Source organism: Phocoena sinus, chromosome 17 (assembly GCF_008692025.1).
Source record: "Phocoena sinus isolate mPhoSin1 chromosome 17, mPhoSin1.pri, whole genome shotgun sequence".
NCBI classification, from domain to species: domain Eukaryota; kingdom Metazoa; phylum Chordata; class Mammalia; order Artiodactyla; family Phocoenidae; genus Phocoena; species Phocoena sinus.
Window position 1 is genome coordinate 77,342,603 of NC_045779.1, and position 70,727 is coordinate 77,413,329.

Below are 70,727 nucleotides of genomic sequence, written 5' to 3' on the forward strand. Positions count from 1 at the left end.
GTCCTGGTTCGGCAGCGGCAGGACCGAGATGCCCCCTCCTTCCCAAGCCGCCCATCTCTAGGGGATGTGGCCCCCCTGGGGCAGGGGTCTGGAGGGGTGAGGATGTTGTCCTGGTCCCACACCTCTGTGCTGACCCTGCCTCCGCTGGGGGTAACTTTCAGCCTCTCATCAAACCTTCTCCAACGAGCAGATCTACTTTTAGGGGTGGAGTTAGCGCGGATCTACTTTTAGGGGTGGAGTTAGCGCGCATGGGATTTTTGGAGAACCGAGATGGTCAGGCAGTGCTCGGAGCTGGGCGGGTACTTCTGATGTTCACGAAGAGGGCGACAGCAGACAGGGAGGGCAGCGTGTTCGTGCAGGGCCTCCCTGTGCTCCTGCCTGCGTGTGGGGGCTGGAGAGAGGCCTCTCTGGGCACCAGGATTGCCTCTGGGGGTGGCCTTGCCGCGGCCCGTCCAGACAGGGACACGATCGTCAGTCCTCGCAGTCCTCAGGGCCACCCTGCCAGAGATGGCCTCTCATCCCTGCTTTGCAGAGGGGATGTTCCAGCAGGTGAGTTCAGAGCAGGATTTGAATCCAGGGCAGGAGAGCTTTTTATTTCCGGACTCCCGCACCGCACCAGGGTGCGAGTTCTCTGCGTATGATGGTGACAAGTAGCCAGGACGCATTTTAGGGAAACGTGTTGCTCCTTATCAGACCGTCCGTGCTGGGCCGGGGACCAAATCTCATCTGCCTGCTTCCCGTGGCAGGAACAAGGGGCACGCGGAGGCCGAGGGGCTGCTTGGGGGCCTGGCGCCCCTCCTGTGCTGTGGCTCTGTGGTTTCTCTCCCTGCGGGGTCCCCAGGCCCCTGTCGCGACCTGATCTCAGCTTCAGGAATCACTGGTGGTGAGAAGCCAGTCCTCGGGCAGCCCTCTGTGCTCACTCAGAGGGCTCATCTTGTTGCTTGCAGCTTATTAAGAGGGAAGCTTGGGCAGAGGACACAGCTAAGACAAACATGGCCTGAGGTCCTGGAATGATCAGGAAAGTTCCGATGGTGTGCCGTGAGCAGGGTAGCTGTTCAGAGAGGGTGAGGGGCAGGGCCAGGCATGGATCTTGTCAGCCACAGGAAGGGGTGCGTCCTGCAGCTTCATTCGCTGGCGGTGCATTCGAAGTTGCATTTAGAGGGGTGGAGACAGAGGCTGAGGGAGAGGGAGGGGCCAGGAGGTGCTGGACTGTGGGTGGAGCCGGCCCCTCCTCCTGGGCTTCGTGGCTTGGCGGACTGTGGTGGGCTGAATAATGGCCCCCAAAGATGTCCACATCCTAGCCCCCAGAACCTGGGAATATGCTACCTTACACAAAAAAGGGGCTTTACAGATGTAATCAAGTCGGGTGCCTTGAGATGGGAGATGACCCTGGATTATCCAGGTGGGCCCAGTGTCATCACAAGGGTCCTCGTAAGAGGGAGGCAGAGTGATGTCTGACGACAGAAGTTGGTGATGGAAGCAGAGGCTGGGCTGATGCGCTCTGAAAATGGAGAAGGGCCGTGAGTCGAGGACGGCAGGGAGTGCGGCCTCTACAAACAGAAGAGGCAAGGAAGTGGCTCTCCCCTGGGGCCTCTAGAAGGAACCAGCTCTGCCAACACTTCCATCTCAGCCCAGTGAGGCCCCTTTCGACCTCTGGCCTCTCGAAGAGAATACATTCATGTCGTTTCAAGCCTCAGTACAGCATGATTTTCTGCATAGACCGACAGACTGATTGATGGAAACTCTTGCGATAGATGGTACTTTCAAGGGGGCCATACCAACACATCTTATGTTCCCCCTACACTGAGGCCTTGACTTGGCCTTAGAGACGGTTGGGGGTCAGTGTTCCCTCTCGTCGAATCTGGGCAGGCCTGGGACCATGGTGTAATTGACACCAGGTGACTTCTGAGGCCAAGCCAAAAGGTGATCTGCCAGATCCCCTGGGAACTGAGCCACCAGCCCGTGAGGAAGCCCCAGCAGCTTCGTGGGGAGCCCAGGTGCACGAGTTCCCGCCACAGCCCGGGTGGGGTCCTGGTCAGCAGCCGCCAACATCCAGGCTTATGAGTGAGCCAGTCTTCAGAAGAATCCAGCCCTTGAAGCTGCCCCAGCTGATGGCCAGTAGAACAGACATGAGCTGTCACCACTGAGCCCTGCCCAGATCGCAGTTTTTTGAGCAAATTAAATGTCTTGTTTTAAACCACTGTTTGGGGGTGGTTTTTTTTTTTTTTCCCTCTGCAGCAGTTGACAACTTAATTCTCTAGTTCTGTCCACTGAGAGGGCCTGGAGGCAATGGCACCCAGTAGCAGTGAGCACACCCATTGCCTGGGCTTTGGCATTTAAACTTTGGTGGACTTTCTCCATCAAAAGGTACAGGGGTCCTTGGAGAAATGGCTGACCAGGGTGAGGTGGGGAGTGCGGGATGAGCCTGGAGCATCTTGTAGGAAGTGCTCAGGGGGTGATGGGAACGTGTCAAAGGACACAGAGCCAGCTGAACGGCTCCCGCTGACCATATCAGGGGCAATTTGAGCGTTAGTACCCACGGGGGGAGCCAAGCAAACACGAGTCCATACAGATATAAGCAAATGAATAAATAAGCGTTTGATGAGGGATGTGAGATATGCACAGCTTCAAATACTCCACCCCAAGCCCATATTCAGTCTCAGGACTTGATGACGTCGGTGCACCAGTGGGCATGTCTTGTGATTGCGATGTGTGTACTATGGGTATGTTGGAGAATGTCCTATTTTGTAAGAAACACACACGGAAGTGTTTAAAGGTGAAGCGACAACAGTTTGGCAACTTACTGTCGTATGGTTCAGAGGAAAACGTTACAAGTGCTGTACTTGCATATAGGAACCGGGTCACCCCACAACTGTTCATGCAGAGAGAGTGCTGAGACAGGGGAGGGCTCGGAACTTGGAGAGGTGTGAAGAGCCAGGTGAGGCTGTGGCTTCAATCTCAGGCAGGAGGCAAGGTGCATCCATCTGCCAGATAGGAAGTGAGATTGCCAGGAGGAAAAATGCATTCCGCCCCGTCCTTGCCTCCCCTCCTGTCTCCATCTTCTCTACCCTCTCTCCAGGCTGAGATGAGCCTTGAATTGCACGGGCTGTCCTACCAGACTCTGGGAAGCTGATGCCATGAGCACCGTGGGCAGAGAAGGGAGTCTGGGTGCCGGGGCGGGGGGGGGCGCGGTCCAGGTTTAGACCTCGACTCTGCCTCTTGGAGGATGTACAAGGCAAGGCTTGAGACTCAGTTTCCCCCAAGGATCTGTTAGGAGCTTGCGCGGTCAGTGCTAACCGGGTTTCTTCGCCAGAGCTGCTTCCAGCACAGACGTGCTGTGCCTCGTTCCTTGGGTTTAATCTTTTCTGGGTGAGATGTTGCCGGGTGGCTATGCAGGGGCAGGCAGGTGCCCTCAGCTAGGGCAGGGGATGTGCTCATCAGCTCCCAGTGTCAGCTGGGGGTTTGATGGCTTCTCTCTACGTGCAGTGAACTGGGAGGACCGTCCCCACTCCACAGCGGAGGCTCACAGAGGCGCTGGGGACTCCTCAGCCCCGGGGCCAGTGGGATTTCCCCTTGAGTCACTCTCCCGAATCCCACGGGGGTGAGGACGCCGAGCCCCACCTGTCTCTGGGTCTCCCCCTGGGACAGGAGGGCCGTCCCCTCTGCAGGGTTGCAAGGTGGCCAGTCCAGGGAGTCGGGACTGTTCTCAAGCTCATCCTCTGCTGGTCCGTGGGGAGGCTGCAGAGGCAACGGAGGCCTGGTGTCATCCCAGAGCTCACGGTCACGTGGGGAACAAGCTTGGGTGGAAAAGTCCCCGACATTTGGAATCCGATCTGAGTCCAGGATCGCATTCAGCATGTCCTGCTTGCTGGGGAGCCTTCTGGGAGGGTTTTTACCTCTCAGAACCTCACCTCCCGCCCCGTGCAGTGAGGGTGCCTGGGCCTGCAGTCTCAGACCGCCAAGGGAGATAAGCGTGGCAGGCGCAGTACAATGTGATGTGATACACCGTGACACAACGTGATATAGCATTCCTTCCTGCTCTCCTGTGGGTGCTGGGAGCTGAGGGCTGGGCCTGATGGGACACAGTCCGGTATGAGAATCAGAGGGAGGAAGAGAGTGAGAGAGAGGGAGAGAGCAAGAGATACAGAGAGACAGGGGGAGAGAACGGGCGCAGGAGAGAGCAGGAGATGGGGGCAGAGAGAGCCCGGGTCCCGCGGGCCCTTTCCTCCACACTCACCGGTCGCTCCAGGCTCGGCTTGAGGGGAGACACGTTGGTGAGTTTGCTGTAACCCTTGCTCAGGTGACCAAGTGCCCCGACACTGGCATCTCCAGATTTGGGTGTTGACAGCAGCCCTGGATGAGCAGGGCATTTCCTCTCCTCCCCGCCCTCTCCCTGCAGATCTAGACAGCAGGGGTACCCGGGCAGCAGCCTGGACACCCACCGGCATCCGCCCACTGCTGATGCCCGATGGCCTCAACCCTGCAGGCACCCGGCGAGTTCACGGCCTCACTTCTCGGGCGCCCTGGGCCCAGGCATGCTTCCATCACCCTCTCTCTCCGGAGCAGGTTGGGGGTCCTGGGTGCAAGACACACCCCCGCCACGTGGGCACTGTGGGGGCCTCAGACTCACTTTCTGGAGCCTCAGTTAACCCACCCTTCAAATGGGACCACAGTCCTGACCCCTGGGCAGGCGAGGGGCCTCTGATGTCGTGGGTGGGTGCCCGTGGCCAGGGTCCTGGTGTAGGCGGCAGTCAGAGAGCAGGGGGTGTGCTGTGTCTGGGGTCCCGGGACCACGGGAGCGGAGCGGGAGCCTGGTCTGGCCGCGGGCGTCTTGCTTCTGTCCTTGCTGCCCTCGCTCTGTCTAGGGCCTCCTTGCTCAGCGTGGGGAATGCGCGGAGCCCGTTGCTCTCAGCAGGCCTTTGGGGTTTTCTGCACTTGTTCTGGGCAACGTATTCAAGAAGTGCAGAGCCCTGGGGCAGGGTGCTGGTCGAGGGCTCTTGTGTGGGTGGCGGCAGGGCTGGTCGCGTTGGTTCTGCACGATAGAGATATTCCATGTCGGGTCACATCCAGAACGGGGGCCCTCCCTGGCTCCCCCTCCATGTGGGCGTGCAGGGGCCCAGAGCTCCCGCCTCTTCCGTCCTCAGCGTTTGGCCTGGGATGGTTAGTTTCTTGAGCCAGCGTGGCCAGGCTACTGTGACAGCTATTCAATGAAACACCGATCTAGGTGTGGCCGTGAAGACGTTTTATAGCTATGATTAATATCTACAACCGCTGGATGCTAAGTTCGGAGGTTATCCTTGATAACGTGGGTGGGCCGCATCCAATCAGTTGAAGGCCTCAAGGGCAGCACTGAGTTTTCCCGAGGAAGATGCCATTCGCCTGAGTTTTCCACCTTCCGGGCTGCCCTGCAGATTTCAGAGCTGCCAGCCCCTACAGTCACATAAGCCGATGTGGGGGAATAAACCTCTTAGATACACACGTCTATCTCCCTGTTGTGTGTCCCTGCAGAACCCTGCCTGTTGCAGCCTCCAGACTCACCCGGCTCGAGTTTCTCAGGCCAGCGCATCAGCTTGGAGGATCCTGATGGGCCGGGCCTGGCATCGGCCACACGCCCTTCTTCCACATTCCACTGGGGGAACTCGGCCCCCTGGCCACACCTTACGGCGAGGAGGCTGGGGGGCTGTCTAGCCCGGCTCCCAGGGAGGCGAGAGCACCAGCTTGTTACACAGCACAGAAGTTACCACCGCAGCCCTAGAAGCTCAACACGACACACGTTTATTCTCTCGCCATTTCCATGGGTCGGGAGTCTGGGCATGGCTTCCCTGGGTCCTCTGCTCAGGGTTTCACCAGGCTGCATCTTGGTGCGGCCGAGCTGTGTCTCCTCTGGGGGTTCAGGGTCCTTTCCCAAGCTCCCGTGCTGCTGGAGAGAGCTCACTTCCTGGAAGCCGGGGGACTCCGGGTGCCTTGCTTCTTCAGGGTTAGCGGGAGAGACGGTCTTTGTGCTTGAAGCCTCTGAGCTGGGGGAACGCCTACGTCCTCTTAAGGCTCTCTTCTGATTAGGTCAGGCTCACCTGGGACATCTAATCCCTTTGGCTCAACTCATAGTCAAACTTATTAGAGGCCTTAATCACATCTGCGAAATCCCTTCACCTCTGCCATATGACGTGACCCAATAAGGGGAGTGACATCTATCTATTTCTAGGATGCAATGCAAAGCGGGGGGAGGGGAGTATGAGGGGTCTGTATGTTGGGACAGGGACCCAGGAGACGGTGTCAAGTCCTGCAAGCCACAGAAGAGAACAGGTTTGGCGTCCAGCTTCCAAACCTGGTCTGCTTCCTCCCCTGACCCCCAGGAGGAGGGGGCTGGGGACATGGGACAGCCCCCCTCTCACCAGGCTTTCCCCTGCCTGGGAAGACACTGAAGGCATTTATTTAACATTTTAAATAAGAGAGCACGCTCTTCTCCCCCGTTTCAGGGCGGGCGCTCCTCGCATGGAGAGGAGGGATGAAGGGAGGGAGGCGGTGCATCTCGGGATGATGGAGCAGCCTTCTTTCCCGCACTGGCAGCAAAGTCACACACTGTAAACCAGCATAATGACCCTGTCTTCCGAGGCACAAGCCACACTTCCCCTCAAGTGCAGCCTCTGTGCCAGCCTCAGATTTATGGACCCCCGACCTGCCTGGGGAGGGGGGCTGGCTAAGGGAACCCTGGCTAATCTGGAACACCCGCCCCACGGGGCTTCCCCTCCTGGATCCGTCACCTCCTTCCCACCTTCTTGCTTCCAAAACTGCCCGAGTTACTGATGGCGCTGAGATGCAAGTGCCAGCCCCATCTGTCTCCTGACAGAGCCCTGAGCGGAGAGACAGTGACAGGTCTGCCTCCCTTCCCGAAACAAGAGGCTCCCGCCGAGTCTGCCTCTCTCCCCCTTGCCTCCCAGCCCTCGTGGGTGACATGAGCCTACTACAAGCCTAGCCATCAATTCTCCCAGCCTTTCCTGGGGAGCAGTAGGTAATTCCCACCTGGGCTCAGCGACACCTCATCTTAAACCCCCTCTGCCGCCTGGATCCCATCTCCTGGCTGCAGGGGAGGGAGGAGTGGTGGGCACTGCTGTGGCTACTGCGGGGGGCTCACTACTTGACCATACCTCCTTCCCAGGGCAGAGGAGGCAAGGGGCTGCCCTCAGCCATCAGCGCTGATGCAGGTCCTGGGGGCGGTTCCGCTGCTGGGACAGGAGAATAGTTCTTGGGGAAAGTGCAGCCTCACTGGAGAAACAAGAGCCAGATGCTCATGGAAAGAGAGACCAGCCTAGGACAGGACACGCTAACGCTGAATCACGCGGCTTGGGTCGGACCCACTCTGGGCGTTGAGAGAGGGCTCATAGAGGCTGTGGCTGATGGAGAGGGTGCCTGAACTCAAGGCCGAGACTTGCCCATGGTCATGAGCAGAGCCAGATCCCAATGTGGGCTTCCCAGACCCCAGCCCAGTGCTGGCTGCCCACTCCTAAGGCTGCTGGTCACCTCGGGGTCTTGCATCCTGCCCTTGGTGCTTGGAAACCAAAGAAATATTACCAAGAAGAGCCCGACCCCCAAAAGCAACACGCTAGCCCCTGCTCTGGCCCTGGCCCCAGACCCCCACCCCAGCACCTCCAAGGTGTGTTGGCCTCTGCAAAGTGGGGCTGGAATCACTGCCTCACAAGGCGGATGTAAGGAATTTGCACAGATTAGGAAAAAACAACAACAACAACGGCAACCTCAAAAGTGTTTTGCAGAAAGTAGATTTGCAAACAAAACATGAACTGTGTCTGATTTTATTGCTCTAACAGCTGGGCTTTGGGGCTATTTCTGAATTACTCTGATTTCTCGGCTCATCCAATGGCCCACTTATTTAAAATGATTTATTTGCAACAGAAGAGTATGGTGTGTGTGTGGGGGTAGGAGTGTGTGTGTGCGTATCTGAGCCCACTCAGTTGAACCTGGCTCTCGGACTGGGTGGGCTTGAAAATTAGGGGAAACTGTAAAAAAGAGGAGTGCAGAGCGGAGACACGGCTGAGAGCCCAGGATCAGGTAGGTCTGGAGCAGAGCTTCCAGGGGGCCGGGGCTGTCTCTCTCACACCTGGAGATGGCTCAGCTCTGGCCCAGCTCCAGCCTCAGCCCCTCCCGTCGTCCTCCCCCAGCATCCTGCACAGTGTCTGAGTGCCCACCATGTCACTGTCACTCCTCTACTTGGCCCTGAACCCTTTCCAGCTTCCCCTGCCGGGTAATAAATTCCTCCGTGACCCTCCCCCAAGCCGCTCCTCCCCCGACAGGCTCTCTTGACGATGACCTGCTCAATGCAGCCCCTGTTCTGCTTCTGCATGTGTCCCTCACTGCCGGGGACACCCTGCCCTGCCCTGTCCACCATCTGATGTCCCTCTGATCCTTCAGGTCCAGCTCATGTGGGAGAAGCCTTTCCTGGCACCTCCAGGAAGATCTGGAAGCTTCCATAGCTCTGTGCTGCTCAGACCCTCACCTAGGGCTGGTTTGCTTCCTCTGCAAAGAACTCCTTAAGGCCAGGACAGGCGTGTGTGTGTGTGTGTGTGTGTGTGTGTGTGTGAGTGTGTGTGTGTGTGTGTGTGTGTGTGTGTGTCTCATTGCCTGGTAGGTCTTAGGAACCCGATCAATGTTTGTGGAAGGAGGAAAAGGGGGAGGGGCAGAGAGGGGAGAGAGGGAGGGGCCCTTTGTGAGACGGTGTGCCACGTGAGGGCTTCCTAGAGGGCTGGTGGCACGCCCGCCCCTGCCCAGGGCACGGCACCTCTGCCCCGCCTCCCCCTGAGCCTGTTCTGAAGCCCCTCGGCGGCAAAGGAGGGAGCGCTGGCATTTCCCACAAGACGAGCGGGAGGCGAGGCAGTCCCCAAGCCTCCCAGCCCTGAAATCTCTTCTATTTATAACGTGAGCCCTGCATCGGCAATTGCTATTCAACTCAGAGGAGGCTGTGAAATAAAATTGTGTGATAGAATCTATTCTTCCCAGTCTGCTTATTAAATCTCACCTTAGAACATGCTCTCTCTGAGTCTGGGGACTTCTCGGTAGCTCCCTGGGGCAGGCTCACCAGGTGCCGGCCCCGGGGAGCTGCCGAGAGCAACTTAGCAACCCCCAGCTGCCCAGAGTGGACCCTCGCCCGCATCCGAGAATCCTTGCGGGCACCTGGGGATTGCTGGGCCCACGCCCTGGGCCAGGCGCTCACAGGTCCCTGTGGCTTCGTGGGAAGGGGGTGGTCAGGGCAAGAGCGGAGCCAGCTGGAGGTGCTGGCGGCTCCCCTAGTCAGCCCCCTTTCCTCACACTCCACCCCGAGTGCGGGAGCTGCGCCCTCTCTCAGGAGCTCCCTTCCCCCTGGTCTGCAAGTGGTCAACTCCTGGCCTCTCGGAGGCTCAGGCCAAGCCTGGATTGATCTAAGATGCCCTCCCTGGGCCCCCGCCCCCGCCCCACCCATACCCCCAGGCTTGCCCCACACAAGCACACTTGACGCTTTAGGGCTGCATGGGCTTGGCCTCCTGAGGCACCTAGTAGGTGCCGAGCAAATGTCCGTTAGGAGATTGGGTGGACGGAGCAGGCCCTAGAGGCTGCCCCTGAAGCCCAGGGCCTGGTGGAGGAGCCCCATCCAGGCCATCGCGGGTGCTGGGCCTCTTGCCCTGGGAGAGCACGCCCTCCTCCTTCCCCATCAGGGCGTGCTCCAGGTCCGTGGAGAAGGCGGGTGTGTGAGCTGTCGAGGTCTCCGCAAGAGCACCACGGATCCCCTGGTTAGATGGATGAGCTCTTCTAGCTCTAACAAGCCCACAAGGCAGCCCCATCTCGCGACCACTCTCCCCACCCCCAAAGCCCCGTCTTCTAGAGAATCTCTCTCTGGAGGGTGCTGGAAGCCCTGCCAAGGCATGAGCTGATGATTTCCCCATCAGCCCCCCGCGTCAAATCAGTACAGGACAGGGCTGTGCTTCACCAGGTTGGGGGCTCTGGTTTGTGGCCTCGAGGTTCCCGGTGCCCCCAGCCCCTCCTGCCCGCTCCCAGCCACGCTCCAGCAGGGCCTGAGCTCAGGGCTGGGGTGGGGGCCGTTGTGACGATCAGACTTCTGAACTCCCCCTCCCAGACAGCCCTCCCGGGTCCTTGAGCCGTGCCAGCCTTAGATGCAGATGAAGGAGGCAGCCAGCCACCCACACAGCTTGCTAACTTGGTAAGTATTTTTAGAACGACTTCTCCAATATTTCCCTCGATAGGAGAGGGAGCAAGGGGGGCTTGAGAGAAGAATTGGGGTTTGCGGGGGGCCAGGCTCTGGGTGAGCCTTCTCAAATGCAGAGCCCGCCTACCCATTTGTATGGGGATACAGTACACCCAGGGCACGGCTGTATCGTCACCCCATTCTATATACGGGCACACTGAGGTTCAGAGAGGTTCCCTTCCTTCTAAGTGGTTGAGTCAGGATTTGAACCCAGGAATTTCTGACTCCGAAGCCTCTGTCCTTGGGCTTGTGTGTCTCCAGGGGGTTGGAAAGCCACACTCTCTGGTACTTCGGTTGGGGTTAGAACAAGCCATGCCATATCCACTGTTCCTGTGAACACGGTGTCCCTTCCGTTGCCCTGGAAGGGGAGGCCAGCCTTCAGGGAGGGAGACAGAGCCAGACAGATGTCCGGAAAGAGCCCCAACCTTTCAGGACCCTGGACAGGGGCGCTCACAGCTGCATCCTGTAGGGCGTCCCTGGCCCAGTGAGTCTCACCCCCGATTTACAATCACGAGGGAAAGGTTTAGGACAGGCCCATCCTCAGGGTCCACCACGGACAGAAAACCCGGAGAGACAGCTAACGCAGGGGTCTTTTTAACTCTATTTTTTAAAAAAATATTTATTTATTTATTTATTTATGGCTGTGTTGGGTCTTCGTTTCTGTGCGAGGGCTTTCTCTAGTTGCAGCGAGTGGGGGCCACTCTTCATCGCGGTACGCGGGCCTCTCACTATCGCGGCCTCTCTTGTGGAGCACAGGCTCCAGACGCTCAGGCTCAGTAGTTGTGGCTCACGGGCTCAGTTGCTCCACAGCATGTGGGATCTTCCCAGACCAGGGCTCGAACCCGTGTCCCCTGCATTAGCAGGCGGACTCTCAACCACTGCGCCACCAGGGAAGCCCTTAACTCTACTTTTATTTACACAAATGATTCACATGTACAGTCATTCTCCAAGGTACAGAACTTGATAAGAATAACGGTAATAATACTGCACAGCACAAGGGTTGAGAACCACCACTGTGGTCTCTCTTGACCCTACCCCCCTCCCTGCCCCTGCATATCCTAAAGCCCCTGAGAGCTCCACTCCCCGTTATAAATGGGCTGGCATCACCTCCCCTTTCCTGAGAGAGAGAAGTGAGGGGCTTCAAGCTGCCCAGGCATGAGTACGGGACAGGTGTCTGAGATGGGATGGCCCTCACCCCGTCTGGCTGTGATGTGGGCAGGTGGCTCCTCCTGGCAGACCACGAGTTCCCTGTCCGTATCCAGGCTGGCTGACCCCATGATTGCTGAGGTACTGTCCAGCTCTAACAGGGGGTGACTTGTAAGTGGGCTTTGTAACCTGCAGAGTGCCCACAGGGATTGGCCTTCCTCCCCTCCCTCTGGTGGTAGGCCCTTCGCCAACCCTGCAGGTGTTGGCCAAACATTCTAGTCTGCCCAGCAGGGTGGGTCAGGGAGCCCATGGAGTGCAAGACACCCGTGTTTCATGGGGAAATGGAGTTGAAGGCCAAGGGGACAGCAGGGGGCGGTGAGGGAGACAAGGGACGGGAAGAGCATGTCCCATGGTGCAGGGCACTGGGGATCCTTCTGCAGTCAGGATCTCCAAAGTGACACATTTGTCAAAATTATGACCCAATTAGGCACGATAACCGGTGTGTACGGCTGCAACGCGTGTAATCGCTGGTAATATCACTTAGCGATGAGCGGCTGAGTGACGGGGCTCAGCAGTGCGGGGTGGTAGGGGGAGGAGTAAACACTTGTCCATCCAAGGGCTCCTCGGCTGGGGCAGGGGCGGGGAGCCCCGCGTTGGCTTCAAATGACACTTGAGGACCACTTCTTCCCCACTCGTGGGTTTGTTTTTAGATTGGTTGGCTGGGCTGATGTCTGATTCCTCCATCACCCCAGACCCTGCAGGCTCCCCCTGGGGGCTCCCGGCTCCACTCTCCACACCCACGGGTCAGTTCAGTTCCTCCTGGGACCCCCAGACTCTATCTCCGTTCAGGCCCCGCCCCACAGCCCTCATGCCCTTGCTGCAGCTCAGCACTCAGCACCCTCCTCTCCTCCCTGAAGCCTTCCCCGACTGCTCCCCCGCAGGTAGCTCTCACAGTCCCTGCCATCACAGCATAACTTCCTACTCACTTCACTCATGGGGCTGTGATTTGAGGCTGAGTCCTGGCTATGACCCTGGGGAGGCAGGTGAGGGAGGATTGCACCTGGATAAGTCCAGGCCCACTCACTGCTGGACAGGCTTGGACAAGGCAGCTGGGCTGGCTGGCTGCACACCTGGTGCAGGCAGGGTTGCCTACCTGGAGGGGGCCAGAGGGAGAGTGTAGAGGCATAGGGCAGTTCTCTGGGGGCTCCTAGGGAAGAGAGAGAGGAGCTAGCTGTCTGGGGGCCCAGAGACTCCCAGCAAGTTCTGCTGCCTCAATCTGTCCCCTAGAGCAGGGGTCAGCCTGCAGACATTCTCTGTAACCGGCCACCTGGTAGATACTTTTGGCTTTGTGGGCCAGTGGTGTCTGCACAGCTACCCCACTCTCCTATTGTCTCCTGAAAACAACCGCAGACCATGTGTAAAAATGACTGTGTTCCAGTAGGAGCTTATTTACAGAAGTAGACGTCTGGCTAAATTTGGGCTCCGGGTTGTTTGCCAACACCTGCTCTAAAGAAGAAACGCTTCTCAGCGTCAAGAACGCTCAGCAGATGCTCTCCGCTGCTGTTTCATCCGTGAACTTTTTTCCCAGGTAGAGGCTGGTGCATCTGTTGGCCTCTCTCCTCCCAGATGAAGTGATTCTATTAGACACACCAACCACATTTCTGAGGCCTTCTTATTATTCTGAAGGATTTAAAACTCTATCATCTCCTTGGACAACAAAGCAACCTTGGGGAGGTGTCTGATGAGGTCCTGTTTTCCAGGCTTGCTGAGGGTGGAGTCCTAGCCAGCAGAGGGTCCGGTAGGGATGGGGTCTCCGGCCCTCAGCCCAGAGCCTGGGCCCTGCAGCCTACCCTGTAGGCTGGGTCCTTCCTGAGCCAGATTTTTCTGGCCCCCAAAGACAGACTCAGTGAGGGATGCATCCGTTTGCTGTTGTCCAGGTGGTGGAGGGAGGGGGCCAGACGGATGAGTTCTCAGTAGCGTGGGGGTCAATTTGCAGGTGTTTGATAAGAGGAGGTTGTTGACAACCTGGAGGAGATTTGAGCCACACACACTGGTCTGGAGAGATGCGGCGAGGGATGGAGGGGCAAAGGGGGTACCGATCAGCCTCATGGAACTCAAGGAGGTACCGACCCCGGGCAGGCACTCCGGGCAGCAGCCCTTTCATCCTCAGCTTTCTGGGTGACACTGTGACGGCGATGAACACAGCGAGGCTCGCAGGGTCAGCGAACCTGACCAAGTGCAGGGGGACCTGACGACCCCCGATGCGCCCTGCCTGGGCCGCCCTCAGTGCAGGGTCCCACCCATGCAGAGGCCTGCAAAGACCACTGGTCTCAGCAGGAAGCCCACCTCCAGGGCTGGGGTCTGTCACTGATGACCCTGACGAGCCCCTCTCGTGTGACCTGCATTCAACAAATCCAAGGGCCCTGCGCTGCCTCAGTTTACCCTCTGTACGTGGGAAGAATGGCAACTGCACCCTCCTCGTGCAGCTCAGATGGGCCACAGGGTACCGAACAGCCCCGCCCAGCCCTCCCAAAGGCTGGGGGGTGGGGGAAACCTGACTGGGTCCTGAGCTGGGTTTGAAGGGTGGACAGGAGTCTCCCAGGTGGAAAGGCAGTGGGGCGGAGGGAATGGCATGCGCGAGGTCCACAGGGGAGCCGTGGTGAGGAGCTGACGGAGGTGTGGGGTGCTTGGTGGTGATGGGGGTGGGGGCATTCACGGACCCTGGGCTGGGCCTCAGGGGCCTCCCCTCCCACGGCACCCAGACGGCAGGTGGGAGCCAGGGCCTCCCAGTGGCCTGCTGATTCCCTGGGGCCCATGGGGCTGGCCCGACCCGGAAGAGCTGTCCAGCCTGCCGTGAAAATAAAGATTGATCATCGCAGGAAGGCAGCCGGCTCCCCTAGCCAGCCCGGAGTTGCTAGAATACAGAGCTTCATTATTATTTTAAGTGTTACTCAGCTGCTTTATTGAATTCTCCAAGTCAGGAAAAATTCTGGCGAGATAAGAAGTTGACATTTTCAGAAGCAGCAGCGAGAATGGTGCGGGTGGCGAGGACAGAGCAGCGCCAGCTCCGCATGAGGGCGTCTCAGCCCACGGCCCCGACGCCCACAGGTGCGCACGTTCACGCTGATTCAGGGGCCAGGGAGCTTCAGCCAACCCGAGACGGAGGACAGGGTGGCCGGTCGTGTGCAGAGAGAGCCAGGCCGCTGCCTCTCCCACCTCCCTGATTCCTGCCTTCCTTCCTCCTCCCCCTTCTTCCCTCCCTACTCCCTTCCTTCCTTGAGCACCTACTATGTGCCAGGCTGGGGTACACACTGGCTGAGGACACATCCTTTCTCGGGCTTTGCCCAAGTGCAATGGTAGGGACCAGGACACGCATCGCTCACAGGGTCATGTGTGTGTCTGTGTGGGTGAGCGGAGGCCCAGGTGGGCACGCAGGGAGCCCCGAGGAGGGGCAGCTCTCGGCCCCTGGCTGCCTCGCTCACCTTCGAGGTCTCTGGCCTGGAGCAGAGCCTGGTGTAAAGCAGATGCTCAACAAATCCTCGTTAAATGCAGGCTGAGAAGGCGTGTGGGTGGAGGAATAAGTGGATCTCTCTGGGGACCTGCAACAGGAAGCCTCGGCTCTGGGTCCCAGGGCAGTGTGGGTTTTCTTGGACCAGAACGTCCAGGAAGGCAATGGCTAGACAAAGTCTCTGGGGGATGGCCCAGCTGGTGACTGCCACTAACTGAAGAGTGGGGTGTGGCTGGAGGGCAGAGGAGGAGGGTGGAGGCTGGAAATAGAGGCTGGAAGGTGGAGGCTGGGAAGTGGAGACCGGGAAGTGGAGGCTGGGAGGTGAAGGATGGAGGTAGAGGCTGAGAGGTGGATGGTGGGAGGTAGAGGCTGGGAGGTGGATGCTGGGAAGTAGAGCCTGGGAGGCAGAGGCTGGGAAGTAGAGACCGGGAAGTAGAGGTTGGGAGGTGAAGGATGGAGGTAGAGGCTGGGAGGTGGAGGCTAGAGGTGGAGGATAGGGTTCAGCCATCTCATCAGACCACAGCTGGAGCCTGGCCAGGGTCTTGGACAGAGTGGGTCCTAACTACTTTTTTGAATGAAAGAATGGACGGATGAGCTCATGAATGGCATGATCCCGAGACTACTAGGACAGCAGCAGAGACAGGGACCCCGATCCCGGGTCATGAGAAACGGACAGATCTCAGGTCTATCTCATGAGAAACAGCATTTTCAGGAGGCCCAGAATTGTCCTGAGCAAATTCAGACTCTGGATAGCTGTCCTTCACCTCGGGCCTTCCCCTTTGCCACAGGCGCACTGCAGAGGTGAGGAGACCTGCAGGCGCAGAGACACACTCTCCCTCTGAGTCTCCCAGTGCTTCGCTCACAGCGCTCCCGGAGCCAACCTGCACTCGGTTGCCCTCTCCCTGAATCCCAGGCCCAGCCCCTCCCTCAAGGGGCTCACAGTCTAACCATGAGAACAAACACCGTGGCCTGGCCACACCAGCTGGCACCCTTTGTACAGACGTGGGTCCTGGGGGAGCCTGGGGGCCTGGGGGAGCCTGGGCTCCTAGAGGTGAGTAACTGTTTCCAGCTCTGCTGGTGCCGGGGGCACACCTGGGGGGCAGCAGACTCCCAGCTCTGCCATCCTGTCCGGGGGTTGGGGGGAGTGACACTGTGAGTTTCTCCTCATACAAGGTAGAATGATATGCACATCTGCTTAGTGGCAATGACTGTTGCTGTTATTACACCTTTTTCTAAGGGGAACAAATTCATTCCCTTGATAAATATGTATGGAGCACGCCCTGCTCTGCATCTGAGCGACACAGACCGAGGTCTTTGCAGAGATGGTCCTGACAAGCTGCCCGCAAGGCTTCAGGCTGGGGCATCACAGGGGCTCCTCCGCCTGTCCCGGAGGCCGCGCCCTCCACCCTTCCCTCTGGTTATTGGTTTGATGTCTATCTCCCCCCATCAGACCACCTCCACGAGGGCAGGTCCCTTGACTACCTTGGCCACTGGCCCCGGGTAAGCGTTCAGCATGCCAAGTAACTGAATGGATTATTTTTAATGGTCACCACGGTCCCATCGGGGAGACGTCATTATCCCCATTTGACGGATGGAAACACTGAGGCCCTACAACCTAGGCCTGCCTGAGTCCAGAGCTGGGGTCTTGATCCCTGTGTCCACTACAAGAGGCTGGTGGGAGTAACACGCTCCTTCCCCTTGCTGATCCTGAGGTGACAGGGACAAGCACAGGGGTGGGGGAGGGTCGGGTGAGGTGGAGAGGGCTGGGGTCCGGGAGAGACGTGACACTGGAAGTGCGCTTTAGGATCTGGGAGGCATCCAGACGAGTGTGGGAGGCTGGAAGGAGGAGGCGCAGCCGATCCGGGAGGCCTGCATGAAGAAAGGGCAGCCTTCTTCAGGGAATGGGGGTTAGGCAGACCATAGGGGCGACACCGTTACTGGGGCCACCATCATATCATTTTCTGAATCCTTCCTGTGGCCAGGTATGAGGCTGAGAAGGTATCTACGCCTTATTTTAGTTAAACCTCACAAAGCCCGAGGGAAAACCTGAGGCTCAGCAGAGGCGAGGAGCTCAGAGGGACCCGGCAGGTGAGGGCTGGACCCTGGGTGGTCCGACCCCTCCTCCTGAGGGTTCAGGGTGCGCAGATTTCCCGGGGAGACTGTATGCAGGGAAGGTACGAGACCAGATTTGTCTACATCAGTGGTCCTCAGAGTGTGAGCTGGGAGCTCTGGGGATCCCCAAGATCTCTGCAGGGGACCCCACAGTCCTGGGTTTTTCTTCATTAACTTCAACCAAAGTGACGCATAGCAACAGGCTGGAGGCAGGCGCGGAAACGAGCCTCTGGCGGCCTCCATTCAGCCGGACACAAAAGAGATTTTCAACCGTGTAAGCCCATGCTTCTCTCACTCTTTTTTTCTGGTTTGGGGAAATAAGGTACTTTTTCATCCAAACATGTTACTTGCGTTAATGTATAATATGGGTTTACAGTCTCAAAAAATGAATTAATATTTTAAAATATGTCATATTTTATTTTTAACGTGGTCATCATCGATAGACACTTAGGTAGACACGTACGGAAACAAGTGATTTCTGGGGTCTCACTAAGTTTTAAGAGTGTAAAGTGGTCCCTCAACCACAAAAAGTGGGAGAAACGCTGAGGGGCTTGGGGGGTGTGGTGGCCCCGTGAGGCCTGCACCCCCTTCTTTGACGAGGATGAGTCCCTGAGCCCAGTCTCTTCCCCAGAGATGCCTCTGCCAGGCTGGGGGAGAGGGACCAGGCGGGGCGGCAGTAGGCAGGCCCCTCCCTCCCCGTAGTCTGCCCTGCACAGCCTGGGAGGCCAGGGGGATTGCCCGTCATCACCGTGAGCAGGCCAGTCTCCTCACTGGGTCTCCGGATGTGCTTGTCTCCTGGTGGAGCGTGAAGCCCGGGCCTGGGCGCTACAAGGTGAGACTCAAGCCCTGGACCTGCCCCACGTCCCCTTCCCTGTGACCTTGACCGAACCATCCAGCCTTCTCCTGGAGCGAGCCCCATGACAGAGAGCCCACTGTGTTACAGGGGCTCAGCACACGGGATCAGGGGTGAGCCAGGCAGACACCCTGGAGTCTGGGAGGGGAGGGTGGAGAGGACAGTTGTACTGAAGTGCGATGAGGTAGGAAGGGCAGGGGGTGGGGAGCTCTGGGTGCCCACACCGAGGGGTCATGGGTGGGGGTCCGGGAGGCAAAGGAAGGACTCCTGGTGCCCCTGGGGTCTGAGGGGCGGAAAGATGCTGTCCAGCCCAGGGAATCAGAATCGGCAGGACACTGCACCTCGGAAGGCTTAGGAAGGGAGGTGTCGGCCCAGCAGGGCTGAGTGCCCAGGGGAGGGGGAGGCTCATTCCTGCTGCTGATGGCTGCAGAGATAGTCTCCCCCGGATATTGACAACACAGCCTTCAGGGATTTTAATATCATGGCTCTGTGGGGCCACTGTGATGCCTGCTGTCACTAAGCAGCTTGGCATCTGCAGAGGTTGGTGTGGGAGGATCTCCTCAGCCCTCCATCTGCTCGTCCTTAGAGCAGCTCACTCACCCATTCACTGACTCGCCCATTCCAGCCCTTGTATCCACACACCCATTCATTCACTCATTTATTCATTCAACCACCTACCTGTCCCTTCATTTATCCATTCACTCATTTGCCCACCTGTCAGTCGACCTTATCATCCCACAAGAGTTAGTAAGCGTCTCCTATGTGTCAGGGCAAGTGTCCAGGGAGACAATGATTTGTACTTGCTATCTGCCTGTAAGGAGATTGAAAGTCCAGTAGAGAAAACAATGATGGTGGTGGTGGTGGTAGTGTTGGTGATGATAATGGTGGTGATGGTGGTGGTGGTGATGGTGATGGTGATAGTGGTGATGGTGATGGTGGTGGTGGTGATGGTGGTGGTGGTGGTGATGGTAATGGTGATAGTGGTGGTGATGGTGATAGTGATGATGATGGTGGTGATGATGATGGTCGTAATGGTGATGGTGATGGTCGTGCTGGTGATGGTGATGGTGATGGTGGTAATGGTGATGGTGGAGATGGTCGTGGTGGTGATGTGATGGTGGTGATAGTGGTGTTGGTGGTGATGGTGATGGTGGTGGTGTTGATGGTGGTGTTGGTGGTGATGATGGTGGTGGTGGTGTGGTGGTGGTGGTGGTGATGGTGATGGTGGTGATGATGATGGTGGTGATGTTGGTGGTGGTGATGGTGGTGTTGGTGGTGATGGTGGTGATGGTGATGGTGATGATGGTGGTGGTGATGGTGGTGTTGGTGGTGGTGGGGATGGTGATGGTGATGTTGGTTGTGGTGATGGTGGTGTTGGTGGTGGTGGTGATGGTGATGGTGATGATGGTGATGGTGGTGATGATGATGGTGCTGATAGTGGTGTTAGTGGTGATGGTGATGGTGGTGTTGATGGTGGTGTTGGTGGTGATGATGGTGGTGGTGGTGGTGTGGTGGTGGTGATGGTGATGGTGATGATGGTGGTGGTGATGGTGGTGTTGGTGGTGGTGGTGATGGTGATGTTGGTGGTGGTGATGGTGGTGTTGGTGGTGGTGGTGATGGTGATGATGGTGATGGTGGTGATGATGATGGTGCTGATAGTGGTGTTAGTGGTGATGGTGATGGTGGTGTTGATGGTGGTGTTGGTGGTGATGATGGTGGTGGTGGTGTGGTGGTGGTGATGGTGATGGTGGTGGTGATCGTGGTGTTGGTGGTGATGGTGTTGGTGGTGATGGTGGTTGTGGTGATGGTGGTGATGGTGGTGGTGGTGGTGATGGTGATGATGGTGGTGATGGTGGTGTTGGTGATGGTGGTGTTGGTGGTGATGGTGGTGGTGGTGGTGATGGTGATGGTGGTGATGGTGGTGGTGATGATGGTGATGGTGATGGTGGTGGTGGTGATGGTGATGGTGGTGTTGGTGGTGATGGTGGTGGTGGTGGTGGTGGTGATGGTGGTGGTGATGATGGTGGTGGTGGTGGTGGTGATGGTGATGGTGACGATGATGGTGATGGTGATGGTGGTGGTGGTGGTGACGATGGTGATGGTGATGGTGGTGTTGGTGATGATGGTGATGGTGATGGTGTTGGTGGTGGTGGTGATGGTGGTGATGGTGGTGGTGATGATGGTGGTGGTGGTGGTGGTGATGGTGATGGTGACGATGATGGTGATGGTGGTGGTGGTGGTGGTGGTGACGATGGTGATGGTGATGGTGGTGTTGGTGATGGTGATGGTGATGGTGTTGGTGGTGGTGGTGATGGTGGTGATGGTGGTGGTGATGATGGTGATGGTGGTGGTGATGATGGTGGTGGTGGTGGTGATGGTGATGGTGGTAATGGTGATGATGGTAATGGTGATGGTGGTGGTGGTGATGGTGGTAATGGTGATGATGGTAATGGTGATGGTGGTGGTGGTGATGGTGGTGATGGTGGTGGTGATGATGATGGTGGTGGTGGTGATGGTGATGGTGGTGATGGTGGTGATGGTGGTGGTGATGATGATGGTGGTGGTGGTGGTGGTGATGGTGATGGTGGTGGTGGTGATGATGGTGGTGGTGGTGATGGTGGTGATGATGGTGGTGGTGGTGATGGTGGTGATGATGGTGGTGGTGGTGATGGTGGTGATGATGGTGGTGATGATGGTGGTGATGGTGGTGGTGATGATGGTGATAATGCTGGTAGCAATAGTAATTAACATTTTTTAAGCATGTAGTATCTTCCAGGTAGTATTCTAAGCCCTCTACATATATTAGCTCACTTAATTCTCAAAATTAGTCTATGAGGGAGATACTATTAAGGCCTCATATTATAGTTAAGGAAACAGAAGCATGGAGAGTTTGAATAATATGCCAAGGTCACAGACACCGAGTGGCTAAGACAATTCCCCACCCTGCCCCAGGCTGCTGGAAGAACACCTGGCTGACAGTTACCAACCAGGGCAGCAGGGGTCTTGGTGGAGGTGTGGGCAACCGGCTGACTCTTACAGAGGGGGAGAGGTCAGCTGGGCCTGGGGCGATCAGGGAAGGTCTCACAGAGGAGGTGGCATTTAGCTGGGTCTTGAAGATCGAATAAGAAATTGGTAGGAAGAGAAGGACAGAAGGAAGGCAGCAGAAGGAAGATAATGCAAAGGGTGTGAAACAGGGGTATTGAGCTAGTGGTTTGGTGGGTGGTGAGTCCAGAGAAAGTTGGGGGAGACTTGAAAGTTCAGGAACTGCAAACTTGGTGGGCCCTGAGTGTCCTGCTGGGGGCCTTATGAGCAGGGAGTGAGCTGGCACTGGTTGGGGGAGCATCAAGAGAAACCTAGCATCTCAAGCCCCAGAGCAGGGGCCAGGCAAAGCCTCACTTGATCAGCACGATTGGTGGGGAAAGGCTCACACAGAGGTCACTGGCAGAGTGTCCAGCAAGTGCCGGCATCCAAGTAAGCATCAGGGAGGCTGGGGGAGCTCCCTGGAGAGTGGCCAGAGGTGGCACCAGCTTCCCGGTTGAGACAATGAGGATGTCCGCGAGAGGCCTGGCTGTGGCTGGTGGCCAGCTGGGCTCAGAGTAGGCAGAGCCATGCCCCAGGGTGAAGTGAGGGCCAGTCAGAAGCTGCAGAGGTTATGTATGGGCTGCGGTCAAAGTGCAGATCCTGTGGGGATGGTATGGAGAGAGGCGGGGTGGGGGAAGGGATGGTCACCTTCAGACCCTGGATGCAGGTGCACCAGGTCAGCGCTGCCACCTCCGTGGACTAACTGCATTGCCCATTCAGGAGAGATCTGGCGTGAGTAGGGAACTGGCAGGTCCTGGCACCTTGGGCCCGTCTGAAGCACACGCTGGCCTTGGCTTTCTCCTCCCAACACAGGGCTTGCCTGGACCCACATTCGGGCCACCTCGGGGCTAAGGGAGGGTCAGGGCCATCGGTCACGTTGTGTGAGTAGCTTCTTCCTTTAGAAGGGGACGAGGCCACCTCGATTTCTTGGGGTGCAGACACACCTGCTTCCTGCTGACCTCATGTGGTCCTCGATTCTCTCCAGGTCTCAGTTTGCCAGATTGTTAAGTGAGAGGTGTACCCCGGGTCTGGATTCTCTGGGAGACAGACAGAGGAGGAGGTGTGGTCTCCACTGTACAGACAGGCAAAACCCTTGACCCCAGATCCACAAGTAGCCGGGAGAGCTCGGTCTGGAAGGCAGGAGGCCTGAATGTACCCCAGGCTCTCACCACCAGCCACAGAGAGGAGCGCCGAGAAGGTGCATTAAAAAAAGATCTGTGGCTCCCCAGACAGAAGGGAATATTGACACGGTTATTTTTAGCATTATTAAAATAAGTCTGTTTTGCTCTTTTTCTGCGCTCCTCTCCTGGGCTCAATCTTCGTTTCCAGATTGAATGTGTGTATGTGTGTCCAGGCCAAGGCGCCAGGGGAGCCACCACTGCAATCAAAATGTTAATGAGACCCTGATTGTATCTTTGGATGGCTCCATTCCTCTGCCTTCCCCAAATGTTGCTGGATCTTTATGGAACCCTGGGGAGTGGCACCCGTGCTCCTTGGAAATGAGACCTCAGCTTAATGCTCCATGGAAACAGGCCTCGGGAAGCCTGGAAAACGTGGGGATGTGGAGAGATGGGCTTCGCCCATGAGCCTGGCTTCCTCCTCTCCTGCTGGCCCTCCTCCAGGTCAGATTCAAGCCAGTCTATTGGTTGGGGCAGAACCACAAAACCACTGTCCATGGTGCTGACCCCACCTGACCCGGGACCGGGCTCCCCCAGATACTGAGTGGTCACAGCTGACCGGGAACGGTCACAGCCTCTGGCTCAGGCGGAGGGCGTGGCCCGCACCGGGAGGGGAGCGTGGTTATGGCGAGGTGACCATGCCTTCAAGAAGACACTGGGTCTAACAGGCTCTGTCACTTTGAGCTGCGTGTTCCAGGGCAAGTTACATGGCCTCTCTGAGTTTCCTCAACTTCCTCTGTGAAATTAGAATGCTGGCATCCTCCCCGCCGCCACCCCCCCATCCCCTTGCCACCTCCCGTAAGCAGTTTCATGCTCCCAAGCCCCTTGCTCTTGTGGATGGTCAGCCATGATTGCTAGTGTTTTGTTAAAGCCAAATTGTTGCAGACCCCGGACTCTACCCCTGTCGCCTGGACGGCTGGGCCACTCTCCCGACCTCCTTCCTCTCAGCCACCTTCCCCCAGGGGGCCTGGATCTCCCCACACCCCTCCCCCAGCTGAGCCAGCACTGTTATGATTGGCTGGTTCCTGTGCAGTGCTGACTGTCAACACTGTGAAGGTCTCACCCAGACCATGCCCTGGAATTGGCCCAGAGCCAGCCTAGGCTGTTGACAAGCCCTCAGAGCTTCTCCTCTGGGCCCGGGGAGAAAAATGAGCCCTGCCCTGGATCCCAGAGCTGCCCAGGACTAACCTGGAGTCAGGGCCACTGGTTGGCAAGAGCAGGGTCTGGCGTCCCTGCTAGGTTCCCCAGGCTTGGGCTCACCCTCTGATTCACACCAAGAGAATGTAAGTCAGCCTCTCCACCAACCTGCCCTCCCGTCTCTGTCCCATCAAGTCCAAAACCAGATCTTTCCAGGTCCTGCCCCCTCTGACACCCTCCTGGGCACCCACTGGCTCCAGGCCGACAGGCCCATGCCACCCATCCCGGTTCACTTCAGAAGCACCAAGGCTCTCCTCTCCAGGCCATCCTGGACCCTCACACTGCCCTGCCTCCCTCCAGGCCCTTCCTCCTCTCCCTCCGTGGTAACGGGCCCCTTTCTGTCTTCCATCTGGGCACCTCCGAGCTCTCTCAGCCCTGCACTCGGTCCTGCATGCATCCTTTCACCTGCCACCCCTCCCCCGCCCCCGTTGGTCTGAGAGCTGCTGGAGCAGGCGGGTTGGTGGATGAATGCCTTGATCTCCCCACAGCCTCTTCATGGCTCCGAATTTTCTACATGACTGGCCGTCAGGTTTCCATCCTTGGCGTTCAGGACCCGTCGCAGTTTCTCCCCTGCCTTACCTTTCCAGAGCTCCCCACCATCCTCCTGTCTGTGTCCGGCCTCGCAGAGCCTCACCCCTTGCCCCGGCCGTCCCAGCGCCCACCTACCACTCCTGTTCTGCCTCCTGCTCTGTGCTCCCCCCACCCCCAGACACAGCAAAGCTTCACTTTTCATCCTTTTAACCAGTTAACAAATTTCTCCAGCTGCTGTTGCTGGGGGGGTTGCCATGGTGGGTAAAAGTGGACACAGCCCCAGCCTTCGCGGGGCTCTGGGGAAAAGACACAGGCATCAAAACCCACAGACTCATGCGAAGTTGCCCTGGGACATGTGTGGCAAGGGAGAGACGTGCACTGGGAGAACGCAGATAGGGGGTCGACAGGCTCAGGGATGCAGCCTGGGCTGAGATCTGAAGGGTGAGTGGAGAGAACCCAAAGTGTTCCAGGCAGAGGGAGAGCCCGTGCAAAGGCCCTGGGGTTGGCAGGGAGGGTGGCAGGTAGGAAGCACTAGCAGAAGCAAGTGTGCTGGAACTCAGATGGTTAGGGGTGTGTGGGACAGGGGCTGAGGCTGACCTCGAAGGGCTGGGCAGGTGTGGAGAGTGAGTTGGGGAGACCAGGCAGGACACGTGTAGTCAGCATGGAAGAGGCAGTGGTGGGGGCTAAATGCTGGGGTTGATTGTTGAGAGGGAAGGTGTGGCTGGGGGAGGGGCATACCCTGAACAAACACAGAGTCCACTTCCGTGCCAGGAGGGGACTGCCTCACACAAGGAGCTGCATTCCTGTCCCGCCTAGAAGTCCCTCTGCCTCTACGCTGGGGGCCCCCCACTTTGAAGGTCCCCGAAGGCCAGACCTAGATGCTCAAGAGCCTCGCTCGTAATGGATGCTGTTCACGTTTAATGGGTCTGGAAGCGGCCCCCGGACTTCCGCCGGCCCCCACCCTGCTCACACATTTGTTCCAGGGTCCTTGGCTCTAGTGACATGTGACTCAGGAGATGGGGGAGGTCAGAGGCCTTACCCGTCTTCCCCCACCCCGTGTCCCTACACTCAGCAGGCCTTACGAGTCCCCTTTGTCCAGGTGCCCGGGTCAGAGACGCCATCAGCAAAGCCCATGGGCCCCGCTCCCCGCCCCTCGCCTCCAGACCGGACGCCTCCTGGTCTCTGAGCATGGCAGGCTGCGCCCCCTCCGTCCTGGGTCACTTTGCAGCCCCTTCCCCCCACAGTGTCTCCCAGGATGTTCAGTCCAGCTGGTCCCCCAAACCCTCCAGTGGTTTGCAGTGTCCCTGCGGGTAAAAACTAGACGCAGCGGTCTGGAGCCTGAGGGTCCTCACGGCGCTGCTCCCCTTCCCTCACCCCGTTCACCTGCTCCGGCCGTTCACTTCCTTGGCACCGCACCTGGCACATAGTAGGTGCTCACTAAATACCTGCTGAGGGTATGGACGCTGGAACGAGGGGCAGAAGGTAGAGGCCGCTCTCGCCTCCTCACCTTGGTGGAGTGCTGAGATGAGTCATGTGTCACCAGCTCTGGAGACTGGAATAGAGGAAGAAGGGGGGACCCTCAGGTCATCTCTCGAGGTGACTGAGAGTAGTAAAGGGAAGCCGGACCCCCTCCAGGACAGAAACCAGCGTTTATGGAGTATGTGATGCAGGCCTGGCAGGGCACTGGAGACTCAGAGAGGGTGAGGGGCCGGCCTGAGGCTGCACAGCCCAGACGAGTCAGAGAACAGGTGAAGCCCGTGCCAGCACCCACAGCCAGGCTCTGAGTCCCATCGTGTTTCAGATGCGCGCCCTACCCACCTCTCCCTCCACCTCTGGGCTTGGTCTGCCTCCTGTACAGTGAGAGTCTGGGTACCACCTCTGGGAGCTCCTCTCCAGGGCTGACACATCCCTATTCTAAAAAGGAGCCTTTTCAGCGCCTCACAGGTATATTCACCTGGGCCAGGTGTTATCAACAGCTCTGACCCTCGCCATGGGGGAACTTAGGGGTGAGAGGTGCTCTGTGGATGGGCATTAATATGCTCACATGCCCTTTACTTCAATTCAGCAAGCATGCACTGAGCGCCTACTGCAGGCAGGGCTCTGTGGCCAAGCCTGCCGTGCATGAGGCCGTGGGATGCTTTGCAGACTGAGAGCCTTTCAGGGTGGAGGACAGATTATTTCCCATCTCCCCAGCCCCAGCCCTGCCCTGAGCACTCTTAGCACCTCGGTGCATAGTAGGGACCCTGTAAATTGCCCTTTAATTGGCTAGAATGGAAAAGAAGCAATCCAGGTTCTCCAAGGCGTTGCCATGGTGACTTCTCCCTCACTGCCCTTTCTCCCAGCCTCCAGGGAACAGGGTCCCCCTGAATGAGCTCTCCAGGTTGCGTGAGGGTCTCTGTTGTCAGTGAGAGGATGTCCCTCACCCTTTGGGGACCTCAACCCACCAAATGAGTGCCTGACTCCAGGTAAACTTGGAAGATTCCCCACAGCCTTGTCCCCAGTGGGACAGGGCCAGGGACCCTGGGGAGCTGCGTCTCTCTGCTCCCTCGGGCTCACGCCTCTTCACAAGGGGGCCTGGAAGCTTGCAGGCGCCTGGGAGGTTGGGAGCAGCTGACAGGGTTCCCAGAGCCACAGACACGAAAGACAGGAAAGCCAGCCTGGCCTGCAGCCTGGGGGCGACGGTGCATGTGGGCAGGTGCTCACCGCTGAAAGGGCACCCTGATGCGCAAGGCTGGCTGGGGCACGGACCCAGGGCTCTGAGCACGCCTCCTGTCGATCCTTCGACATCTCGCCACAACCAGGAGGCCGGTCCAGGGTCCTCGGTATTACTTCACGACACCACAAGTGAGCGGGCAGGTGTGTGTGTGCGCGCGCGCGTGTGTCTACATGTGCTTTGGGAGTGCAACTATGACCCTGTTGCTTGGAAACGCTGCTCTTTGGTGAGGTTTGCCAGGCGGGGGCCGTGTCTCGTGGTCTTTAAGGGCTGGTGAACACACAGGTGGAGGAGGGGGCCGGGGGCGGGCCTTCAGTGTCTTGGAGATTCGTGGAGGCCAGGTGTGTGCTGGACACGGGGGCTCCACCGGCGAGCAGGCAGACGGGGCTGCGTGCAGCAGATCCCAGGTCTGGGAGGAATAGATGTCAAACCACGAACGTCACACAAGTTACAATCTAATTCCACAGTCATTGGGGGCCCCTGGGTGTGGGTGTCAGAATGGGGGGGGGGGAGTAGGGGCGGGTGGATCCCTGGGCCTTGAGCCCTGGGGCCGGCTTTGACCTGATGGCTCTCCTGCAACCCGGAACCCCTCCCTGCGCCGCCAGCAGAGCTGTCAGTGAGAGTCCTTGGCCTCAGCGACCCTCCCCGTCTTAGCTCCACTAGGAGGTCGTGAAGGCTCTCGGCTCGTGTACCCGCCTGGGCCTGGGGCCTGACCGTGTCCTCTGCTGATGGAGAAGCCCGCCTTCCGCCCGCTGCGGCTGTAATGTGTAATGTGTACGTTTTACACATTAACTTGTAAAAGCCCATCTGTTCTCCGACCGTCGCTCCCTAACTCATCCTGGGATGCAGACGGGTGATTTCTAATAAAGCAGCCCTTTCAGGCCTGAGTCACTGCAACTGCAGGTGTGAGGGCAGCCCTCACTGCCCGCCCTGCCAGCAGCCTTCCTGTTTAGAGGACAATTTGTTGCTTTGGTTGTTTGAGGTTTTTTTAAAAGAAGTAGCTGAGCTTGGGTTTCCGTCCACCCAGGGGAGCAGGGGCAGGGGGTGGGGAGCTGGTGGCCCCCATGCCCTGTCCTGTGGCAGGAGGGAAGGGCCCCTGACCGGGCGGCAGGGTCCCGGCTCTTTCTCTGTCCCCTGCTGGCCACACAGAGGGCTGCACCCGTGGGCTGCTGGCCAGTCACTGACTCGTGCTGGCCACACTGGCCCACTCTGTGCTCAGACCACAGGGGTCTCTGTTCCCGGGGCAGACGGGCTCAGGCTCTGAGCACACACAGTCGAGGCCTGGGCGTCACGTGCCCACCAGAGCTTCTGAGGTGACCAGGCCTTGGCTTCAGCTTCCCGGCTGGTCCTTCAACTCTCCCTCTGGTTGAAGCCTTTTGTCTGGGGCCCGGACCCCACTGTGAATCCACAGACATGTTAAGGGCTTGGGCAAGTCACCTCTTGTATCTGGGCCTCAGTTTCCTGATCTATAAAGTCGGTCCACCTTTGTTTTCCCAGCCCAAACTGCAGGAGTGACATGGGGACCCAAGGGGATCTTGTTCCGTGTTTCCAGTTCACAGGTGAGGAGACCAAGGCCCAGGATGACACGTGCACTGACTGCAGAGGTGGACTGGAACCCAGGTGTGGAACCCTTCACCACACCCCTGTTTTGTGGATCTACTAGTCATCAGTGGTACCACTGGGATCTCGGGGCGCCCGGGGTGCTAGGAGCTCCCCACCTCCTGGAGGCGCCCTGGGGAATCCTGACGTGAACATCCTCCTCTCCAGATCAAGTGTAAAGCTGCCCACCTCGGCCTCCCCCACGGCCCTCACCAATCAGGGTGCTGCCTCTGAGGCCCTCAGGACACAGCTGTCCTTCCAGACATGCAGGGCCAGCAGTCTGTCCATCTGCTCCATTTCTGGGGCCCAGGCCTGGAGAGGAGAGATAGGGTCAGCTCCCCAGAAGCAGCCCAGCCCAGCTCCTCCCCCGGGCCCACCTGCCGGGACCCTCACCTCTGCTGCCTCCCGATTCCACCGTCTGTCCCAGCCCTGCGCCCCTCACCCTCTCCACCCTGCCAAGCCTGGCCACTGTGTCCCAGCTCTGCTCACCTGGTGTGCAAACATCGCTGCCCATTGGCTGTTTCTTCTACGGAGAGGCCATTTTAGGGGGACAGAAAGAACTCATGCTGTTTGAACCCCTCAAGCTCCTCGCAAGACGAGTAGGAAGGTAACAGCACCAGCCGTGGTGACAGCCAGCGTTTCCTGAGCTCTTGCTGCTGGACGTGCAGGGCTTTGGTCCACCTGTGTCCGTCACCCTGTGGCCGGACTGCCCTGTGTCTCGTTCCTCACGGGAACAGTGGGGAGGGTGCGAGAAGCAAGCTCGTGGACACCGTGGGGAGGACGGAGCAAGACAGGGCCGCGCCTGGCACTTGTCAGAGCCCAGTAGACGCTGGCTACCACCACTGTTATCAGAGCAAGCACGTCCCTGGCCCCTTTTTTTTTTGCGGTACGCGGGCCTCTCACTGCTGTGGCCTCTCCCGTTGCGGAGCACAGGCTCCGGACACGCAGGCTCAGCGGCCATGGCTCACGGGCACAGCCGCTCCGCGGCATGTGGGATCTTCCCGGACCGGGGCATGAACCCGTGTCCCCCGCATTGGCAGGTGGACTCTCAACCACTGCGCCACCAGGGAAGCCCCACCTGGCCCCATTTTTGAGTTTCCAAGGCTGAGACCTCAAAGGGAGCGGGTGGCTTGCCCAAGCCCACCGGGAGATTTGGGGCCGGGGCAGCCAGGGGGGCTCTTTCTGCTGCACCCACCGCTGCCTCCTGGTTACTGACGGGGCCACGCGGATGGGACCAGCGGAAGGACCGGGAAGCTGGGGGGAAGGTGGTGGCATGGAACATCAGAGATGGGAGGGTGGCCCCAAGGTGGGCCCCTAAGGGAGGATCACGCTCCCCTGCCCCCCTCCCTCCCCTGCACACCTCTCTGTTAGCCAGCACCTTGGAACGACCCTCCACGCTCCCCCGTATTTTCGGACCCCTCTGTCTCCCAGGCCGGGCCCATTTGGGGACCCCTGTGCTTGTGATGCCGTGGCAGTGGGGGAAGAGCTGGGTCTTGGGCTGAGCTCCTGTGTTCTAGCCCTTCCTCTCCCAGCCGTGAGGACCCCTCCACCCAACCCAGAGGTGGGCTCGCAGCGGGGAGGGGGGCTTTGTGGTGGGCAGTGAGCAAGGTATCTGTGCACTGAGGCTTATCCAGGGGAAGGTCAGGGACTCACCCCCAAGACCAGGGTTCCCGCGGCTCAGGCCGGACGCCCCGAGGCAGTGGGCAGGGCCTTCTCCTGCCAGGACAACACTCGTGCCAGTGCCCTGCCGGATGCCCAGGCTCTAAACCACGCCCCTGGTCCTTGTTCTTGCATCTTCTGCTAGCTCATACAACCCGAGGGCCCCAGGCTGGCTGTGTCCATCATCAAACACGAGGAAGGACTGCAAGGCAGTCATGATCTGGGTGCTTCCTCCGAGCGACTGTGAGTCTCTCTACCCGCCGAGGATGCACAGAGATGGCTTCCTGAAGGTCAAACAGGTAATTTGAAAGCGCCTTAGGTTGCACCCTGGCTTAACCCCAATTTTACAGGTGGGGAAGCCGGAGACCAGGGAGGCGAAGTGATTTGCCACCGGGGCTGGTGGGGGCAGGGCTGGGGGCCCCTACGTGTCACCTCAGCGCCTCCTCCTGCGGGCCTCCCCGGCCCCGCCGGCGCAGTACTGCCTCTGGCTCCCAGGGGGCGCTGAGGTCCCGCGGCTGGCTTCCTGCCGCCTGGAGCTGTGTGTGTGTTTCCCAATCAATAGAAGATGCTCAGTCCCCGAGATGTCGCTATCAGAGCCTTCACACATCTGCATCGGAAGGAGTCCAAATGAAAAGTCTTTTCCTGTTGGGGGAAAAAATTGTAAAAGGAGAAAGGGAGACTTTGCCTGACAGATTAGAAAATTTTCCACTTCCCAGCGTTTGTTTGAACCAAGTATTTGTACTTCTCGTGCCCAATTACCCAGGCTGAAAAAGGAGTGCAGTGTGCGTTTCCCGAGCCCAGCAGAGGCGCCCAGCGTATTGATCCGGCCGGGGAATCTGCAGGGATTTATAGGGGTCGGGGGCAGCAGGTGCCAGCCCACAGGCCTGCCACACAGGGGTCCGTTCCACCCAGCCTTCCACTCAGGCTTGACCTTGGAAAAGCCACTGGGCCCTCAGGTCTACATCACAAGGGTGCTGAGAAGGCCAAAGCATTTCATCCGAAACATGGAGCACCTACAAATAAAACTGATGAATATTTTTTACACTGATTTGCAGTCTCACAGTGCTTTTGAAGTCTGATTTCCTAATTAGCCCTGGGAAGCGGGGGATGAGCCATACCCTGGGGCAGAGGCAACAGAAAGCAGAGGGTGACGGAGTGCGAAGGGCCACCTGGGCGCCAGCAGCAGGAAGGGGCCCGGGCAGGGCTGGTCCTTTTCCATCTGAGCTGGGAGCCTGGGAGCCAGCCAGAGGGTGCGTAGGGGCAGAGGAGGCCGGACCTGCCTCGGGCCTGGGGTCCAGGTGAGGACATTCGTGTGGACAAGACTCATGCGGGGCCGAAGTCTGGTAGGAAAATCCTAGGGACACTGGTCTGTTGAGTCGTTGAAGTGAATCTGAGGAAACGAGAGGTGATCACCATGGGAGACACGGCTTCCAGGGCCTGGGGGAAGGGGTCCCAAGATTTCCTCCAGCCCGGGAATTCGAGAGGGCTGGATTCTGGAAGAGGCCTTTCTCAACTTCATGTGTTCACAATGGAGCCCTTGCTTCCACCTCAAGCCTGTTCCTCCCACGGGCCTCCCCATCAAGGACTCAGCCCCCAGCCCCTCACTCAGCCAGCAGCTGGGTCATTCTCATCTCCATGGCTCTCCGCATCCATCCAGCCGCCACCAGGTCCTGCCAGTGCTACTGTAGATCTCTCACTGTGCCCACTTCTCTGTGTCCCAGCTGCTGCCACCCACCCACTGGTCCCCCTGCCTCCACTCTTTGCCTCCACTCATTGCTGTGCGATGGCCGGGGTCAGCTTTTAAAAACACAAATCAGAGCGAGTCACTCCCTTATGAAACTGCAAAGCCCACGTCCTGCCTCTAAGCCGGGTGGGATGCAGCCCTGCCCGCCTCCCAACCCATCACTGCTGCAGGTGGCCCCAGGCACATCGAGAACAGCGGCGGGCGGCGCTCCCTGCTTCTCTGTGTATTTGCTCCTGTGCCCTGAGGTGTGCCAGGCCCTGGCGTGGACTAGGTGCTCGTTAATATTTGCTGACTGATGAACAAGCTGGTGCTTGGGGCTGGGGGTGGGGTCTTCAGCCAGGAATTGCTGAATGCAGGAGAGGTCGCTGAGATGGAGGAGGAAAGGCTCCATGTGCGTGGAGGACCAAAGGGCAGGGGAGTGGGAGGGTGACACCCAGCCCGAGGGTCTTGCCCACAGGTTGGGAGCATGGCCCGGTAGCAGGGCCTGGGGATGACGGTCTGAGGGGTTTAATTCCAGAGGGCCCTCTTCCTAGATCAGACTGGACACAGGATGAGTCTCCTGGGGCCGAATCCCTGCTCTGGCTCCCTAGGCGGTGCGGCCACGGGCAAGTCACCCAGCCTTTGGAATCCTGAACCTCACCCATAAATGGTCGTAATACCCCTGCCTGCAGCGGATGTGAGGGAATGGTGGCTGGCCGTGCTGGAGCACGGCCTGGCACACGGTGAGTTCCCCTGGTCTGTGTCTCAGAAAGCCGCCTCGGGAGCCCCAGGGAGGAGAGCGGCTGGAGGCAGGGAGGCCAGGGTGAGGCTGAGTCCATCATCCGAGCAAAGGCTCCAACAGGCAGTGACTGAGGGGACAGAAGGAAGGGGGTGAATCCCAGAGGTGCTTGGCTCTCCTGGGACGAGGGGGTGTGGGCGGTTCCTTGGATGCCTGTCCCACTCTTCAAGATGGTGAGCCATGTGGCCTCAGCCTCCACTCGCCCACCTACATTGGGTGGCACCTGGTCCCAGCAGGCCACGTGGGGAGGGTGAGGCCGACAGCAGGCCAGAGCCCTCCACCTGTCCCATCTCAGGCCTCCAGCTCTGCCCCAAGGGTCAGGATCCTCCCAGCTGCAATCTCCCCCTACCCAACTCCCACCCCGGCCCATCACCCCAGCCTGCACCCCGGCAGTCCAGCAGGGCTCAGGCACTTTCAGGTGGCCAGCTTTGCCTCCCGGCACAGAGCCACCTATTAAACCTACCAGGAAGAGGGAGGAGTTTTAAAAGTAACTCATTGTATGGAAGAACCAAGTGAATTTCTAGAGGCTTTCAAGGGAGATGAGAGAGAGAAATCTCATCTGGGAGTATCTTCACAACCCATAAGCAACCAAGACTCAGGAAACCTCAGCTTCTCCATCAGAGGAAAAGCAAGGCTCTGGGTGTATCTTCCAGCCTCATGGTCTGACACTGGCCGCAGTGCAGGGATTAAGGGCCTTGCTTCCTGCAGCGTCCTTCCCGGCTCTCGCCTGGCCCACTCCCCATTTTCCATCCCTCTGTGCAGGTCCCCCCTGCTGGTTCCCACGTGAGAGCAAAGGCAAGCCTAGCTCTCCTTTCCCTGCCCAAATCAGCCAGCGCGGGAGTTTGGGGCCCCCGAGTGACCTTGAAGCAGTCCGCTGTCCTCTCCGGCCTCTAGGCTGGGAGGCTGCGACTCTGAGTTGAAATTCCCTCCCCACTCCACCTCCTCTTCCTTCCTCTCCTCTCCCTCTGCTTCCTCCTCCAGCTGGCAGCCTCAGCTCTCCGCCTTTCCTCGGGGAATGACTCACATTAGCCTCCCACCTGCACTGCCAGCTTCCCGAGTCTTCATTCAAAAGGGTCGCAGTGAAGCAGCTTTCCGCATTCAGAGGCACCCGGGATGACGGGCAGCCACGCATGCTCCCTGTGGGCAGCGGTGCTCTCCTGCAGCCTTCGGGGGAGGGAGCCTGGCTTGGCTTGGAGATTTCTGCCTCTCCAGGGCCAATGGACAGAATCCAATCCTGCCTTCTGACCTGGGGCTGGTTCCTTCGCCTTTCTGGGCTCCCTCTCCCCACACACAAGACGCACAAGGCTGAGCAGGGACATCCCTGGTCAGTTTCTGTTGTACCCAGAGTACCCTGCTTTCCCACCAGTCTCTTCTGAACTGGATGCCTCCTCTTAGCCTTGTTCCTTAGCCTCCCAGGGAACGGGCTGGGCCGGGGAAGACAGCCTGGGGAGGGTGTCGCAGTGAAGCTGGGTTAGACGACTGGGGGGATAGCTGGAGAGTCAAGTGAACAAGTGCAGGACTTCACGTTTGGGGCGCCCACCGGCTCCTGTTTTCCCTCCCCCACTCTCGACCTGCGTCATTCAGGGGAAATAAACAGCCCTTCCTGGAACATGTGACCCAGGCCTCAGCCAATCACGGTAGTGCGTTCTCATGGCTGCGGGGATTGGTTGAGGGATGGGCACGTGACCCAGTGAGAGCCAATGAGAGGCAATGAGCTTTGGTTAAGGCTGCAGGGCAGGGATGCTGGGTCCTTCCCCTCTAGAATTTGGGCCGGGAGCTCTGCCCACAGCACTTCCTTGGAGCAGGGACAGTCTCGTCTGACCAACCAGGAAAGCCGGGAAACAGGGCTTTGTTTTTAGCTGCTGTTAGATCAGCATCTAGTGTTGCACAGCTGCAAAGCCTTTGCGTATATCATCTCATTTAAATCTCATAACGACATTGCAGGAAAGGTATTATTACCTTGTTCTACAGGATGAGAAAACGTTCAGGAGGGGATGCTGTTTGCCCAATCACATGCCAGGGTTGAAGGCAGTTCAGCCTGGCCCAAGCCTTGTGGTCTCAGCCCGACCCCAGCTGTATTGCCCGCCCACACAGACAGAGCCAGAACTCGCATGTCATGTGAGGGACACGAGGCTGGCCGTGGGACCCCGATCCCCCTCCCCTCTGCCCTCTACCCACTTGGACGCACAGCCTCACAGGCCTGGGGACAAATGCAGGCACTTAGAAACGCCACTTGTCACTGCATGGCTGGGGAAGTGCCTTGGGCCAGATTCAGGACATACTTCTGGACTGGGATTAAATTCCATGGCAGCTCCTGGATGCCAGCCGGTTTGAAGGAAAACACTCTCTGCTCTGAGATGAGATCTCTCCAGGTGGCTCTTGGGGGCCCCAGAGGCTGCCAGCAGGGCCAGGAGGCTAGTCTTTGGGTTCTAGAGAACTTCCCTGCCTGGGCCTGGCACAGAGGGGAGCAAAAATTGTCCTCCAGGCGTAAATAAGGCTCCTGCAGCAGAGGACATCTTCCCATCCTCAGCCCAGCGCTTCCCATTTCCTGGAGGAGAAAAGTGAGGCTCGGAGAGGTGGAGTTTCTTTTCTCAGGTCAAATCCCTCCTAAGAACACTGTTGGATGCGCTCTGGTGCCCAGGGGGCTACACTGGTTGCTCTTGCCCTTGGTGACGCGCCCGTCTCCCATCTCCTTCAGGGCCCTGAAATCACCCCGCTTTCCCCACCTTTGGCTTTTCTCTCCTTTGCTCCTTCTGGGATGCTCTTCCTTACTACTTCCCAGGCTGACTCCTCCTCCCAGATGTCCCTGCAATGCCCCTTCCTCCAGGAAGCCTACCTGGGTTGCCCCTGCCCCTCCTGCCGTGCAGCCGAGGTGGGTTTGTGCCTTTCTTCGCCTGATCAGTGCCTCTGCCACTGACTGGAAGGAAGCTTCTCAGGGACAGAGATCGCATCTGTCTTGCTCACCTCCAGCTTCCCAGCAGCCCACTTAGAGTAGGTGCTCAATAAGCACTGTTGAACAAATAAGAGTATGAATGAAAGGGTGTGGGGCTTAGACCGTGTGACCTCAAGCCTCGTGCAGTCCCGGTGCGTTGCCTCCCCCTGCTTATTGCAGCGGTAACAGGGGATAGAAGGAGCAGATGATGCGGGTGGGAGCAGACCCAAGGGACTGGGTGCAAGTTTGGGGAGGGCTTCAAGTGGAATGTGGGGCAGCAAAGATGATTCAGGGCCAGAGAGGGGGCCCGGCTCCCACCCAGAGCACACTGCCTCTGTTGTCTAGGCAATCCAGGATTCTGAGGGCGCCTCAGAGTGCAGCTCTGTGTACTAAGGCAGCACTGGCTCAAGCACGATGCCTCAGTGGTCACACAGAGGTGACACTTTCTGTTTCACTGTCCAGCACAGATGGTGCAAGGTGGCCAAGGTCGCGGGTGTGGAGGTGTGGTTCAAGGGCCACAGGGTTTGCCATAGGCCTTTGGAGACAGCGCCTTTCTGCTGAGTTAAGGCACTTTCTTTCAACGCATGACAAGGAGGACAGGGGCCCAAAGACATGGTTCCAGGTCTCTCTCTACCACCAAGTGGCTGTCTGTCCGTGGAAAAGTTGCCCTGGCCTTGGTTTTCTCATCTGTCAGCTTAGGAGGGTGGGCTGGTGCTTTCGAAGTCCTCTGCCACCCTTCTGCACCCTGCTGGGGCCACAGAGCTGAGCATGTCCCCCTGGGGACTGTGGCAGACGCTGGGTGGCCCAGAGCTCCCGTACCACTGCCCAACCCTCCGGGGAAGGCTGGTGGGGGAAGGAGGGCAGCCACCCCATTCCGGTTGGATTATGTTCCTTTTGCTCAACTCAAACTTCATTACAAAGCCCATGGCTGATCCTCTTACAGCATCTGCGGAGGGAGTGGGGTTGTGAGGTGAGGGAGGAGAGGGCGGTGCTGAGCTGCCCTCCTTGGGGAAGCGGGACACGGAGATTTACATATTTATGAAATCTTTTCCATTTTGCCCAGGCCCCACGTGCACTAGGAAATGTCACATCTCATTTTAAGTTGGGAATCTGTGCTCCAGGAGTGACAGCTCAAGCTGCCACCGAGGCCTCGCAGATATCTGGAGGTAACAAGCAGCCCTGGACGGGGTTCCTATCCCAGATCTGCGGTGACCAGCTGTGCAACTGTGGCAGGGCACTTGACCTCTCTGGGCCTCAGTTTCCCCATGTGTAAAATGAGGCTAGACAATGTCTTTGGGAGGCTGCTTCTGACACGGCCCTGGTGATCGCCCCCACCCCGGTTTTCGTGTATTCGTGTCCTCTCTTCTTGAGTGTGGACTGGGCCCGAGGACTTGCTTCGAACCAATAGGAAACAGCAGAAGTGATGGGTGGGCACGTCCAGGATTAGGTACAGAGATTGTGATGCCACCTGTTCGTACCGTCTCTTGCCCTCTCTTGCCATCACTCACTGGGATGAAGCCAGCTGCCACGTGCGGGGGGGGGTCTCAGGTCCAAGTCCATGAGGAGCGGCATTGAGCCAACAACCAGGTGGGAGACTGGAGGCAGACTGAGCACAGCCTCCGCAGACGTCTTGACTGCAGCCTGGGGGAGACCTGGAAAGGATGACCCAGCAAAGGCACAGCCAGACCCTGATCACTGGATCTGTGGGGTAATCAGATGCCGTGATGCTGAATCACTGTGTTTGGGGCTAAGTTGTTATGCGGTAGTAAGCGACTGGTACAGTGTCCTCTTCAAGGGGTGTGTGATCCTGCAGCTGTGAACAAAGAACGTCACCTGCTGTATCAGCAGACAAAGGATGTTGCAGCCATCAAGCCAGCAGCCACTGCAGCTGCCCTCCACTGGGTACCCTGAGGGGATCCAGGATGGAACAAAACATAGGCTATCCACCCTAGAAGCTAAGGTGCATATCAAAGAAATGAGTCCAAACCCCTGCATCTTCCCATAGATAGAAAAGCGCTCAATTAGTTAACTTGAGATGTCTGGTTTTTTTTAATTAACAGTAATCTTTTGATGTTCCGACTACCTGGTTTATCATCCAAAACTCCTATATAGCCTGGCTCTTCCGTTACCTCTTTGGAACAGTCCCTCAGAGCAATCTGACAGGCTGCCTCCCAGGATTGAGCCCTCAGAAAGTCCAAATAAAACATCATTCTCAACTTTTTGGTTGTGCATTTTTTTTCCAGTCAAGGCAGAACACAGCACTCACGCTCAGTAGGTGCTCAGAAGAGGTTCTGGGTGGGTCTGTGATCTACGTGAGCGTGCAACCGGGTCATCTTTTACCTCCAGACCTCTCCGGGGGGTGGGGGGCAGCACACGGCAGGCACCTGCTCAGTCCCAGGCGTAACGGGTGGCAGGCTGTCCACAGACTGTCAGCAAAGGCCTGGAAGCGCGCCGGACGCTCAGTACCCAGGGGTCTCGCGAGACCACGGCTTCCTGACGGAGTCCTGGGCCCCAGCCTAAGCCCTAGCCCTGTGGCTGCTTCAGTGTCAGGGGCTCTGCTTCCCTTTGTCCTCCCCTCTTCTTAAGGGCCTTCCCTTTTCACTTGTAAAACAAACAGGGGAGGAGAGCCAACCGCCCCCTCCCCCCACCAAGCCAGCTCCTGACTGCACTTTTAAAAAGCTTCCGGAGGCCATGCCCGGTGTCCCTTTGTTGTGTCCTGGCATCTGGTATGGAGCCTGGAACACAGTCTGTGCAGAAGATGTTTGGGGTAAGACTACATGAGCAGTTGGTCTAGAATCAGAGTCAAAACCCAGGCACTTTGATCTGAAGGTGGGGAAAGGGTTTCCCCCCAATATTCCCTTTATCCTTTTGGTTCCTGAAATGACTTTCCCTACAGTCTCTTCTGGGTTTAAGACACCAGAATCCCTGCTAAAAGGGCAAATATGTTACCTGTGTTTGGCTGATATATCCCACCCCTCCTGCCCTGAGTACCATGGTGAAAGCTGGCTTCTTGGAGGGTGACCTGCTGGAAGGTAAGGCCATTGGCTGCTGAGGCATGGGCTTGGGGAGGTTTGCAGAGACCGGGAAATGCCCACGGGGGGCAGGCCAGACTCTGCTCTCCTCCTGCCTGCCCTAGAAGTCCCCAGACTGTGGACAAGCGGCTGGGGCTCGCCCTCAGCCTGGAGGAGGTCTGGGGTCCCGCTTCCACGACAGCTGTCCGACGGAACTTTCTGAGATGGGGAACGCCCTCTCTCTGCGCTGCCTGACTTGGCAGGCACCGGCCATCTGAGGCTGTTACACACTTAGAACGTGGAGGGTGTTATGGGAGAATGGAATTTCAGTTTCATTCATTGTTACTTCCTTTAAACTTGACATAAGGAGCCGTGTGTGGCTGGTGCTCCCATGTCGGCCATCTATAGACACAGAGCAGGTCTAGACACAGAGCAGCCAGCAAAGTGGGGGCCACTCAGTGTTCAGGTCTGCAGTCGGATCTTTCCAAGAACACTAAAAATAATCTTTAAAAAAAAGAAATAATGCCGAGAGAAGATAAATCTCGCTGGGCTGTGAGGACTCGGGGAGGAGCTGCCGGAGCGTCTAATCCATCACAGAGATTTTGCCATCTGTCCAGGGGACTTCGCCTGAGGGGGAAGAAAATTCTTGACTCATCCCTATTTTTAACGATGTTTATCTTCAGATCTGGGAGACGGCAAGGGATAAATCAGCGATGAGCGTGCCCCTCTGCCCCGCGGTTCTGTTTCTGGCGATCCGATGCGGCCCCAGATCTGCCGCAGAGGACCCTTGTGGATGCAAAGACGATCGGGGGGGGGGGGGGTTGGACCATCACCTCCGTGCATTCAGCAGACGTCGCAGGGCCTGGTCCCCGAAACACGTGTCCCTGTCACCACGTCATCAGTTTCACCATTGCCAGCAGCTGCCCTGTCACCATGGCCCACGGCCGTAGGCCACCACATCCCAAACAAAAATACCCCTCCACGCCATTCACACCACTGGAGCCGCAGCCGCCCGTGTCCTCACCCTTATTAGTATGGTGCCACCATCAGCTCTCAAGTCACTGCAGTCAGGCACGGGGGGGCACACAGAGAGGCCTAGGGGAGCTCCTGGGAGGAATCTGAACACCCGCCTTGGGAGCCCTCTGGAATCGGAGCACGTCCCTCGGCTTCCAGTTCTCGTGGGTCAGCCAGGCACCCAGGAGGAAGGTGCCTCTCGGTGGGTTAGTAGATGGGAGGCAGGGGAGGATGGAAGGTGGTGAGACAACCACTGGTCACTGTCCCCCTTTCCCTGCTCCCCTGCCACGAGCCCACTCCCACGTCTGGCCTCAGTAGGGGCCCAGAAACCCTGCGGGATTCCAAATTGTCTTAGCCATTGGAGGCCAGGGCAACGCCTACGAAGAACCGTGGAATAAGCCAAGCCCCTAGCCCCGCTCTTTCTTGCTCTGTGAAGGGAAAGCCACCCGCCATGACCCTCCACTGCCCCCGCCCACCGCGGCCGCCCCAGCGGCCAGCAGCTCTGCCAGCCCCACCTGAGTCTCTCCCAGGGCAGGCGATGTTGCAGAAGAATCCCATTGTTAATGGAATTTTAATCCAGGTGTTGCCCCTGCTAGGGCCGGGGTGGGGCGTGTTGGGTGGGGTCTTGATGACCTGTGGGCTGTGTCTGCAGGGCTGTGGGCGGCCTCTGTGCTCAGATGTACGGTCGTCAATAGTGTTCCAAGATGGAATTCAGGGCGTGGAGACCCCGGCAACTTCAGGACCCCTGGGGCAATCTTTCTGGGTGAAGAGTAACGAGCATTGATGCCCTGTGCTTCCGGTCCCTGAGCTCTCCCGGTCCAGCCTGGGCCCAGTCCAGAGGTCCAGCTGTGGGTAGAGCACTGCTGGGTGCTGGGTGGCACACAGCAGGCAACGGGCAAGGCTGACAGTCACGTGCACTCAGCGGTACCTGCCGGTGAATGCAAGAACCAGCAGACAAATGACTGAATGAGTGAATATGAAATCTCAGGTTCTGGACTCACACAGAACTGGTCTGGACCCCCAACTCTGGCCCTTCTTGCTGTGTGATCCTGGGCAAGTTGCTTCACCTCCCTGAGGCTCCGTCTCCACCTGTGTGGATGGAAGACAATTACAGGTGCACCTGCCAGTATTCTCAGGGGCTGGATGAGACACCTGTGTGCAGCATTTAACCCAGGGCCTGGGACTCAGTAAATGCTTGGCGATCTGTAGCAAAGCAGCAATGGAGGTAGTGGCAGTGGTTAGTATTATTGTTAGGGGCTCTACACACATAGCACTTCCTTTAATTTTCAAAATAACCCCATGGAGAGCTCTAATAATCCCCACTTTACACGGACAAAGCAGGCTCCCAGTGGCTGGAGTGCATCGCTCAGGGCCACCTGGCTCGTGAAGGAGGCATTGGGCACGTATCAGGGCAAACGCATGAAAGGCCGGCGTGGACTCCAAGCCCAGTGCTCGGCCATTCAGCCTTGGGTTCTAGGGAGGCCTGATCCCAGGGGACCTACCTGCAGGTCTGGAGAGCACAGGGCTGATGGCTGGAGCCTGGCCTTGGAGTTCCAGGCTGAGCGGACCCTGAATCCACCACTGCCCTGTACGAGACCTTCTTGCGCTCTCCTGAGCCTTCCAGCAGAAGACGGCAGGAGGGGCCTGTCATGTGCTCGGCAAGGGCAGCGATGATCTCGAAGATAATCCATATAATGTGACCACACGTGTGGAAACGGTGGGATGACTCCACCAAAGCTGGAGGGCACCTGGGAGTCTGACTCAGAGAAGCCAGGTTCCCCCCGCCGCCCCAGGCCACACAGCTAGAAGGCAGCAGAGGTCCCGGGGGTCTGGGAATTGATGGACAGCTCCCTTCCAGGGCAGGTGGCAGAGACAAGCCCCATGTGCAGAACGGGGATGGGAAGATGGCCAGCCTCCAATCCAGCGGCCTGGATCCCACGCCCGGGAGCATGCAGGCTTGGCATCAGCCTTCACCAGGACAATGCGTCACGCCCATGGTGCCCTGAGGGCCAGCGTCCACGAGCGAGTGACCTCACACCCTCCCCTGGGCGGTGTGGGACAGGTGCTCCAGAGCTGAAAGGGTCATCCTGTGGGCCTAAGGGGTCTGGGGTCTGCTGGGTCAGGAGGGGTCGCTTTTCCATCTGCTGGGGCTTTTCTGAGGAGCTCCCCCTAAGCCCCATTCCCTACTGTCTGTGATTTAGGGGATGTTTATCCCATGCAGGTGCTACGCTGGGCCCCGACCCTGTGAGCTGCTTCCTTTCTCCCCAACCCGCCACGAGACAGGTGCTTTCACAGCTGTCTCCGACAGATGGGTAAACCGAGGCACAGAGAGGCCGAATGGCTCCATCAGGTCCTGTAACTGGTGCGTGGCGAGTCCTGCTGCCTCTTCTCCAGCTCCTGGTTACTGGTGGCCCGTGTGAGCCCCGTGCTACCGTGGACCGGCTCATTTCGCCTGCACGTTGTCTCCCCAACATCTCCCAGAGAGGAAGGTGAGCCCAGAGGACCCGGAGGCCATGGGGGCAAGGATCTCCATGCATGGAGGACTTGCAAGGCCTGGGGCAGAGATACCCAGGACCTGACCCTACCCTGGAGTTAGTGTTAGGGTTTGGGTTAGGGTCTGATGGGGAGGCAGAGGCTTCTGCAAATAGCTTCTGCAAGAGCCGAGCTCCTGCCCTGAAGGGTGGAGAGAGCTGTGGGTCCGAGGAGAGTGCCGCCCGCTGCTGCCGGGGTCCTCGGCCCCGGCTCAGACCCGACCCAGTGGCCCTGGTGGTGCGCAGAGGCAGCCGCAAGCTGGTCCTGTGATGGAGGGAGGAGCGAGGGGGCAGGCTCCTCTGCCGGAGCTCCCGCTTCCCAGGTTGCTGTGCTGGGGATGTTGGTCAGAAATGCACTTCAGCCTCCTCCCAGGGTCCTCACGAGCTCCCTCCTGTCTCCAAAGGGCTGCCCATCACAGCTGCAACCCAGGAATCATTTGCACAGCCACTGCAGCCTTTGTCTCAGGTGCAGGTGGAATCCCTGGGGGGGCCATTGGCAGCTGCAGCCACAGCCAGCTTCCTGGGCAAGCTGCTCAGCTGCCTCAGATGCAGGGGAGGGGGCAGAACCTGCCAACCCCCGGCCCAGGAGCAGTGATGTGGAGACCGTGCTCCTGAGTGAGTCCTCCGCCATAGTCCCAGTCCCAGAAAGTTGGCGCTTTGATGCATAATTGCCGGTTTCCTGCCTGCTGAACAGTCAAAGGAGAAGAGGAAAAGCTTCATTTTATCTTGGGAAGGCAGCAGCCACACTGGGCTCCCCCATGGGCAGCAGGCTTTTCTGAGATCATACCAACGGGCAGCAATTAGACCCCAGCCTGGGGATCAATCGCAGGTACTAAAGAGCTTGGGGCCATCGGGCTGCTCAGTAGCTAGAGGAAAGCCTCGGGCCTGGTCCTCGCCACAGGCGGCGTCTGCATCTCGGGAGGGCAGGCGAGAGGGCAAGCCTCTCCGCGGAGCAGACCTGGCCTCGGGGTGGGGGGTGGAGGGAGGGGGGAGGGGGAGGGAGGGGGGAGGGGGCCTCCAGGCCGGGGCTATGCTCCACCCTCTCTCCCTCCCCAGGCCTCCAGGGGCTTTGAACGCCCCCACGTGTGGCCCCAAATTCACACCCACAGCCCTCCGCACCTGCTTCTGCCTCCACAGTCCACTCCCAGTATGGACACTGTCCGTGCAGAGTTCCTGACTCGTCACCCCTCCCAGCCCAGGCTCCTTCCCGCCTGGCCCATCTGCCCATCTGGATGTGCAGCCAGGCACTCAGGCTCAGGATCAGACCTGGATGTCTTCCTTGGCACCATGCCTCCTCTCACTCCGTTCCGGATCGGCCGCAGTCCCGGCCACCCCTTGGAGACCCAAGCACCACCTGGGACTTAATGGCCTCATTGCAGGTCTCTGAACCCTCCAGGGGGCCAAATGCACCACGATCCCTCACTCTGCAGTGCCCATTATGCCCAGCATGGACCCCAGACTCTTGCGGGCTCTGCTCACACCACACCCCGTCCTGTGCCCTTGACCTTCCTCTGTGCTCCAATTGCCTCGGCCTCTTCCCTTAGCCCACAGGGCTCTCGCCCGTCCGGGGCTTTGGGGTACTCTTCCCTGGATCTCAGCACAGTGCTTTTCATCCTACAGGGTCTTAGCACAAAGAACACCTTCTCGGGGGCCTTACTGATGCCCTCATGCCCCACCACTGGCCTATGCCAATGACATCTCCCATCTTTCCCTGAAGGTCTCCTTTTTACTTACCTCATACCACGAGGGTTTGGAGGATGGGGACCCTTACCTTGTTCCTCGCTGGAGAGAGGCCCCAGCGCATGAAATGCTCATCCGGGTGTGTGTCTGACCGCGTCAAGTGAGCAGGGGCCACGGGTGTGCTGCGCTCACCTGGCCACCCTGGCATCTGGAGGATCGTCCCCGTGAGGGAAACTGCCCCTTATTTGGGACCCACATTCTCCTTCTGCTCTCAGGGCGAGCCCTCGCGCTCTGGGGTGAGCTGAGGCCTGACTGCCCAGGATTCTACCCAGGATGCCCACTGGGTGTCCAGGCAAGTGGGTGGAGGGTACTGTTTGAATGACCCCTCCCAGGGGTATGGCCAAACACAGAGGGGAGGTCTGCGAGGACGGCACATTGAGGGGCGTGTGTGACCTGCCATGCTGAGGACCGGGCTTGTGCGGGCCGCCGAGAGTCAGGAAGGGTCTTGTCCCGACAGCCCCTGCTGAGGACTGCCGTACAGTGTTTCATTAACATCACTTCGAAGTGTCTGCTCTGTGCTGAGGCCATGCTGGGGCCGGAGACCTGGCCATGAATAAGGCAACCCCCTTCCCCACCCCAAGGGAGACAGAAGGAAAGCAGCAGTGGCCCCGGTGTCCACAGTGAACTGAGGACCTGCGGATGACAGACATTGGTCCGGGCTTCCTGGAAGAGGTGATACCCACTCGAGCCTTAAAAGATGGGGTGGGGGTGGGGTTCTGACGGGAGCAAAAGCACAGGCAAGGTACGGGGATACGTTCAGCTGGTGAAAGGTCATGGGAAGCAGGGAAGGTAGGGTTGAAGGTGGGCAGGGACCAGTCCCCGTGGGCCTCACATGCTGGTTTCCAGGTGGCGGCTAAAGAAATAAGTTAAATCTCTTTTAGGAAAAGAGAGGCAAAACAGTGAACAGAGGTGAAACCATAGGTGTACTGGGCTCGGTTTAAAATCAGGCAGCAGTGGCTGGACGCTCAGTTCCCACAGGTAAATGGCACTAAAAGTCTTCAAGGGACAGCAGGCCCGGACTTGCTTCTGGACTTGGAGCCAGGGCTGCGCCTCCCCGCTCCTCCCCACCTGGAAAAGGCAGCAGCAAACAAACAAAACAAGTTCAGCGTGGCCACCTGGGCCACGAATGGCCCAGGGAGGCAAGTAAGTGGAAGCATGCACAGAGGGGTTTGCAACGGAGCCCAGTCCCGGGGTCTGTGAGGGGCCCTGAGGGGCAGAAGTCCCTCTGCTGTCATGGTTCTGGATGGGAGTATGGAGGGCTGGGAAGAGGTGCCCAGGGATCCAGGTAGAGAGAGAAGAAGAAAGAGAAAAAGAGGAAAGGAAAACAAGACCTCTGCTCCTCTCCATGAGCCTGCAAAGCAAATTCTGAATCATACAAAGAATGCGATGCTCAGAAAGGCCCCTCAGGAACCACAGTGGCTCTGGACAGGTACAGATGGCAGCACTGCCTGCCAGGAAGGAGACAGGGGTGAATGGGACTGGGGAGCAAAGTTGGGGGTTGGAGAGGATTTGGGAGGCTTGGAACTGAGGAGAAATAGGAAGGAGACTGTGGGTGCCTCTGGGTGTCTGGCTTGTGACAAGGCAGTGACTGAGGGCCAAGATTGAGTGGGATGATGTGGGTTTGGTTTACACTCTTGAAGGCTGCCTTTCTGCCTCACTCCTGATATTTCCTTTAGGTATAGGTACCTGAATAATATTGAGAAATTTGGAAAACAACTGAGCATGCCCTTTACCTCTCTCTTGGGACTGTTCTCCTTTGCCCTTCCCCACAGTAAGTCTTAGCTGGGTGACCTTGCAGTTGGGAGAACAGCCCCAGCACAGCACTACCTGCAGTGGGGACTTGAGTCTGCTAACTGCTGAGGCAGTGGCCCCACGTGCTCTCAGCAAGCTTCACTCTCCAACTCCACCTCTGTCGGCAATAAAGGCAATAGTTTGGCCTCTGTAAAAAAAAGGAACTAAAAATATCAGCGATGGGAACATGAATTCACACCAGATGAAGTTGATTTTATAGAGCAGTCTGAAGAAGACCTTAAAATAAGCATGTTTAGGTTACTTAAAGAGATGAATGAAGGTAAAGTTCTTATTAAGAAAGAATAAGAAATTGGGGGGATATAAAAAAAAAGAGTCATAAAAAATGACATGCAATAGATGACATAAACCTCAGAAGGGACATAATAAAAGGCAGAAGTAATTAACTGGGTGACTACACTGAACAGTTCACCCATAACATATCAAAGAGAGACAAAAAGATAAACATGAAAGATCAGTCAGGAGAGCTGAGGGAGACATGGAAATGCTCCACTGGATGAAATAGTAAAGGAGCAATATTTAAAGAGATGACAGCTGAGAATTTTCCAAAAATGAAGAACCACATTAACCTTCAGATTAGAATTGCCCTCGGAGAACCTGAGGCAAATAAATAAGATGCCCTATTTTTGGCACATCATCATGATAATTTAAAATATAAGGGATTGGCAGGCAATCTTCAAAGATTCCAGAAGACTTCTGCTTCCAACCAAGATGGAATAATGGGGACCAGATTTATTCTCCCACAGGAAACAAACCCCAAGTTACAATGAATATGAAACAATGGTTTTCATTACATTGGGCATCAGGCAGTGGAGATTAGTGACCCCTGAGGTATGGGAAACAAATGAGGAGAGCTCTACAACTCCTCCACTGACAGCCTTGAGAGAGTATCCACACGAGAGGAAGGGAGTTCTCCTAGACCTTGGTGGTCTCCCTGAGTTGAGTAAAGGGACAGAGAACCCGGGGAGAGGTCCCAGAGCAGTGTGCCAGGGAGGAGAAGCTACACAGACAGGGAAGTCAGGAGAGCTGTGGAGGGTCCACATATGTGAGGAAACTAACTGAGGCTGGGGGGAAAGCTAACTGAAAGGGTTAGAAGAAACAGTGCCTGACATTCACGTGGGCTAAGTTGGGCAAACCTCACTATTTGTGGGATGTTGGGTGGAATACACAGAGGGTCTTACCTCAAGTGTGGAGGATAATTAGTCATAGACTGAGGGCTTATTTGATCCTGTCCAATAAAATTTAAAAAGCAAGACCTGAAAATATCAAATTGTTTCCAAGTAACTTAACTGCAGCCCAGAGCAAAGATCAAAACAATTTATAGAACAAAACCTCTAGCACCCAACAAAATAAAATTCACAATGTCTGACATCCCATAAAAAATTGCCAAGCATGACACAAAGCAAGAAAATACAACCCATAATGGGGAGAAAAAAAAAATCTGTTGAAATCATTCTAGAACCCAGATGTTAGAATTAGCAGACAGGACATGAATATATATGTTCAAAAAGTTAAGTAGAAATGGAATGAATAAATATACATATTAATAAAAGGAACAAAAATTTAAGTAGAGACATTGAAAAGAGAAAAATAGGACTCAAATCAAACTTCTAAATATAAAAACTTCAATATGTGAGACAAAATGTACTGGATGGGATTAATGGCAAATTTGAATTGCAGAAGAAAAGATTTGTGAATTTGAAGAGCCAGCAATAAAAAACATCCAAAATGCAAGTAAGAGAGAAAGGAGAATTTTTTAGAATATGGGGAAAAAATCAGTGAGCTGTGGAACAACAAGTGGCCTAATATATATGTAATTGAAGTCCCCAAAAGAAGGGAGCAGTAAAAATGTCTGAAGAAATAATGGTAAAGAAAAAATCTAAAGTGATGAAATCTACAAACCCAGAACTCCAAGAAGCTCAACCAACGCCAAGCACAAAAACATGTAGAAAACTACACTAAGGTACATCATAATCAAATTGCTTAAAACTCCTGAAAAAGAGAAATCTCAAAAGCAACCAATTGGGGGAAAGGCAGGCTACAAATGAAGAACAACCAGGGTGATGACTGACTTCTCACTGCAAATAATGGAGATGGGAAGACAATGGAACAATCTCTTTACAGCTTTCGAGAAAACGCTGTCATCCTAGAATTCTATACCCAGCCAAAATAGCTTTCAAAAATAAGGGTGAAATGAAGACTTTCTTGGACGTTAAAAAATCTGGCAGTACTTATCACCAGCAGATCTGCACTATAAGGAACATTAAACTTTCTCCTTCAGGCAGAAAGTAGGTGACGCATGGTGGACCTGTGAATCCACACGAGTGAATAACTTGGAATAGGCAACTACACGAATAAATATGCAAAAGTCTTTTTCTAATCGTTTAAACATCTTTGAAAAAATTGACCATTTAGACAATACTAATAACATCTATGTACACAGATGCATGGCATCTATAACAAATAAAAGTGAAATGTATGACAAGACTAGCACAAAGGCTTTAGGGATTGGAAAGGCATCAGGCTGTTATAAGGGTTTTACATTTTATGTGAAGTGGCATAGTATCACTTGAAGGTAGGGCGCAGTAAGTTAAAGGTGTAAATGAGAAATCCTAGAGCTACCACCAAAATAACAAAACAAATATTTAGAGCTAGTAAACCAACAAAGGATGTGAAGTAGAATCAGAAAAATTCAATTAATACAAAACAAGGCAGAGAAAAAAGGAATGATGAACAAAAAGGGCAACAAGAAAACAAATAGAAAGATGTTAGGTTTAAACTTAACAGTATAAATAATTACATTAAAAGGCAGAAGGTGGGGGCTTCCCTGGTGATGCAGTGGTTGAGAGTCCACCTGCTGATGCAGGGGACGTGGGTTCGTGCCCCAGTCCAGGAGGATCCCACATGCCACGGAGCGGCTGGGCGTGTGAGCCATGGCCTCTGAGCCTGTGCGTCCGGAGCCTGTGCTCCGTGATGGGAGAGGCGACAACAGTGAGAGGCCCGCGTACCACAAAAAAAAAAAAAAAAAAGCAGAAGGAGGGATAAATAGGCAGAACACAGAGGACTTTTAGGGCAGTGAAACTATTCTGGATCATACTGTAGTGATGGTTACAGGACATATACATTTGTCAAAACCCATAGAGTGTACAATGCCAAGAGTGAATCCTAGTGTAAATGATGGCCTTTGGTTAATAATAATGTATCAATATTTGATTTTTTTCACCTCTTTATTGGAGTATAATTGCTTTACAATGTCGTGTTAGTTTCTGCTGTATAACAAAATGAATCAGCTACAGTATTTGATATTTAACATTAATTTTATGTATGAATTGTAACAGGTGCACCACACTGATGCAAGTTGTTAATAATAGGGGAAAATGTGTGCAGAGACAGAGATACCTGGGTGCTCTCTGTCCTCTCTGATCAATTTCTCTGTAAAATTGCTCTATTAATTAAAAAAAAAAAAATTGAAGTGGCTTTATTAATATAAGGTAAACTAGATTTCAGAGAAAACAATATTACCAGGAACAAATAAAGTCATTTCATAACGATGAAAGGACTAGGTCATCAAGAGGACATGATCCTAAATATTTATGCACCCAATAATTGAGCTTTAAAATACATGAAGAAAAAACTGATAAGACCTGAAAGGAGGAGTAGAAAAAGTCACAATTATAGCTGGAAATTTTAATATGCCTCTCTCAGTGAGTGGTAGAACAAGTAGACAGCAAAATACTAAGTATAGGGCTTCCCTGGTGGCGCAGTGGTTGAGAGTCCGCCTGCCGATGCAGGGGACAGGGTTCGTGCCCCGGTCCGGGAGGATCCCACATGCCACGGAGCGGCTGGGCGCGTGAGCCATGGCCGCTGAGCCTGCGCGTCCGGAGCCTGTGCTCCACAACGGGAGAGGCCACAACAGTGAGAGGTCCGCGTACCGCCAAAAAAAAAAAAAAAAATACTAAGTATATAGAAGATTTCAGTAGCACTATTAACCAACTTGATTTGATTGACATTTCTAGAGCCGTCCACACCCAACAGCAAAATCCACATTATTTTCAAGGGCATATGAAACATTTATCAAGACAGACCATGCTCTGGGCCATAAAACAATTCACAATACATTTAAAATGACTCAAGTCGAGTCCGCCTGCCGATGCAGGGGACACGGGTTCGTGCCCTGGTCCGGGAAGATCCCACATGCCGCGGAATGGCTGGGCCCGTGAGCCATGGCCGCTGAGCCTGCGTGTCCGGAGCCTGTGCTCCGCGACGGGAAAGGCCACAACAGTGAGAGGTCCATGTACCAAAAAAAAAAAAAAAAATGACTCAAGTCATATAAAATGTATACCTGACCACAATGGAATTCAACTGAAAATCAATAGTGGAAAGATATCTGAAATATCTCCAAATATTAAAAAATTAAATAAGACATTTATAAAGTACGCATGGGTCCAAGGAAAAACTAAAAGGGAAATTAGAAAGTATTTTGAAGTAGATTAACATGAAAATACACCATATGTGAATTTGGGGGATGCCATTACAGCAGTACTTGGGAGGAAATTTATAGCAATAATTGACTACATTAGACAATAAGAGAGGCCTGAGCTTAGTGTCTTTAGCTTTCACCTTAAGAGGCTAGAAAGCGGAAAGTAGATTAAACCCAAAGTAAGCAGAAGAAATGAAATGATAGGCATCAGACTGAAAATCAATGGAATATAAAAACAAAAGAGAAAATCAGCAAAATCAAAAGCTAGTTCTTAGAGATGAATAATATTTCTAAACTTCTAATCAGACTAATTAGAAAAAACCGAGAGAAGGCACAAACTACAATCTCAGGATCTTAAAAGGTGATTTCACTACAGATCCCACAGATACTAAGACAATAATAAGGGGATATCATGATCGGATTTTTACCAATAAGTTTGATAACTCAGATGAAATGGGCAAATCCCTTAAAAAACACAAATTCATTTAAGAAGAAACATATTACCAGAAGAGCCCTATATTTATTAAAGAAATTGAATTTATAGTTAAGAACTTCTCTAGAAAGAAACTAGAGTCCTAGGTGGCTTCACTGGTGAATTCTACCGAGCACCTAGGAAAGAAATAATATCAAATCTATGCAAACTCTTCAGGAAATTGAAGAGGAGAGAATACTTTCTACTGTGGACTGAATATTTGTCCAAATTCATATATTAAAACCTAATGCCCAAGGTGACAGCATTTGGAGGTGAGGTCTTTAGGAAATGATTATGACATGAGGGTGATGCCCTCATGAATGGGGTTAGTGCTCTTATCACAGAGACCTCACAGAGAGTCCTTACAGAGACCCCCTTCTGACCTGTGAGGACACAGTGAGAAGGCACCATCTATGAACCAAAAAGCAGGCCATCATTATACACTGAATCAATTGGTACCTTGATCTTGGACTTCCAGCCTCCAGAACGGTGAGGAATAAATTTTATAGGCCACTCAGTCTAGTCTCTTGGTCCAAATGGACCAAGACAATTCCCAACTCATTCTATGAGGCCAGCATTAGCCTGATACCGAAACTGGACAAAGATATTGCAAAAAAAAAAAAAAAAAAAAACCCACAAAACTACAGACTAATATCTCTTATGTACATGGATATGTAAGTTTTAAATGTAATTGTATCAAATCAATCCAACAATATATAAAAGAGTAATAAATCATGGGCATGTGGAGATTCTCCACCAGGAATGCAAGACGGATTTAACATTTGAAAGTCAGTTAATTCCATTTGCCATATTAACAAACTAAAAAGGAAAAATTATATGATTGTCCCAATAATATTTGACAAAAAAAGTATTTGACAAAATCCAACATCCATTTATGATAAAACTTTCAGCAAATAAGGGACAGATAAAAAGCATCTATGAACAACTCACAATGAACATCTTTCTTAGTGATAAAAGACTGAATGTTTTCTCCCAAGATTAGGAAGAATACAATGACATTTACTCTCATGACTTCTATTTAACATTGTGGTGGAAGTTGCAATCAGTTCAATAAAGCATGATAAAGAGATGAGTCATGGACACTGGAAAGAAAGAAAGAAAATTGTCTTTACTCACAGGCAACATAAATTCTTGGTAGCAGATCTAATGGCATCTACAGGAAAACAAACAAACCCTACTAGCACTAATAACTGAGTTTAGCAATGTTGCTGAGTATAAGATCAGTATACAAAATTTTATTTCTATTAAATAGCAAGAAACAATTGGAAATTGAATTTAAAGATACAGTTTATAATGGCATCAAAATTACGAAATACTTAGGAACAAATCTGGTAAAAGACATGAAAGACCTGCACAGTTTGACCCTTGGACAACGTGGGAGTTAAGGGTGACGATCCCCCTGCAGTTGAAGATTGTGTAATAACTTTACAGTCAGCCCTCTGTATCCACGGTTTCCTATCCAGAGATTCAACCAACAGCCGATTGTATTTATTGAAAAAAATCTGCATACCCGTGGACCCTCATAGCTCAAACCTGTGTTGTTCAAGGGTCAACTATATATTGAAAAACTATAAAACAATGCTGAATGAAATAAAAGATCTAAATAAATAGAGAGATGTGCTCTATTCATGTGGCAGAAAACTTAATATTGTTAAGGTATTAATTCTCCCAGAATCGATCTGTAGATTCAATGAAATCTCAATCAAAATCTAAGCAGGTTTTTTAAAAAAGAAACTGATCAACCTATTCTAAAATTCTTATGGGAATGTAAAAATCCAAGAGTAACCAAAACTACTTACAAAAAAGAAGAACGTTGGATTAACAACATATATGATTTCAAGACTTATTAAAACACTACAGTAACTAAGACAGTGTGGTATTGACACAAAATTAGACAAATATATCACTGTAATGGAATAGACTGTCCAAAAAACAGACCCGTACACATATGGGCTAATGATTTTCAAACAAAGGTACAAAATCAACTTAGTGGAGAAAGGATGGTCTTTTTAACAAATGGTGCTGGAACACCATATGCCAAAAAGAAAAATAAACTCAATCTATGCCTTGTATCATTTATAAAAATTAACTAAAAATTAACCCTAGCCCTAAATATGAAGAAAACAATATGACTTCTAAAAGAAAACTTGGGGAAAAAAAACCTTTGTAATCTTACATTAGGCAAAGATATCTGTCATAACAACAAAAAGATACTAAAAATACCAAATTGAACTGCATCAAGATTTTAAACCTTTGCTCTTTGAAAGACATTGTAAAAGGAATGAAAACGAAATCCATGGGGTGGAAGACATCATTCCTATGTCATATACCTGACAAAGGGCTTTTACCAGAAAATAGGAAGAACTCTCAAAACTCAATAAGAACACAAACAACACAGTAAAAAATGGGCAAAATGTTTGAATAGATAGTTCAGCAAAGATAAATGGATGGAAAATAAGCACATGGAAAGATGCTCAATACCATTAGTCATTAAGAAGATGCAAATTACAACTCCAGTGAGATCTATGTACACACCCTCTGGGATGGTTACAATGAAAAAGACCGACCGTATCAAGGGTTGGTGAGGACAAAAGGAGCAACTGGAACTCTCGTGCCGCTGGCGGGGATGCAAACTGCTACGACCACTTCATAACAATAGTTTAATATTTCCTAAAAGTTAAACACACACCTACCATGTGATCCAGCCAGTGTCCCCAAGAGAAAAAAAAGACAGTATGTGTCCAAGAATGGCAATCGTGTGAGAATTCACAGCAGCTTTATTTCTAAAAGCCAAAAACTGAAAACAGCCCAGTTGTCCATCAACATACGAATGGATACACACATTGTGGTACATCCCATCCATCCGATGGAATACAACTCAGCAATAAGAAGGAATGAACTATTGACACAAGCAACAATATGGATAAATCTCAAAGTAATTATACCTTGGGGGAAAAGCCAGATGTAAAGGGAATGCTGAAACTTCCCTACACTGCTTGCTGGTGGTAAGAGATGGTTTCAATGCGTATAATTGACAGAATATTAGTACCTAGAACATAAAGGACATGTTTGCAAGTCGATAAGAAAAAGACAGAAAAACTTTGTAGAAAAGTGGGTAGAGAGTTTTAAAGAGTTCATGAAAAAGGAAACAAAATGGCGAATAGATATATAAAAAGAGCTCAATCTCACTATTATTCAGCTGAAATGACAATTAATTCAAAGACATCATTTCACAACCAACAGATCGACCAAAGCCAGTCAGCGGCAGCAAGTGATTTGAGGATGTGGGACAAGGGGTCTCCCACCCGCTGCCCATGAAAGGACCTTGGCACCACCGCTCTGGAGAACAAGATCAGTGAAGGTGAAGGCGCTCACGGTCTGCACCCAGCAGCACTGCTTCTAGAGACTTCCTCATGGCATGCACAGAGAGAAGTGTACAGGAACGCTCACTGCAGCACCCTGCAGTGAGGCTGCAAACAACCTACCTGCCTGTCCACGGGAAGATGGTACATAGATTGTATGTAGTCAGTAAAGGGCCTGCTGTAGGGCCGTTGACAGTTTGAACTAGAACTCCCTCCTCAATGCTGTTAACTCTCAGAAAGGGCGCGGAGTGAGAACACCCCACGGCAGTGTGGTACGCGGTGTAACACACTGTTTATGTAAAGCTTAAAACCTACAAAAGAACATTATATACTGGTTATGGGAACATAAAAATGCAGTAAAAATAGACAATGCTAGCGAATGATACGCATCCACTTCCTGCCAGTAGTTATCTCTGGAAGGGGATGGAGGGAGATGGGAACAGGGAGGGTGACAAAGGCCCCTCGAAGGCCACCTCTGCTGTGACAGGTCAGCGCCAGGCATCCCTAGGAGGCCAGATCTCTAGACAGGGGCCTGGGTGCCTCCTGGAGGAGGTGACAATGGCCTGGGGTCTGGGGTGGAAGATGGATGGGAGCAGGGGGTGGAGAGCATTTCCTGGAGAGAGAGGGCTCCAGGTGCCGTGGGGACGTGGGCGGCAGAGGCTGGACGCCTGGGGAGATTCAAGCCCTTCTGCCTGGCAGCAGGTAGCCTCCAGGGGCACACGCGGTGGGCACTGAGGGGGCACACGGTGGGCACTGAGGCATCGCCTGGGCCTTGGATTTTGTCCGAAGGCTGAAGGAGCCACGTAAGGGCTATGGAGGAGGAGGGTGTGGGCGCCCAGGCTGGGGCACGGCTGAGAGTGCCCGGCCCGGCTGCTGGGGTGTCCCCCTGGCAACTGCAGTTGTCAGCGCACAGGCCCGGCCTCCTCGGCTCCCTTATAAACACGAACCCTGTTCTCAGTTCCCTGGGGGCCTGATGAGCGGCTTCTCGTAATTTACCCAGCTTCCGGGCCCGCCCTGGGTATGACACGAAGGCAGTGCCTGTGCGATGCTTTGCTCTCCGGAGCACCCCCTCCTCTCCCTTCCTTCTTCCCCGTGTGAGACAGGGTCCTGGGTTTGCAACCCGCCTTGGCCCAGGCAATCCGCTCACCCGTGGGGTGGGCCAGGGCGCCCGTCCTGAGGGGCCACCAGAGAGAGACCGGGATTGGAGCGCTCTGAGTCCTCAGACACTGCCCAGGGTGAAGGTCGCCGACCCGGATGCTCCAAGCTCCCCTCCCCCAGGAGCAGGTGCCCTCCCCCTCTTCGCACACCCGGGACCACCCTGCCCTATGCAGGCAGGGCCGGGAGACCCGGGATGGCCCCCAGCCCTGCTGCACCCCGACCTCTCAAGGTTCTGGTCTTGGAGACCCTCACGGTGGGCGTGCAGTGGAAGACCAGGCCGCCGTGCTTGTGACGGGAATCATCCCAGCCTGCGTCCTAGACTGTCCAGCCTGCGTCCTAGACTGTCCTGCGTCCTGGAGGCCACAGACGACACGCCTTCCCTTTGTGTGGCGTCAGAGGAGCCCACTGGTCACCTCTCAGCCGTGTCACCGAGGGCCCCGCCAGGACCCTGCCCGGCCTCCCCTTCCCAGCAGCTCCCCGCTAAGCGCTCCTTGGACCCTGAGTTAACATGGAGCTTCATCGAATGTGGCCTATGGTTAGGGTGACTTCCATTTTAAACCTACCTTATTTTCTGGCTTTTTCCAGAAAAAGGGAGCAGCCCGTGCTGTGGCTGGACCCCCTGCTGCAGCTGAGCACTGCCATGGTCTTCCCTGGTGCCCAGCCTGCATGGCTCTGGCAAGGGGCGTTGGGGGCCCCTCTTGTGGGTAGGTTGGAAAGCGCCTGGCTGCTTCGCCACGTGACCTCAGAGTCCCTCCCTCCTTGACTCTGGCTGCGGCTGGCCGTGACCTTGTGTGCTGGGGCTCCCTCACCCTGTACACCTGGATGAAGAGGACAGGCCCAGGCAGTGGCCGATGCCAGCAGGAGAATGAGGGGCACTTGGGCAACTGGTCCCAGTGACCCAGCCCAGGCCAAGACGCAGCGGAGCCCAGACACGAGAGCGAGTCGGGCTGGGTCCGCCCGTCCCGCCGCTTCAGCTGGCCTCCCACGGCCCTGCATTCTGCTTGCTGTTAGGAGCTTTGAGGGCCAGTGAGTACTGGCCCTGCAGCATTGCCCTGGGGAAGCTGAGCAGTACAAACTCCAGGCCACTGCAGGGCCTCCTCCAGGCCTCTCAGACCCCTGTGAGATTCGTGTCCCAGGAGCTGGATTGGGAGCCCAGCTCCCACGGAGCTGCTGTACCAGCACAGGAGTCCTGTCCCTCCCACCGTGGCCGCCATTCCTCCCCATGCTGCCGTTCTGCTGGGTGCACGTGGCCCGTCTAACCTGTGCTCCTCAGGTACTGACGACCTTGGCCCTGTCTTCACTGCTGTACATGCTGGCTTCAGCCTTTGTTCACTTCACTCGCCTTAACCCTGTGTTTTACAGAAAGGGCAGCTCGGGCTCCCTGAGTGACAGGTACGCCCGGGATCCCGGCCGTCAAACGCAGAGCTGGACCAGAGCCCTGGGATCGGGATGCCTGGGCCCCCCCTCGCCCACCCCAAGTTCCACGTGTCCTCCTGGAACCGGTGCCACCGCCCAGGCCAGTAGTGCTGAGATGGACCCTCCTGGGCAGCCACGGAGCCCACAGGGCACGCCGACTCCCCTGGGGCGTCCTTTCTGCTGAGCTGTCACTCAGGGTGTTATCTGCTGCTACAATATATTATTGCCACCGACACCGCATGTTACATCTCAGTGTCAGCAGAACGCTCAAGGAAATTCATTTATTATTAACTTAGGATACGTGTAAGGCTGATTGCCTTTTAGGCTCTGGGCTCAGGGAGAAGTGTGGCAGCAGCAGCCACTCTTCAAGGCCCCCTCTCCCTCCCTGGCTGCTCAAGGCCGACCTGGAAATGATGACCTGAGAGATAGCATCCCGTGTCTCCTCTGGTCGGCCCTGCACACGAATGCCCGTGACAGAATCTCACATCCACGGCGAAGCCGTGAGATGGTAACGATAAGCCCACCACCCTGCCAGCGTTCTGCTGTCATCGGGCACCCGCCACGTGCTGGGCGTGCAGCTCACCACTTAGCACACATGTTATTTAAACTTTCAGCAGCCCTTGGAAGCGAGTGCTGTCATTATCCCACTTTACAGGTGACGGAGATGGAGGCTGTCCCCTGACCAAAACCCAGGGCCGCGGGCTCCGACTGTACAACCTCAGTGCCCGCGGAAGGGTGACCTTTTCCTCGTCACCCTTCTACCCATTTCCCAGGTCAGGAGGCTGAGGGTCAGAGACGGGCATGTGAGGAGGCACCGAGAACACATCTCTCTGCTTCTTCTCTCTCCCGCCCTCACCCCAAGCCCCACACCCCTTCAGGCGCACGTAGGCCTTCTGCCTGGCTCCTGAGCCAGCCTCGCATCCCATCCCGCCCCACTGGACCGGCAACAGTCCGCTCGAAGGCCTGAAAAGTCAGACAGGCCAGAGGTTGTCTCCATCCTGGCCATCGGGCTGCAAAGGACAGGACCGGCTGCACCTGCGTGCATGGCGGGGTCTTGGCGGGTAAGATGCCTGCGGGAGTGTTGAGAGAACCTCTGTCTGCCCAAGGCCACCGCGGTCCCTCCGAGACAGTCTGAGTCCCCTCCGGGGTCTGTGGTCTCCTGGCAGTGCTGTGGAGAGGGAGAGACTGGGGCGGAGTGGGTGCAGGGCTGGGGCTACGGTGAGTACGACACACCACTGACAGACATGATCTTTTCATGCTAAGTTTAAAAACATCAAAATCAAGGCAAAGATACCCACACGGGGCAAATTAAAAGTTTTAAATCCAGACAACATCCGACAAGGTGGGAGTGAGGCAGCGTGTGTGTGTGTGTGTGTGTGTGTGTGTGTGTGTGTGTGAGATGCTAATGCAGGGTGGGGCGCATTCCACGCAGGGGCGGGGGTGACGCTAATGCAGGGTGGGGCCCATTCCACGTAAAATGTTCATATTTAGTTCCTTGTGGATAGTTTTATTTTTAAAATGTATTAAAAGGTCATTTATGTGGAATTCTGAGTGTTTCACACTTGCCTCACCCTAATCCCGGCTCCGTGGGACCTGATCTTTATTTAAACTTTTGGTATTTTCTTCACCTTGGATTTTTTGCATTAATATTTTTAATTGCATTAACATAGTATTTTTATCTTGGTGACTGAGTTTCCTGCCTCACTGACCAACCCCCCCCAACCCCGGCCCAGCCCTGAGAGGACAGGTCACCTCAGCTCTCAGCCGCTGAGCTGGCTGGACCGAGCAGACCCAGGACCCGGCGTCACCCTCCAGCCTGCTGGCTGTGTGCCCTGCCCTCCGACCTGCTGCCCCTCAGGCCCACCCCACCCTGGTGGAGTGGGCTGTTCTCTGGCCTCCGTTTTCTCATCTGTACAAGGGCGGTACTCAGCTTCCTTGCTAAGCCCACTAGTTCCTGGGGATGGTCAAAGGAAGTAAAAGCTACTTTAGAAACCATCAAGGGCTTTCTGCTCAAGGCAAGTTCCATGAGATTTGGGGCAAAAACACTCTTCAATGAGCCATTGTACAAAAACATGCATTCAAAGGGATGTGCATTTTTGGGAACAAAAAGGTGAGAAAGACATCATTTGTCCCACCTTTGGCCATTCCACGGGCCATCGTAACAGGTAACCCCGAGGTTTGTAAAACTGCAGCTGCCTTCTCTGTACCCGGCATGGTTTGCCCACATCATCCCTGGTTACGGCCTCCAGCGCTGTGGGCACCTGAAGGACCTGCGTGTCAGAGAGGAGCCTGGCGCAGAGAGGAAGCACTGAACACGTGCTGGGCGTCGTCATCATTAACAGTTGTTGTGCTCCTTTCCCGCGGGTCCCCGGAGTGCCCGCCCTTCTGCAACGCACTCACGTGGGGCCCCTGCCACTGGCCCCAGGATGCCCTGGCCAGGCCTGCGCCCTGGGAGCCCCCCTCCCTCCCCTGTGCTGAGAAGCCAGACCTGCTGCTCTGAATTAAGAACTTGTAGATTGTGACCTGTTGAATGAGGGGTCACCCTCTGCATCCCAGCTCCCACTCTGGGGAAGTGAAACCCCAGGGCCGTTTTGATGGAAGGCATGGTCTCAATACACCCACACGAAGGAAGTAGAGACACAGGATCCCAGAAGGGGGTGGGGAGCAGTGAGGCGGGGAGGGGAGGGCAGACCTCCACCCCAGGTTAGGAGCCCGCAGGAGAGAGCAGGGTAGCAAGCCCCTGTCACTTTTAATAAGGGTGGAGTTGGGGCAGAGTTCACTAACTTCTCACAGGCTTAACTCTAAGTGGTTATTTTGCAAGGGAAAAGCAGAGGGGCATCTTGGGGTGCCTCGTAAACTCAGGTCCTCATCTCAGAGGTGACTCTGGTGCGATGTAAAACGCCTAGGCAGCAACTCAGGGAAACAGAAGTTGTTTTTCTATCACCCCTCCCCCCACCCCCTCCCACCCTTTGCACTTCCTTCCCGATACATTCATCTCCATAACAGGCCTTGCTACAAGCCGACTAGCGTGGTCGATGCGCTTGAGTGTGTCTAATCCTTGTCAAGAGTTTGGAGTTGAATTAAACAGAGCAGGTGAATTAACCAGTAGGCAGGGCAGGGGCTCTATGTGCATATGAGAAACGGGGAGACTGAGGCTCGCAGCTAGAGGCGGGGGCGGGGCCTTGACCCCAGTGTGGGTTCTGCACAGCCGGCCAGGGTGGGCCCCACCGGCCTCCTGACTTTGAGATGAGACTCAGAAGGCAGCCCAGCCGCCTTCCCCAAAGCAATTAATTACCGAAGTGGAGAGGTGGGCCCAGACAAGTACGTCCTGGACAAAGGAGACGGAGGTGGGCACGTAATGACTTCAGAGGTCCTCGGCTGCAAGATCAATAAGCGTGTGGCATTTGGATGGCACTCCGTGGCTCTGCTGTCACCCTGCTCCGTGCTGCCCCCTGGGGAATCCCGGGGCACAGGTCGGTGTTACCGTGTCACCCAGCCATGACCAGCGCACTGACTGCAGCAGGATGGCCGGGCCCAGGGCACTGCCCGTCCTCCCAGCTGACTGGCCTCTCCGAGAGGGGTGGGCGGCAGGCTGGGCTGGGGGGCCGGGCTTGCAGAGATCCAGGCCAGACCCCGGCCCCCATCCATCCCGTCTTGTGGAGAAGAGGAAAGCCACTGGGCAGGGGCTGGAGTCTCAGCGTTGCCACTTACTGGGGTGACCCGGGACAGACAAGCCTCTCGTCTCCTTCACCAGGTAAGGATAATGACGCAGGGCAGGCGGCCAGGCGGGGTCAAATGAGGGGTGCGGGACAGGCCCACGGCAGGGCGTCTGGTGGGGGCAAAGTCCCCTGCACCGTGTCCCTCCTCTTCCTTGCGTCTGCAGCCACCCAAGCAGCCGTGCACCCACCCCTTCACCGCCCACCCCGAGGTCAGTGGAGCCCCTTTCGGCCCTGCCAGCAGATCCCCGGCCCCTCCCACATTGGCTGACCCTGTGCGGCCACATCACAGGGCACCACTGCACCCCCTCCTCTCCTGCTTCTCTTCTGGGAGGTTCTTGCCATCCTCGTCATGTCAAACGTCCTTCAAGGTTAAGGGAATTCCTGAGGAGAAGGCAGCCCGGCTCGGGAGGAAAGAGTCAGGTCAGTTAAGTTCGCTTATTCACACACTCACTCATTCATCCACCCATCCCTCAAATAGCCGCGTGTCCCGGAGCCAGGCGTGTGTGCCCTGAGCTGCCCTGATGTCCCGCCTTCGAGCATATACCCCGCCTTCGTGGAACTTACACTGGAGGTGGGCAAACAACTTGGAGGTTGACAAAACCCAGCAGGGTTGGGGGCCGTGACAGCCGGGAGAGGGCAGGGGAGGTCCCTGCACAGAGCCGTGTCCGGCGGAGGGAGGGTACGGGGCAAGGACGTGGGCAAGCAGCCTGGTGGGTGTGAGGCCGTGTGGGGGGAGGGATGGGAAGGAGGTGAGGCCAGAGCTGGGCGGTGCCTGGGCAGTCCCGACCTCGCAGGCCACGTGAGTTCCCATTTACCTCTCGGTGCCACGGACGCCTCTGAGTGGCGTGGTCTCTGCTGTGGGAGAAGCAGGGTTGGAGGCAGAGGGACACCCCGTGGGGGGTCAAACTGCCAGGCAAACGGTCCACAGAGTGTTCCAGCCTCAGGCCCCGTCAGGAATGGTCCCCGTGCAGCAGTGGTCAGGCCCGGTGGTCAGAGGGGGCCTGCTGTCCTGTCCTCCCAGGACGCCTGTGGACCCTTAGCTGCTCCAGAGCACGTGGGACACGGACGAAGGGGGTTTCAGCAGACTCCTACAACAGGCTCGGAAGGTGCACCTATCTATGGAATTACACATTAGTGCTCGGCCCAGGCCCGAGTCCAGAGCTGCAATAAAACCCCAATCAATACAAATGAGAGGAAAGCACAGGACGGGTGGGGCCGCCCTCTCGGGAGTGCCCAGACGGCGTGGGAAATGCTAAGACCTCGCAGGTGGGAGACTAGCCTCATTGGACCTGCTCAACCCCCAAGGTCATTCCCACGACCCCCACAAAGGCAGCTTGGCTTTATGGAGAGAGAAAGCCTGGTCTGAGTTCCACCTGCTGGCTTCCTTTCCCTGGGCTCCCGTAGGACGGGGATTCAAAGGCACAGGGTACTCTGGGCTCTTCCCCGCGCAGCCCCTTCCCGCGGGCACGTCTCAGCTTCCTAGGCAGGAGCTGTAGGGTCCCAGCGGTTTCTGCCGTTTCTAGGTCTGGCCTTGGGATCTGAAGACCTTGCTCAGCCCCAGGCCTGCAAGGGGAACAAGGGCAAGTCCTGTGGTTGGATCTCAGTTTCTCCAGCTGTGAAACGGTAACAACCTCACAGAGCTGCAGGACACCCCAAACAAAGAGCAGGTTGCAGTGTTCTGAAGAACCCTCTCCAAGGGGCTCTCCAAACACACCCTGGTCCTGCAGTGGCATCCAGGCCTGGGCTGCTGAGCCAGAAGGGCCCAAGCTCTCCCCAAGGCCCGGGGGCCCTTCCCCAGACCTCCAGCCTCACCGCTGTCCCCCAGTTTGCACCTGTGGGAGGGGAAAGGCCAGGCACAGAGGAAGTGAAGAGCAGTCACGTTTGCCAAGAGCTTTTCTCTCGAGGTCTCCTGCCTCTGGGCCTCCCAGGCCTTTGAGGAGCCTCCTCGCTTGTTTCCTGGAGCTGCCTCCCTCCCCCCTCCCTCCCACGCACGCTGGGGCTGCAGGCTGGCCGTTGGGGGCAAAATCGCCATTAGCTTTGCCGCCCCTACCTCTGGGCAGCAGACGTGCAGGGAAGCTTTTAGACACTAAATGAAAAGCCTGGTGCGGCTGGACCTCCGCAGGCAATGCCTTTAACTCTTCATTTTCTCCCTGCCCCGAGCCCTCGCTGGCCTCGCTTCCTGTTTAATTAGGGGAAAGAGAAAATTGTGACATCAACTCAAGGGCATCACCTTCGATGTGAAAGCAGGGAGTTAATCCCAGGCCCAGTCAGCACGTCGCCCAAGGCACAACTACTTGCAGATTTGCACAGCCGCAGATAAAAGAAGGCGCCGCCTACCAGAGAGACTGGAGGACCAGGGAGCAGGGGATGGTCACACCTGCGCGGGAGGCTGGGGAAGGACAAGCAGGAAGTCCCATGGCACCGCCCCCGCCCTCCCCCCTCCCCCTCCCTCCCCCAAGGCTACACTGCTCTGGGTCTGGGCAGGGCTGGGAGGAAGGAACAGGTTTGCGTTCATGGCTCTGGGAAACTATGAGCCGGACACAGGCAGAGGGGCAGGGGCAAATGGGCATCGAGGAGGTGGGCTGGGAAATCTGTGCACTCTCTTGTCCATCCGTCCATCCATCCATCCATCCATCTGACACATGGTTACCCAAGGCAAGGAAGGCCTCAGTCCCTGTTCTGGGCACAGGGCTCGTCCCTGCCGACGGCCATGCCAGGCTCCCAGAGACAGCCCTGCGTGTGGGGTGGGCTGCTCTCCCCGAGCCCCGTCAGCCCTGCTCAGACCGCTTTGTGCTTTGGGCCAGTGACCTAACATCCTGGCACTTGCCTTTTCTCCTGGCTGCTGTGGGGACCTAGCAGGGGTGGGGGTGGGGAGTAAACCGTTAGGGAAAGCTCTGAGGCATGGACGGTGCCGCCGCTGTCATTATCACAGGGGCTGTGAGGGAACCATCCTCTCCCTGCCCTCTTCCAGGGTCCCTGGAATTCTCTCCGGAAGCCACTGGAGCCACTGTGACCCCACTCCTTCTCCCCGTCCACTCATTCCACCCGGTGGATGCTGAGGGGTGGGCCCTGGGAATGAACCTCCCCCGCAGGTGGGTGGACGGTACCCACAGAGGGGACACGCAGAGGGCCTGGCCCTTTACACGTATGTCCTCAGCACAGGGAAAGTCCCCTTTTCTCCCGGTACCCCGGAGGCGGGCCTGGCTTCGGTGCTCTGGGGCGCTGTCCTGCACGCATTGGAGTCTCACCTTGGGAAGTCTCCCTCCTTCCCATCTTCTCTGCCTTCCTGCGCCTGGATTTATTCGCTCCTGAAACCATCTCTCCAATTGTCAGGCTGTCGGCTTCCTAACCTGCGGCCCCTGACCGCTCATAGGTCCTCACCTCGGGGGCTTAGAGACCAGCCTTTAGGAGGTCACCCTCAGACGCAGGGCTGCGTGAGGGGCAGGGAACACAGGGCGGTGCGGCTGGGGAGAAGACGTCCAGAAGAGATTGGTCTTTCAGCTGTCTCGGAGCTCAAGCGCCGGGGACAGGAGCGTGGGGAGTGGGGAAGGCACGTGAATACCTGCGCGGGTGCGAGAAGGGATGGAGCCTGTACGTCCGGGAGCCACCGTGGGCCGTCCCTACGTGGAAGGCAGGAGCAGGGCCTGGCTCCCGGCGGCAAGGGCGGCGAGGGTCCGCCAGGATTTGCCCTTCCCAGCTCGCGTAGTGGACTTGCAGTGAGGGGCCGGCAAGCTCACTTGTCCTTCCCGCCCCAAGGCTGAGGCGGGGCTGAGGATGGAACAGGTGCGGCCTTCAGCCCTTCAATCTGACCCTACTCCGCTCGGCCGGTGCTGTGGCCGGGCAAGGTGGGCCCCTGGCCCCCAGGTTGCTTGCCTGTAAAGGAGTGTCAGGCAGGAGGGTCCGTTCCTGCTGGAACCTTCTGTGCCCCTGGGATGCCCCTGGCCTCACGGGCCGACCATCCTGCCCCGGGGCCTCCACCCTGCCTCCACCTCTCTCTGCCTCGGGGTCCCTGTTCTGGTGTACAGAGGCGTGTCCTGTGTTCATCCTGACTCCGAGGCGTTCAGGTCATCAGTCAGCCGTGCAAGTGCTGGTCCTGCTGTCCCTCCAGGTCCTCTTGGGTCCTCCTACACACCCACCTGTACTGCCCCAAGGGTAGCAGCTTAAGAAGACAGACATTCATCTTCTGAGGTGGCTCTGGCTCTGCCTTTGGTGAGGTCACGATGCAGGGATCGGCTGGGCCCACTGCCGTCCGAAGCCTTGACTAGGGCCAGGCTCGGCTTCCAAGATGCGGCCCGCAGCTGCATGGGCACAGAGCTGCTTGAGTGTCCACAAAAGATGGCGGCTGGCTTTCCCTGGAGCGAGAGACCCAGACAGAGACAGAGAGAAGGAAGCCGCGGTGCCTCTGTTAGAAGCGTCTCCAAATCCAACCTACACTCAAGGGTGTGGGGGGGATTCAACTCTGTCTCTTGAAGGGAGGGACATCAAAAATGTCTGGACGTGTTTTCAAGCAGTCACATCGCCCAGCCTATCTGGGTGGCCCTGAACTACCTTCCCCTCCCCCGCCTCCTGGTTGCTCCCCCTCCCCTCTCCTTTGTGTCCTCCCTTGTCTGTCATCATGTCTCCTCCTCTGTCTCAGGGCTCAGCTTCTGTTGGGTCTGTCTGTCTGTCTGTCTGTCTTCCACTCCGAGTGTATTCCTCACTGGTCACCTTTCCCTTAGCCCCTGCAGAGACAGGCCTATACAGCTCTATTTCCCTATTTCCTGGGGAAACTTCCGTTTGATCTTTGCCCCCTCTTCTCGGCCCCCCTCTCCTTCCCCTGGCCTGGGACCCCAGCCTCACTCGGGGTGTGGAGGGAGGGACACCCCGCTATTTCCCAGACCCCGCTGTGTGCTCACCACCAGCAGGAGTGCCCTGCGGGGGGAGGGTCGGGCTCTGGCTCCAGAGGTGGCACTGGCCTCTTTGTCAGCTTTTGAGTCCTGACGTCTCATTTTCCTGATTGAAAACCAGCCTCTTCAACCGCTAACTGTTGAAAGGAAAAAAATAAGAAGGGAAAAGGAAAATCAGCTTGCACGGGGAGATGAAGAGTGCCCATCGGGGCCCGCTGCCCTTTGCAGTGAAGACCTGAGAGCTTCAGAGCTGCTCACCAGCTCAGAAGGGAGCCTGCATCCTCCCCGCCCCAGGCAGGGGCCTCTTCTCCCTCTGCCGCTTCCTGGAGGGGGCACTCTCCCTGGCTGTGCTTCCTGTTCAGTGCCCCCGTCCCGGGAACCCACACCCCCCGAGGCAGGAGATGGTGGGGACTCGCCTGTGGGGTGGCGTGCTGGTCCTCGGTGCCCCAAGATGGAACAGCTGACCATGGTCCCACCCGCCCTCACCTTGTCCTGGGCCTGGACTCCTTCCCCTGCCCAGCTGAGTGACCTCAGAGGTCGTCCCGGGTACAGCCAGGTCCCCATCTCCGAGAAGACCTGGGGACCCTCAGGTCTGAAACAGGAGCAGAGATGCCCCTGCCCACCCTGCCCTCCCAAGGAGCCCCAAGAGCTGTGGTCAGGCTTCCCCGAGACGCCCTCCCCTCCGGGTCTCCATCTAAATGCCTCCTCTGCTGAGACCCAGGGCAGCAGGGCCATTATAATCCCCCACAATCCCTGGCACCCCAAGGCTTTGGGTCTCTTGGGACCCGGACAACAGAGTCCTGGACTGCAGGGAGAGGACAAGGTCTCCAGATAAGATGCAAGATGCCCTGCTAATTTGAGTTTTAGATACACAACGGCTACTTTTAAAAGTATGTCCCAAATATTACATGGGACATATTTATACTAATTCTGAGTCTGAAACTCAGACTTCACTGGGCGTCTTGGGCTTTCATTTGCTGAATCCACATCCCCTAGAGAGAGGTGAAAACACAAGATCCCAGCGGATGTGGTCCTTCGGTACTGTGACCACACTCTCGGACGCCAGCCCCCTGTGCTTTCACCTGTGTCCCTGCCCTCATCCCCTCATCCCATCTGCCCCTCCCTGCACTACCAGCTCCGCAGAGGCAAATGTCTTCATCTCCTTCCCCTGATAAGCGTGATATTTTCCTTCTGTATCTCTGGGTACACACTGCTTCTTGCTTTTCCAGTTTGGGGCTTTATCAATGGGCTTCCATCTCAGAGGGGGGAGGATCCAGCGTTTTCCTGCCTGGCCCCTCCACACGCCTGCCCCCTGCCTGCCACCCCCTCCCCCAGTACAATAATAACACCCTTTCTGCCAGATCGATATTGTAAACACCTCAAAGCTGAACCCAGAATGCATTATTTCTTTCCTTCCCCTGCATCAACATTTTGTTTCCCTGAAGCTAATAATGGTCTTATTTTTCCATTTGCTTAGTTTTCTACACACTTAACACTAATCTCATCTCAAATTCTCCCCCAGTTGTGTAAACACAGCAGGCATCCTAGTTATTCTGTCTGCAGGAACGGCTCTCCCCTGGCCCGGCGGGACCCCAGGGCTCTCTGGCTCTTAGCCTCTCCCGTCAGCCTGGCCCTGGGGTTCTGCATGGCTCCGCTTCTTCTTTTGACTTAGGGGGAGTCATTTTGGTGGAGCAAATTCTCCTGCAAAGGGTGTGTGGGAGGCGCCTCTGACCTTCGTGGGATGCGCATGTTTATTCTCACCCCACACTAAGTCAGTCGCTCCGCTGGAGGGGGTTTGGACGGGAACACGTTTGCTGAGCGTTTAGGCATCCTGCCCTGGTCTTCCGGCCCCAGTCTCGCTGTTGGGGCCATTGACGTTTTGCCTTTTATTCTTTTGTATGAAGTGTGTTTGTTCCCTGTTTTGTTTTCACCCTCCAGAAGCTGTGGTCCAGTGTTGGCTGGGGCGGGGGTCTCACCTGAGGCTTGTCTGCGGAGGGACCTGCTTCCGGGCTCACCTGGTTGCCGGCGGGATTCAGTTCCTCGTGGGAACCGGGGACCTCAGTTTCGTGCTGGCTGTTGGCCAGAGGGCACCTCCCGTCCCAGGCCATGTGGGCCCCAGCGTGGCCACTTGCTTTATCAGAGGCCGCGGGGGAGGGGCTGCTGGCAAGACCAATGTGACAGTCAAGTGTGACGCAGCCCCAGGATGGCACCCTGCCGTCTCTGTCTTCTCCTCTGGGTAAAGCACATCCCACCCAACTCACGGGCAGGGATTACGTGGAAACTGGGATTGTCGGGCCCCGTGGGGTCTGCCACTGCATTCCAGGTGTCGATAGTGGGATTCAATCAGCAAGGGAGGCTGAGGCAGGCCGGGCTCAGGCTGCGACTGGCCTTTGAGAGTGTGAGAACGAGGAGGTCTGGCTGGAGGCCTGGGGAGGGACACTCTAGACTCTGGGGTGAACCATCTGTTCTCCCCTCCAGCCAGCCCTGAGGGAGGGTGAGCGGGCACAGACTTGGTCAGGGAGAGGCCCTCTGGACGGCACTCCCAGGATGTGTTGGGCGTGGATCCTTCTGGGAGCTGGAGGGACACCATCGCGGCTGTTGGAAGGTGAGACCCCCAGTGCCAAGGGGCATGACTGTGCAGGGCCTCGCAGGCCACTGAGGATCTGGCCCAGGAAGGAAAGGGACAGATTTGGAATTACATAAGTTAAAGCTGATTCGGGCTGTTTGTGAACAGATGGGAGACGAAGCCAGAACACATGCTGGGGGGCTGGCTGGAGGCGACTGCAGCGTCCAGGTGAGAGTCACGGCCATGCTGGGGGGCTGGCTGGAGGCGACTGCAGCGTCCAGGTGAGAGGCACGGCCGTGTGACCAGTGGAGGAGGAGGAAGGATGGCGAGGCTTAGCTGGTGGCATGCCAGGGAGTGGGGACACGGAGCGCTGAGATTAGGCTGGGCTGCAGAGGGGACCGCGGTGTCCTGGGGCATCATATGTGCATCTCGACCACCTGCTTTAGCTTCGTCCAGATGGAAAGATCACTCGGACTTTTGCACGGTGCAGCCACCGGGTTACAATGTCTGCGTAGGGCTTCAAAGTCAGAAGCTTCTAGACACAAAACTGTCTTTTCGCTCACAAGATTCCTTCTGTGTCATCCTTAGGGACGGTGAGGATGGCCATCTACAGAGGGGGCCGGAGGAGGACTGTGGGTGAGGACCCAGGCCAAGGTCTCTACATGACCAAGAGTAGGATCCCTGCGGGGGCAATTGAGGGATGAGGGGCGGGGAGGGGCTGAGGTGGCGGCTGCTAGCCCTGAGTGCAGGTGGGTGCACCGTCCTGGCCGCACGTCCCCGGGGAAGGACAGGAGCCCCGAGGCCTGCGGTGGAGGGAATCCTCACAGAGGGAGGGAGTCGGCCTGTCAAGGAGATTTGCTGCAAAGACTCCACAGGGTGTGAGCAGGGGCTGGTGGCGTGTAGTTGCGCGTGGAGGTCTGTAACTCTCTTGTCGGACCTCCCCGCTCCTGGCGAGTGTGATCAGCCACTTTTCTCGATGCTTCCCTTAGAGGCTGCCCTGCCTGCTCCCAGGATTTCTCTCATTTCACTCTGTGAATGGCTGCCTTTTAGCTGCAGTAAATGACTGTGATGTGGGCATGATAACTTGGCCTTCAATGGCATTTATTTTTCTTCCTGGCCAAATGCTGGCATATAAAATTCAATTGCATTTAGAAGAAAGTCAAGCGACTGTGTTTGTTCAGACCCCTTCCAAGGCACTGGAAGGCACCTCCCACTCTGGCCGTCCTCCAGCTCAGCTGACGGAATTCATCGGGGCCACAGGCTGCCTGGAAGTGGGCCTGGGGGGCCCCACCGCGAGGAGCCTGGATTCACAGGAACGGAGGCGTCTGAATTCTGCAGACGCGGTGCTGTCTGCCCCTTAGAGACTGGGGTTAAGACCTGACAACCTGCTGCAGGAGACCCAGTCCCTCCCCCACTGAGCTTCAGGCTTCCCTCCGTATAGGGCTGTCTCGCCCCAGGGACGCATCCCCCAGCCTAAGAGCACCAGGCGCCCTTGGCCCGGTTGCAGCTCAGGCCCAGCGCCACTTTGCTCCTCTAGGTACCAGGTCTGTGACTGGCTAATGTCACCTCCTGGGGCCTCCGTTTCCCAACCTGCCAGAGAAAGGGGATGAGATGCCAGTTGTTGGGCTGGTGCCTTAGCGCAGCCCCAGCACAGCAGGGCGCTCCATCACGGGTGCGCTCCGCTCCCTTCCCCTCGGTCAGGTTGACTGAGCGTCTACAGCGCCCAGGAGAAGATGCTGGTGCCGCAGGACACACGGGTCTGGGGGCCCAGCAGGTGCCAGGCAGGTGGTGGTGGGCGAGGGGATACATGCGCTCATTTTTCAGGTTGCCACCCCCCCACGCACCCCCCAGCCTCGCCTCCCTGTCTCAGCATCTCTACAACCTGCGAGTTTCAGGCTTTTGTAGGGCTTCCCCTGGAGCCGAGGGGATCACTGTCGCTCCGCCCTGCCTGTGCTGAGCTCTTGTGTCTGTGCCCTCTAATGAGGACTTGGGGTGCCCCACAGAGGAGGGAGTGCATGGCCCCCACCGGTGCCGGGCTTGCCTGTGGGTCATGGCTGGAAGTGATGCTGGGCCTCCGCCGAGCGGGGTCTCTGGAGGCGCCAGGTGTCTCCTCCGCCCATTTGGTGCCTGTGCTCCACTGGAAGCGCACCAGCCCCTTCAGGTGGGGCTCGCTGACCGCGTGCTTGGAGCACACGCCTGCCACTGAGAGCCAGGGAGGCCTTTGTTTGCAGGAAAAGCTGACTAACCGACCCTGCAGGCAGACACACTCCACCAAGTGGGAGTTGTGTCGGCCTGGTTCCCGTGCAGCCCTGGGCCTGGAAGCACACAGCCACACAAAGTGTGCGTTTGATGGATGAGGGACCAAAGGAACAAAGAGGCCCGGGAAGAAGAAATTACTCTCTGAAGTTGCGCAGATAGTGAGAGATGGATTTTGATGGGATCCGGGTTCCCTCTTCCCAGGGTGCTCCTTCAGCATCGTACGGAGGTTTTTAGGGAGAGGAGAGCATAATAATTGACCCAGTTCACAGAACAGCAGTAAAATCAGAAACATTTGCCCCTTCCCTGCCTGCCAGCCAGCTATGCTGCTTGCTCTCAGCAGGTGGCCAGGCCTTTGGGGTTCAGGATCCCCCCCAATTCCCTAGATGATGTCTGAAGAGGCCAAGTCCATTCATGGACCCTGCATTCGTTCGGGAGGTGCCGGGGCAGCTTTACTGCAGAAATGGGCTGTCAGGGGCAGTGGGCAATGTTGAGTCCCGCTGCGGGCCTGAGCTGGTGCCGCAAGCTAGGGCGGCAGACCTGTGAGGAAGGCGAGCCCTGCCCCTCACGGCCACCCATGCTGCCGTCCTTACATCCTCCCCTTGGCCGTGGCTTTCACCCACTCACCCCTCTCTTCACTCACTCATGTCCGCTCGTTAATTAACCCCCAGTGGCCCCTCTGAGCTCTGACTGTGGCCGGTACTGTTCTAGGTGATGGGTACTCCGTGAGCCGGTCCCCTGGGGTGGGTTCGACAGAGAAGATACGAGAAAGTGCATGAACATGATGGCTTGAATGGCACTGAAGTCTCCACTAAACTGTGCAAAACACAGAACACGAAGTGATGGGAGTGACGTGCGGGCTGGTTTAGGCATTTGTGACGGGCTGAGTTGTGTCTCTTTCCCTTAAAATTGTACGGTGAATTCCGAACCCCAGGACCTCAGCATGTGATGGGAGGTGTGGTCTTTAAAGAGGTGGTGAAGGTTAAAGGAGGCTGTTGAGGTAGCC